Below are 72,089 nucleotides of genomic sequence, written 5' to 3'. Positions count from 1 at the left end.
TATAATTTAAATTTTCTTCACTAGAGGAAATGTAGGCATTTCTTACTGATTTTGTACAATAAAATAAGCACAAAATGCTGTTATTAAAAAAGAGAGAATAATCTTACATATTTAACCAGAAATGTCAATTCATACAGACAACTCAGATGCTTTATGAAGTTAGAACTGTATACGCTATCTAAATAAAATTATTTTTCATTTGAATTGAAAGATAAATTCAATAATTCACTTCGATACAATACTTTTATTCAATTATTTTAAAGTTAAAATATTTATGATTTTTTAAAGAAATGTAAGTGTTAAAAAACTTTTAAATAAAAATTTAAGTAACTCTTTTCATCGTTTAAATTTCTACAGTTCGTCTCCAAAACAATGAAATCAATTCACGAAGACTTGGTTTGGTCGGAAGTTTAACATGAAGTTAAGGAAAGACGTAAAATCTAATTTTTGAAATGCATTTTGAGAATCTTTTGGATATTGATTTCATAAAATTTGAACAATACATTTAAACTGAAAAATAAAATACCTTAAATACACTAAAACTAAAGGCTTAAAAAATTTGTTATGATAAAATAAGGTTTTGGTTTAGTTAAACCTTCAGAAGAGAAGCAATTTTTGCTCAAGATTGTCTTCGAACAGGCATACAAGGAAAAAGCGTTAATCACATTTTCGGATCTCTTTTAGCTATATTAATCATTTTACTTTTATGTTTTTACTTTTGATTGTTTGCACCCAACCACTTCTTGGTGCAATTTTAACATTGCATTTATTGTTTAAATTTATCTCTCCAATATATTCATAGCTTCTCTTCTTCGAAGGTAAAGTAAGAAAAAAAGTATTTTATTTATAGTTTTTTTTTTTCATGGTAGACTGATTAACGATTCAGAAAATATTATTAGCATCCCGGTTTTGTGTTTAACTTATAGCATAGTTGAGTCTCGCATCATAAAACTACCGACTCAATAAATGTGTCCTTCACTGAATTTCTCAGTGCCATCTATTGAGGAATAATGAAGTTAAATTGATTATTTTAACAAATATGATGAAGTATTTTTCGAAAACAGTAATATTTTATATGAATCTACTATATTATTTATTTATTTAGCCAAGCTGAATATTGTAATGGATGATAAATCTAAAATAAATTGTTATTGTACGATAAAAATGTCTTATGTTATATTTTTCAAAACATTTTGTTGATACGAAGCACCTCTGTAGGTTTGCTACATTTGCTTTCAAATTATTGTACGTTGTTAAAAAATTCCATTTCACTTGGCACAAATTGTTGAACAAGATCTGTACGATGTTTCTCGATATTCTGAACGCCTTCAATGTCACGAAGAAATTTCAAATATATTTTAGATCATTTTGAATTGATAGGAATGCGTAAGCATATAAGTTATCAACATTTCTTATGTCTTGACGGTTGATATTTTGATACTATACCAATGAAATAAAACATTAATTGCCAACCGTTCAGAGCAAGGGAAGCTGATAAATAACAAGGCAAACAATTTGAAAAGCACTTGCAGCCATAATAAGCGAAGTAACAAAAATAAAATGTGTAAATAAAATTATTTCTGAATAATAAAAAGTAATTTTTGTGTGTGTGTGTGTGTGTGTGTGTGTGTGTGTGTGTGTGTGTGTGTGTGTGTGTGTGTGTGTGTGTGTGTGTGTGTGTGTGTGTGTGTGTGTGTGTGTGTGTGTGTGTGTGATCAGTTATTTCTTATCGAATTGCAGTTTATCTAGTTGTGTTGTAAAACATTTCTTTTCAAAGATCGATTCGTCATTGTTCAGTTTTTCCAGTCAATCGCCTCTATTAGTATGAATTAAGCCACAATAATGTTATGACACTTTCACGATATTATACAGCATTCCGAATATCGAACAACATCATGGAGATTTCACACAATATCTTGTGAAATTGTAATAAATAAAATATGGTGATAAATAGTAATATTTTGGTAATAAATAATAAATTGGCATAATTTTAAAGCAACTATTGTATTAATTTTAATTCAAATAACAAATCGCCTTTTACTCGAACAAAATTTAACCTCAGCATCATACCTTCAACTTTAATGCATCATATTGAAAGAAAATTTTACCAAGTCAACTTAACTATTTTAATGAAACCAAAATTAAACTGTGTTAACCATTGTTCCATCAAGAATATTTTTTTTGTTTTTATAACATGACATTAATAGAACATTGCATATGAGCAGTGTAAAATATATTATCTTTCTGAGTTCTGTGAGATCTACAGTGTTTAGTTTTATTTTATCAACTTCTAGCGAAAAACTGTATTTTTCCTTAAAAATAGCTCCTGAAACAGGACCAAACAGGTTTTTTTTCTTTATTTTTACTATGAATTAATTCCGACAATATATTTATTCTATGCTGTGGATAATGAATTTAATGTGAACATGTTTCCATAAACTCCATTAAATAAAATCTGCATTCCTGGAAAATTAAGCGTGCTGATAAAATGCGAAAATATTTATCGATAAATGCAGCATTCTTATGGAACACTGCGTTTTCGATATGTAAATGTTTCGACGTTGGCTTCGGAGGATCCCAAGTTCATAACCCACCAAGGGTCTGTCATTTATATGGACGTAATGTAATCTAAATCTAGTATCATGGGTCAACCCCCAACCTCTTGATGCATTGAGACAAGGGCATTCCCACCATGTGCAGACCTCGTCATCCGACAATAGCTCAAAACTACAAGATTCGTCCCAAAAGATCCCTATTGTTACTTCTATGCGGGATGCTAATGTAATTAAACTAAGCAACATATCTATGATATTATAGTACAGACATATATTATTACTCCTTTTATTATTGCTTCTGATATCTGTAAAGAAGAAACGTTGTAAATCAATTTTTCACACATTTACTGGTGAAATAAGAGTTTTGAATTTAAGTACATGTTTGAATATTTCGATCGATAAAGTAATATTTTATTTTTTTAAGAATTTAAATGTAAGTTATTAAATTCTTATGACACATATTTGGTGCTACATGGTAATGAGAATTTAAGAAATAAATTCAAAACTGCATAATAATTTTAATGGAAATAAATCAAAGACTGAAAAGAAGAAAATGAAAGTAAAAGATTTTTTTTAAAAAAATTATCGCTTTATCAGAAAGCGGAAATATTTTTATCAAAGATATGGATGTCAAAACAATATTCTTAAAGAATGAAGCACTAAAAATAAACCTAACAAAAAAATTAAATAACATTAAATATTATAAGAAGAAAATTTCTAAATATTGATTAAGAACTAAAATATTTAATAAATGCGATTAAAATTCTATTCCTTAATCAGCACCTCCAACGTCTACATTCACATAAACGCTTTAATGATCGTTATAAGAATGGAATATCAGACTCGATTTTTCACTCGCTTCCTGCATATACTATAAATCGAATTTTTTTATAGTTTTTACTTATCAATAAGTGCATCATTTCAATAAAATATGATTTCATGGACCTGGCTCTCTCTAAAAATATTGAGAGACATTAATTCTTGATGCTATAATATTTATAACCATAAATATATTAAAGACCAAAATTTTTTTAATCGAATCTGACTAGCTGAAAGAGTAGATGAAATACATTAAAAAAAAAGGTAGAAAATAATAAAAGTTTTTTAATAAACTTTTATTAACATTAAGAAATATTTTTTTATCAATAATCAAGAAATATTATAAAGAAATTAAGACACAATGAATATCATTAAAAAGAAATTTTTGAACTATCATTACAAAATAAAATATATTGTTAAAAAAAATGTTACGAAAAACCTTCCAGCGGTTGAAAAGTGTAACAGGCTTAATAACGGATAATAATGACGTTTTTTTCTACTCAAAAGCGCGAAACACATGTAGCAAAACATAGACGAAGCATGTATAAAATAACAGAGAAATCAATAACATACAAACAGCAAATTATTACTAAATAACCAGAACAGCTTAAAGCTCTCAGAGGGATCACTCACTGGAGATCATCACTTCAAAGAGGGACTTCGTTCTGCTACTCGCTTCATCTCTATCTATCGGATTTTTATAATCTCCATAACAAGGCAAATGAACTTCGAGGAAAATATCTTATCTTAGCTTGTAATCTAGATATCTCCAAAAATTTCAACCTTATTAAATTTCTGGAGAATTCTACAATCTTCATTTTTTTTTTCACCAGATGATCTTCAAATATATCGCTAATGCTAGAAGGAAACGCACTGTTTCTAGATTACAAGAGAAGGTAATCGAGATTTTGGAAGATGCAAAAAATATGGGTCTGTATGCATCAAGAAGCGAGATCTTAATCATCTAAAAAAATTTCATGTGACATCACAACTGTCGGTGACTGTATAAGGCGAGATGCTCGCACAAGAGATCAATCTCTCTCTCTCTGGAATTGTATTTGCTGGATGAGCTCTTTAGCTGTACACCCTAGGAGCAATTACAGTTTTCTAATTAACGATTTGATGTCTAATTATTTTTTTTTTTTAGTTTCTGCAAATATTGTTCTTTTGTATCTTGGCTGTGTCTTTTTTACTTGTGTAATATCCCACTATCCATTTTGTTGTACTTCATTAACCATAACTTATTGAACTATTTCAATAACAATATTGATTCGCGCGATATTTTTGTTTGAAAAAGTTGAAATTTTAAATCAACAAAAGTGCATTAACTTATTTTTCTCTTTCTTTTAACTTTGTCACTTTTAATTGTATACCGACGAATGGATGATCGAAGACTACGAAGGCAAAGTTGTAACGAATGAATAATTGTTCAGGAAACCGTACTAGCAAAAATTGCATATATAGTCTTTTTAATTTAAATTTCGGAAGTATTGTACAAACGTAAGATTTGATTTTATTATTCATAGCATAATTCAAGAAAAAAAAATAGTTAACATTTTTTTAGCGAAAACATTTCAAGGTAAAAATAAAATATCTTATTTCGAAATAATATATTTTCAATTCCCTCCTAAGTTTTCCATGGCAGCTGAAGCTTTTGCTTAGAATGTGTACTGTGCTGCCATCTGTAAAACTAAAACAATTTCAAAAGGAACTGTGTTTATATTCTACAACTCAATAAAAAAAATAATTTTATCATTTTTTTACAAAAATGCTGACTCTTACATGTTTCGCTTATCATCAAGCTATCAAATACTTATTTAAAAATTTGTTTATGTAAAAATAGAGTGAGATTTTAAAAATATGTTCACTCATCTTAATCATCATTACTTTTATTAAATGAAAAATATCTAACTTTTCACACATTTTTTTAAAACTGGAACGATACGTACGGAATAGATAAAATAGAATAATATATATAAAATAATAACTCATTAAAAACAATAACTCATTGACCAACAAAAACCAATAAATTATTCACTATTTAATACATAGTTTTTATTAAACCTGACTAAAAAATGAATTTCGTCATTGAATTAAAGTATATTACTACGTGAATAATATTACTGGAAATTACAATCATATTTAAACAAACAAAAATGATGATTCAAGATAGATAACTCAAGTCATGGATGAATATTTAATTTTTTGTTTACATAAAATAGTTTTTAGCACTTCAATATTTGACTAGATTTTAAAGACATTTTTTTTTCCATAGAACACGTACTATCGGATTTTTTAAAAACAAAAATGTTGGCAAATGACTAGAAAAATTGTGTAGTTACACACAGCTCCGACGTTAAAAAGTCTCTTTGAAATCTTATTCCCCAAATCCATTCTAATGCGTTAAAAGTAGTCTTAAATAAATGAATGTACGGCGAAGGTAGCTCACCACTGGATAATGAAAAATGTTTCTTTAATCCATTAAAACTATAGAAACATGAAACAAAGGTAACAATAAAGCAACCAAGATATTTGTAGAAACTAACAACGTTAGTAAGCAAAAACTTGCTAATTATAAAAGTTACAGCTCGCTGCGTAGCTAACTTGCAATGCCATAAATGTCTCCAAAGAGAGAATTGGTTCCTCTTGTGACTACCTAGCTTTATAAAGTTCCTTGACATTATGCACCTCCATATAGAATTCTCCAGAAGAATGTATACAGCGGTTTCTAGAAATAGGACCATAATTCTTGCGTTTTCCAAAACTTTTATTTTTTAAGCCAAAATTGCTAAATTGCCAGCCACGAAATTGTTTCAAAGCTTGTCTTCAATGTCGAGAATTATTAAATCATCTTTTTAGCATCCATAAAGAATATTTGTAAATTTCTCTTTCCAACAATAGGACAGGAATATAGGAAGCAATATCAGATTCGTAACAGCTGCCGCACAATCAAATAGATTTTTCCTTTCTAGTAACACAAGAATATTATGTAATAATTGCATGATGTAACAAAATATTATATCTATCAATGAATATTCAGTTTTGTATTAAAATATTCTATAGTATATAATAACACTTCTATTCAATTTCATATAGTATATAATAATATATTAATTTTTTAAAAATTTGATAAAAAAAATTTTTGTGAAAATATTAATTTCAAATCAACATATCTCTTGACTTGAATTATTATTTAAAAAAAATTATTGGGCAAATACTTTTTAAAAGATGAATATTATAACGAACTAAGAAACACAATAAAAACAATGTTATAAATTCTATCAACATTCCACAGTACGACGCAGTGCTTTGGAATAAAATCGAATTCTTGGACTTGATTTACAATGATGCAAAAACATATAAATGTCAAAACATTAAATTAAGCATTATTGAATTTTTTTTAAAAAAATAAATTTTGAAGTCAAAGCGAAAAACATTTTTTACTTATCTACCACCACCGGATGCTAGATGTTATACATAACGCAATAAAAATAACATTTATCGATCCGTCAGTATGAAAATCATAATACCGTGAAATCGATATGTGATAATATTATTTAACTGGATTTGATTTCCAATACTGCAAAATTGAAATGCGTTCATGAACGATTATCCCTATATTGCAGGGTTAGGAAAAGAAAACAAAAGAAATCATAACTTTACTGTTCCTCCGAAGTCAAGAATAGCAGTGGAAAGAGAACTTATAAGAGTTTATTGCGAGTCCCTATAGAAAAACACGAAAGATATCGAGACTACACAATCCAACATCCTACACTTTTTTTTCTTTTTTGCATTTCTGATAGAAAGTATTGAAAGGCAGCAGATATGCGTTTATGACCATAGCTGATATTTTTTTTTTCTCTAGCAAGCAAGGAAAAAAAAAACTACTACCAAATAGCCTGATTCCTCGTCACCAAATGACATTGTCGAACTTAAGACACATGTATTTGCAGGTTGTCAAAACTTCACACCAAATATGAGAAAAGAGTCAGAATAAATTATCGTACTGTATCTATACTGTTTTAATGTGTAAATTGTAATTGTTTAATTACAACGGTTGAATTTAAGGCTTACAACTGTTATTTTTTTAAATTTTTGATGGGCAAAAAGGTTGTGTATTGTTTTTTATTCTTTTAATAGCCCTGCAAAGTTAGGATATTCATTTATGAACGTCATATATATTTTAAATGTTGAAGGCCCATTACAATACATTGAAAGTAGAAAAATGAATAAATCCTTATCCCAAAGACATTTTATTTATTCTGTTAATTCAAATATTAATACTTTTCAAAATTATTTGATTTAAGGGGACAGTGGACTTTGAAATAAGCAAAAATGAACAGAAATATGAAATTTTATTTTTATTGTTTCATTACTAAAATATATTAAAATATTTTTATAAAATGGATTGTTGAATAAAATGCAGACTTAAAGAGCCTAGAGCAAAACAGTGCATTTTAATGGATTTTCGCAAAATGACATTGTAATTAGATTTAAATAACTTTGAAATGTTCCAGACGTCTTAAATTTTGAAGAAATTAAACAAAATTAGTGAAAAAAGATTTTGGTTAAACACATTAAAAGAAAACAGGGTATGCATTTTATGTTTCGAGATTTTTCGATATTTAAAAGCCAATTCTAGTTCAGAAAAATCATAAAATTCTTCTAAGTGAATAATATGCAAAATTGCCTAATAGAGTTCGCCTTTACCTTAAGAAAACTATCGGAAGCTACGATAAGTATATCGCTTTTTACGTTGTTAACCACTTCATGGCTACAATATTTAACCTCTTAACTAAAACGGAATTTTTTTATTAATAAATGCAATTAAATTCAAAAAACAAAGTTGCTTTTGAAACATAAAACTCGTACTTTTAAAAGCATGTTTAGAATATTCCTTTCTTTAAACATTCCAATAGTAATTCTTAGAAGAAAAATCCTTTGTCTCTTTTACCTTCAGTTACATTCTCTATTAGTACAAACAAACCCAGAAACAATGTTGAGATATTTTCGTGATATTGTCCAGCATTCAGAATGTTGAACAACATTGTGGAGATATAATATATTGAGTTAATTGGGCTATTAACTTAAAATTGTTAGAAGATATTAAAAGCGTTTCAAAATTTGATGTCATAATAAAATGGAAATTCCACATTAATAGAAAACATTGCACGATGTATCCACAATGTTGTTCGATATTCTGAAAACTAAAAAATATCGTGAAGATATCATAAGGGTGTTAAACGTTTTGGACTAATAGTGCTTATTTTCAAGCATACTCCTTAAAATTACACTGTGCAACTATATTTTATAGCAGTTGTTCCAAATCTTGCTAATTCGATGGATTCGATTCCGGTTCGCAGAGTTTTCTTCCTTTACCTTAGTATACAATTCTAAGCTTTTAGTATTGTATCAATACCATTTGATGCTATAAAATATTGCATATTATCATACAATATTCAATATGTTTATAAAGTATTTTTGAATATAATTCAATATTGAATGCATTGCACAACATTATGAACAAACTACTGTATGATGTTATAAAATTTTTACGCTTTATGTTGTATCAAGATTGGGGAAAATATGATAAATCTTTTGTGCTATTATACTTGAATGCTACTGCATGCTAATTGAGATCAATACCAGAAAAAATGAAATGGTTTGAGGTTTAACAGTGGTCAAGAATTATTTACTCCTTATTCACTTTATTTATTAATTCTGGAGTAATAAAAAAGCCTTAAGTTATGAAAATATTATCAGTGAATTTGGAGTACAAATGTAAAATGAGAGGGAATGACCTCTCTAAGCCTTTTCTTGTACTCTATAATAAGAGTATTACCCACTTCCTTCCACAAAGAATTGTAGAACTTACTCAAGACCATGAATATCAAGATAGTTCCAATTTTTATTTTGAAATATAAGCGTTTGTGTGCTTCGTAGGTTTATAAGGAAAGTCTGTTTTTGTTCATTATCTATATACTTTTGGCGAACAATAGTTCGAAAATAGTAAAAGAAAATTCGATTCTTCGTTTCAATTTGGATTTATTTTTATAGAAATCTAAAGTGAAAACTTTGGCTGATTTTTTACAGTTCACAAATATAAAAAATCTAATATCCATATATTTGATTAATATTTTGGATTTTATTGCCTGAATGATTGAAATCAAAATGTCACATAAAACTACAACTGCAGTTATAAGATCACATACCATATTTCATCTATTGAAGTCATTGCGTTTTTCAATTATCGCTTTTAGACTCATACAAAAGTGCATATTAACATATGGTCAAGCATTACAGAAAATTGTGTCACAATTTAACATGAATCTATACTTTAGATGCCAAAACTGTAAACCAAATTTCATCTGTGTTAAGTTTTATAATTACTGAGTTTATATGCATGAAAAAGTACATACCTGTGGTCCAAAATTTATCTATCTGCCCTCTTTATGTTTTCTAGTTATTATATTCACTGAGGTAGGTAGGTAGATAGATAGACTTTCAATGAATAGATTTCATTCAAAATTTATAAATTTAGTGTAAAGGTGATTTATTAAATTTAATCGTTTTAGTTTAAAGCGTTTTGAGTTATCATTTTTTCAAACATATACCATAAATGCATCCAATTCCATAAATGTACTATCATATTCGGTGATATTTGAAGCATGGAGATTTGTCAAAGCTCAAGTTCAAGTTTTTTGATGATTGCAATATTTTCTCTCTGTATTCTACCCCTAGTTTCCAGTTGCAGCATAATATTGTATAATATTTGGAAAATATTTAACAGTATTATGAATATCGAGGGTTATGACATATATAATATTGTTCAATACGTAACAATATTCAAAATACACTGAAATTTAAAAATAAATTCGAAGCTGTAAAATTATGGCAAAAATGAACTTACTTTGACCTATTAAATCTTTTTGTTTGAGTTTTTATTCCAAGAAATTAACTGAACATTATTCTTTAAAAGTCGGATGTTATAAAGTTTTTTTTAAAAAAAATCTATTTCGAAGGAGAATTGTGAAACTATACTGTAAATTGTACTTTTATCATCTTTCATCAATGTTGCGATGAAAATACTGTTATTTATAAAAAATAAGACATGCCTGCTTATTACATATTTCTAGATGTTTGACCGGAAGTAATCAGACAACCCAGAGTAATTTTTTGATATCTCGATTTTGATTCTTTGTACAGATTTATAAAATATTATATGTAACAATAGCTTTTTGAATAAATTGTCCCAAATTTTACTATAAATAGAATATGCCAAAATTATTCTTTTTATGTAAAGTATCAAGGACTTTAAAATCCGACCTTGCTTTACAGAGAACATTACATACTGGTTTTTAACAATGAAAATCTAAATTTCATAAACTATTTAGTCCCTTTAAAGAAGAAAAATAGTTTCAGAAGCATTATAATTTTCTGCTGCCCTATATATTTGAAAGTTATTATTTTTTAGCCTCATTTCTATTATTTATTCTAATAACAAAAATGAGCGAAAACTTCCAGTTACATTCTTAACTCTATATTTTAAAAAGTTATAAAATTAAAAAACAAGCAATCAATCCAAATTTAAATGCAGATGTGTGCGATTTTCCTATCGGACCAAACATGTTATCCATATCGAATGACGCCGTTCAATGTCTTATTGCCCCATTGGATAAAATGCCGTTTGCAATTTAAATGTACTGTGTTCGATTCCCAAAATCCGTGAAAAAGGAAAGGGGTTTACTTTAAGTGAAAAAATATCAAAAGATGCTTTTCGACGATCTCAATAATTTTCTTCTTACTCTAATGGATATTTAAATTAGGGAATATTCATAATATTGAAAATTAATTTGTTGAATAAAGGGAAACTTTGTTGTATAATAACAAAACTCAAAATTGCTCAATGGAATAACATTGTTTATCTAGATGGTTTAATACTATACAACATAGTGTGGTACTTTGGTCGTATACAAGAAAGTAAAAATGAAACAAAAAAAAAATCACATATTGTAAAGTTATTTTAAAAATTCATCTTGCAAGTTATATTCAGTATGTTTATGAAGAAATTATTTAATTCATTAGAAACTAATATATATATATATATTAAGTATTTATCATTATCTTGCTTTTTTTTTTCTTATTAAACCAGTCTGTGCTATGTAATCAATAGAGATGCATAATCCACGATTTTTTGAATAACAAATAATTTTGCTATTGTTATTTTTAAATATTTGTTCCAAATATCTGTTCTTTTAATCACATTATTAATTAAAAATTATAACTTAATATTAAATATAAAATTTATTAATTGTAATTAATACTTAATTTAGCAATTTAAGTAACGTGTGACTGAATTAATTTATCTATTTCAGCTTACTTCTTAAATTTGATTTTTTTTCAAAACTATTCATTTAATTTCTTTATTGGAGTAAACCATTTTCTGAAAAATTTGAATTAAATGTATATGTCATTTCTTTAAACTATTTACTTTAGTTCAATATTCTACAAATAGATGGCGCCAGCAGTAAACGGAATATATGCAAAGTCAAGTCACAAGCAATTAAAAAGGATTTGTATGGAATAATGCATCATCAAATGCGAATATCGGAAAGTCAAGGTTATTCTCATGAAGAGTAGTGGCGACTTCACACTTTCCAGTGAAGTCACCGCTCCGATAAATTTCAGTGATATGCAATTCAATGGTCCGTTCACTTTTCAATCCATTCACAGATTTCTCCTTTTCTGTTCTGTTCGAGAGCTTCTATTGCACAGATCGTATCTATTGTTACTTTCCAGTGAAGTCACCGCTCCGATAAATTTCAGTGATATCGTATCGGTTGTTACTTTCTATCGTGATCCAAAACCTGTAATCGAAATATCACTAGTAAGATCGTATGAAAGATTTGAATGACACCCCTCTTTCAAAAGTAGGGATGACGAATATTTTCAGAGCTGTTATTACGTAACCAATATCAGAAAGTCACAAATACAAGTGATCAATACTTTTCAAAGAGGGGTGTGATTCAAATCCTTGATACGATCTTACTGATGATATTTCGATTACAGGTTTTCGATCACGATAGAAAGTAATAATCGATACGATATCACTGAAATTTGCCGGAGCGGTGACATTACTGTAAAGTAACAATTGATACGATCTGTCCAATGGAAGCTCTCGAAAGAAATTTGTGATTGAATTGAAAAGTGAACGGACCGGTTAATGGAATTATCGTATCGTATCATTGAATTGCATATCACTAAAATTTATCGGAGCGGTGATTTCACCGGAAAGTGCGAGGCTTCACTGGAAAGTGCGAAGTCACCGCTCCACTTTACGGGAGTGGCCGATATTCGTATTTGATGATGCGCTATTCCATACAGATCATTTTTAATTGCTCGTGACATGATTGACTTTGATTACATGTACTCTGTTTACTGCTGGCGCCATCTATTGGTAGAATATAGGACTAAAGTAAACATTTTAAAGAAATGACATATATTTTTAACTCATCTTTTCCAGAAAATGCTTCACTCTAATAAATAAATTGTTTTGAGAAAAAAAAAATTTAAGAAGTAAGCAGAAACATATTAATTAATTAAATCACACGTTAATTAGTAAATTAAGTATTAATTACAATTAATAAATTTTATATTTAATATTAAGTAATAACTTTTAATTAATAATATGATTGAAATAACAGATATTTGGAACGCATATTTAAAAATAACAATAGCAATATTATTTGTTAAAAAAAATCGTGGATTATGCATCTCTATTCAAAAGTATTGATCACTGGTATTTGTGAGTTTTTGATATTGGTTACGTAATAACCACTCGTAAAATAATCGTCATCCCTAGTAATCAATATCAAAATATAATAAATAATTAAAACCCACGATTCTAATTTGACAAGAAACGATGATGTGACAAAGAAGCTCGTGGTCCTGCTTATTGTTTCTTGTTAATACCTGATACAAAAATTTAATTTAAAATTTGAAGGTATATATAGGGTTTATGTATAAAGGTAATTTATCTACTATACTTTTGCTCAAGTTTTAGGCAGGCGTAGTTTATAATTATTGGATGTGAACATCGCATAATATTATAAAATCTTCTCAACTGCACGTTGAAGTAAAGTGAAATAATCACGTATTTTCATGGTCTGTTATGAATAAAAAACTTTAAATTGAAAATCATATATTGTATAAAAAATAAACACGTTAAATTAAGATATAGTTAATTTTTAAATAGTTGTCAGCAAATGTAAGTTACTATTTATGAAATTATTGTCGTGTGATAGTGTTTTGATTGATTACTCTTATGTGTAGAAATAATTTATAAAAGATATTCAGTTTACATTTAGTACTTAATCGAGAAAAATAATAGCTCACAATGTTTACTCTGATCATTTTGAAAATTGAAAACTGATGCAATAAACGATTGTATTAAAATAAATTTGCAGATGTGATATTTAATTTCATTTATATACATTTTATTTTTACCAAGAGAAAATTAAATATGGTTTCAAAAATGTGCAAATCAATTCTATTTCCTTTTTTGAAGGATTCTTGAAGTTAGAAAATGAAACGGAGTTATGACATAGTGCGAAACAATTAGACATTTTAGATTTTAACTATTTGCATAGGTTTCCATCAGTTACAAGATAAGTTAGCCTTTACTGTATTACTTTTATTTTTTGGAATGATTGTCTATTTTTTGCACAAATTTATGCTAAACTGTTGTGTTATAGTTAATATTTTTGCAGAATTGTTGAAATTACTATATCATCTTATATTGAATAAATATCAAAATGTTAATGAACAGATTTGTTTGTTCTTGTTTAAAAGTATCCATTAGTTAATGTCTTGTTATTAATAAAATGCGGTATGAATTTCCTGTCCAGAATATTGTGGGTTCATATAGATGGTAAATTATCATGTTTGTGCTGTTGGTGTATGCAAAATTGGGTAGAAGTTGAAACTCGTAAGACTTGAAGAATGGACATTTTAGTTTAGATGCTGCCCTTGATATTTGACTTGAACACAGAAATAAAAAATATATTATTAGAATCTTTGTATGTTCTCGTAACAGAATATTAATATGATATGTCAAATAAATAGAAATAATATAAACATTTTTGACATTTGTTATACAATTCATGGATGACTTCAGTTTTAATCTTTTATTTTAGTTTTTTTTTTTTTTTTTGTGAAATATTATTTATCACAGTAATTATATTTTAACTAATTCTTGTTTTTAATATGTCAATCGTTTTTCAAAATTTTATTTTGATTAGTGTCCAGTCATTATTTTTAAATACCAGTTTGATTCTCTTTACTTCCAGTTTGATTCTCTTAGAATTTATATACCTTCAACACATGACAAATTATCCTAATACAGACTTAGGCTAAGTACAACAAAAAATTACCAAAGTTATATCTTTCCGGTGAATGATTATAACCATTAAATCTAAAAAATTTATATTAAATTTGATCTAAAATGATTTATTTTATTTTTGGTAATGGAACAATTTACTAAATAGATGTAGTGCTTATCGTTTATCAAGAAGTTATATTTGAAAGAAAAAAAAAATGTTCTATGTTCATTATATATTTTTCACAGTTTACAGGCCCCATTCCACAACCCCCCCCCCCTTTTTTTTTTATATAAATATAAAGCCTTTCTTTGTTCGAAATCAATTGGTATTGGATTTTCAGCCCTGGTTTTTCCTAAATAAGTAATTAATAAATCCCTTAAAAGGGAAATGTTTAAAAATAATCTTTACAGGATTCTGGATTAAAAAATATTACATTTAATAACATTTTAGGCATGCATTTGATATATGTTAATATTAACTTGGATCTCCCTTTTTCTATAGATTGTCATCATGTCAGGTGCATCAAATCTTGCCCTTCTTCAGACACAGATCCAGTCAACAGCTGGAGCTATTCCAGTGTTGAATGAAAAAGGTAAAAAACATTGTAAAAGCACACTGTTTATATAATTCATGAAAATAAGTGATCTTTTTTGTCATTAAGTAGTATAATTTATTATTTATCATTATAAGAGAATAATTTAAAAATTATCTAACTTTTTCCAATAATATTTTTTGAATATCATATTAATAGGATAAAAATTAAATTGTGCTATGAACAATAGTTAAATACGATATACTTTGTTATACATTTCTCATAATATGATTTATTTATTATTCTTATAAATGTGATAAAATTAAGTTTTTCATGTAAAAATACAAAGAATTCTTATGTAGCTGCAAGTTATTGTTTTTAAATGATCTAATAGTATCACCATGCATTATATGAAAGACTATTTAACAGAGAATTACAAATTATTATTATTATACTGTTATTTAAACTTGAATAATTTTTTTTATTAATTCCATGTATCATATATGCTCATTGTAAATTTTAGTAAAAATCTTGAAATTTGTATGCATTTTTAAATTAACTACATCAGCCCTGCAACATTCTTGCATAAGTTTCACATTTTTTCTTTTCTTCTACATTCAAATTCCTAATGTTATTCCTGAAAAACATTTCAATATATTTTATTTTTAGATTTTTTTTTTAATGTTGACAACTAAATTATTTAAATTTTAACTTAATGTATCTGCTGTAAAAGTAATTTTCCAAAAAATATAATTAAATATTGGTTGTAATAATTTTAGGATAAAGAGTACTCCTTCATTAGTTTACTATTCAAATTTTACCCACTTTTGAAAATCTCATTTTATTTAATCATGCAATCTTACTATAAATTGTGAATTTTTTCCTTTGTAACTTAGTAGATGAAAAAAGTGTTTTCATTCAATAATCATAATTGAAATAAGCTTGTATATTTATTTCTTCAGATATAGTCTTAATTTTCTGTATTCATTATAGTTTTATATTTATTTAAATTTTTTTGTATGTCATAAACAGTATCGGATTAAGCACTGGAAATCTTTTGTAAATCCTAAGAAATGTTTCAATAAGAAGCTTTATTTGAATTTTTGTATTTGATATTCTTTTGTTTCTAATAATTTCATATGCTTTCTGAGATTAATAGTTGTTTCAATATTTTAGGTGAAGTGTCTATGCAAAAAGTGAAAGTCTTTCGATATGTTTCTGGTAGAAGGTAATTATTATTATTATTATTTTTTTCCTGTGGATGTTTGTGAAATGTCATGTATGCCAGCTTTTTTTTCCTGGCATAATTTAAGAAACATTCTCTTGTACATAATATTATTTTTTTATTATATTACAATTTTGATTAATAATAGTTAAGTTTAATAAATTATATATATATATATATATATATATATATATATATATATATATATATATATATATATATATATATATAAACTCAATCACTTATCTGTACTTAATTATGAGAAAAGTAGTAAAATTTGTTAACAAAATTTTAAATTGAAGTGTATGAAATAAAATTGTCTTTTAAGCAAAAAAAAAAAAAAAAAAAAAAAAAAAATAGTTTAAATTTGATAGCACATCTGTTAAAAATTATTCTTGATATTCTTCTTTCAAGAGGATTAATGTTTAAAAACTGAAGGGAGAGCCATTTTCAATTGATGAAATTCAGCTCCATAACTTTTTCTAGCTGGGAAAAGCAAACAAGCTGCTGTAATATGTGAAATATCAGTCATCTGTCTATCTTAGTTATGAGATCTCCTCCCATATTTTAAAGCAAACGAATTTAAGAATTTTTCTGCTTTAAGAATAGTTTTGAGTTGATATTCTTAATTTTAGCAATTCTTGTTAAATAATCTTATATATGTTTTCATTAATCTTTTACTGCATTAAAATTTATGATTTAAAAAATGTTGTATTCAAAATAAGAAGGGGGGGGGATGTTGTGTAGTTGAAATTAAGATTATAATTTAAAATCATTTCCCCCCCTCCTTGTCTAAGATTTTGGAACTTTCTTATTTATTGGAACATGGAAAATACAAATGTTTTTGTACTGAGATAATTCTTGACTTTTTATTAAAAGCATATTGTTGGTGATCTTAATCATTTAATTATGTAAAATATTCCTTTTCTACCTTTATTTAAATTAGTTTTGAAATGACATATTTTATATAATTTTTAATAAATAATGCAGTACTAGTACTGGTTTACATCAGTTGCAATGTTTCCCAAAAGTCTACATCACACTACTGTTTATGCAACTTTGGGCATTAGTTATTCTGTGCTGATATAAGTAGGAGATAATCTTATTAATGTGATTTGATTGTGCTGCATTCAGTACCTCATAACAAGTTTATATGTCAAATTGGTACTTAACAATGATATGAAATTCCATTGATATGAGACAAATCCTCTGAAATACCATTTTTCTAGTTACGAAATTAACCTAGCATATGGTTATCTTAATCCAATTTATTGCTATGTTTTATTTTAAAGAAAATGATTTTTACTAAATTGTATTTATAACAAATTTTAGGCCTAAATATGCTCCTGAAGAAAGTAGTGAAGGCGAAAGCGATGATGAATTCCCTTTTGAAAAAAAACCAATAACTGCTGCTCCTGAACCTCAGCCAATTGATGATGAAGAAGCTGCTAAGCAAGATCCTAGATTGAGACGTTTGTTAAAGCGAGAAGATGTGGAAGATGATGATGCTGAAGATAGGTAATATTTTACTATTTTCAAAATTAATATAGAATATTTTCTTTTTTAATGTAATTTAGGAAATTTATATTTATATGTCAATTATCTTCCTAAAGTATTCTTCTAATTAATATATTTTTGTACGCAATTAGTATTAGAGGCTATAGAATACATTATGAATTATTTGATAATTCTGTCATGCATTCTTGTGCCAATTTTGCTTGCTTTTTATTTAATTTTCTTTATTATAACAAGAAAGTTATGGTCTCTTTATTATTATAGAAAGTTATTATTATAGTTTGAATTATGACCACATGATTGGAATTCCATCTGAATTAATCTCATCAAAGGTTTATTTTTGAACCTTCCAAGTGGTCAGTACTTTTGGGTATAATGAGAAATGAACTTTTCACTTGGACAAATGCTGTATATAATATTAATTTTTTTATGGCCTTTTACCAATCACTTGAATTTCTGTGTCTCTAATTTCTGAACTGTGAGAGCTTTTATTTTTCCACAATAACTCATTAACATGTGTCAGAACAAGATATTGTGTTAGCAGATGCCTTTCTGTAATTATGTCAGTTTAAAATGCTTTTTCACACTTCCTGCATATTGCCTTCCTAGTCAGTATGTTGTATTGTGCTTGTCATAGCTTTGACTCGGAAGTTTTGATAAATGATAAAATTTGGTCTATTTCCTTTAATCCTGCAAAATGAAAATTGTTAAAGAATTTCACTTCTGTTTCTTCAAAGGATGTTTTACTTCTATATGTACATGATGCATTGTTAAATATAAGGAATGAAGTAACTTAAGGTGTTAAATATAAGTAATGAATTACTTTTATTTTCTGCTTGGCACTTTGGTTCAGTTTCTCATTTTTGGTGGTGATTATAACATTATTTTATTAAACAATGAGCAAGAACTGACCATTGGCAGGAATTTTCATTCATTCAAAAACTGAAACTTTAGAAAATTGACGAATTTTCAGTTCTATGGGCCTTGTTATGTTGCTAGATTGATGTTTCACAGTTAAAATTATTGCAATTGGATTAAAATGAAAAGCACATGCATTGCAGAAATTGAAGTTTTTTTCTTCTTCTTTTTTTAATTTAAATGTTTAAAATTATTTCAAAAACATGGAGAAAATCTAATGATCATGTGCATTCATGTGTATAATTAAATCATTGTTATCTGAAAATTATTTTATCTGAAGATTTTTAAAGAACATAAAATAAATATTAGTTATTTCCATTGGTAAAAAAAGGTGAGGGGGGGGGGCTAGTTTGTGTTAACATGAAAAATGCTTCGTTTATTATTCCAGAGTTTGTTAGATACTATTTAAAGTTTTTATTTACAACACATTTATTGTATATGAAAAGAAGAAGCTCAGTGAAGATCACTCATGTATATAAATTTTAGATAAGATTAAAAAGCAGCAAATTGGAAATCATAATGATCAATCAATAGAAAATGTTATTTGAACCAATTAACTATTTTAATATAAAATTAAACTATATGACAATTTGTGCAATTATATTACTCTCATATCTGCTCTTATTGACACTTTATGAAGAAAGTTCTGAAATTTAAAATTTTAGTTTGCATAGATATAAAAGTTAACAATGCTTTGCTTCAGGCAGTGCTTTTGTTAACATTTCAGCAATTTGATCTGTAATAGAAATGTATTCTATTTTAGTTTTATTTCTGTTGACATTATCACAGATAATGTCAACAGAATCTGTGACTTTCAACTTTATTTATTTCATTCCACCAAAACAATATTCATATATAAAGTATTTAATATGTTAATATTAAGATTTGCATTAACAATATCTTTAATCCATAGAATATCTTGAATTCTTTTACTACCTCTGTAGTAATACAACACCCTTTTGTTTATTAATGCACCATGCTATAGGATTATTACAGAACATGAATGATTACATTAGCAGAAATTTTCCATCATTAATACAGAAAATAACATTCATATACATAAACAAATTTCCATAATACAAATTACACTTTTATTATTAATTTTCATTATAGCAAGAATATTTTATTATCTTAAGATTTTTTTTAAACATAGGATTGATCTTATGAAATATAGTAGTAATTGCTCTAAGTTCAGCAGATGTAGAAGTGGGATTACAATTAAACTAATTATATTTTTATAATAACCTTAAAATTTAAGATTCTTGATCTCAAAACAATCTGTTCAGGATAAACACCATTTGGATAATTCAGATACATTTTCGGATTTTTGACATCTGAAATTCTTTAGATAATATATCAACAGTAATATTAATTTCTTGAACATCTGAAATTCCTACTGATGGATCATCAACAGAAAGAACCATAAAACTTCTCTTTAAATGTATATAGTTTCTTAAATATGCATAATTCAGAATTAAATTTTTGAAACCAAACCTATTTACAAAATTAAGAAATTTTTGATATCACTGATGGGGCATTTGCTTTAAAAAATACAAACTCTTTTTAATTTTATATTTCCCACCAATATTATTACCATACTCCTTTGGTTGATTCATGTTAATATTTCATTTAGCTTCCCAATAAGAAACATCCCAACAAATATTTTGAAATTTTGATGTGGTATAATAAAGCAAGCATACTAATAATGGATGAAATATATCCATACCTTCTTTTTATGTGAATCCACTAACTGCACTTAGTACTTAACATCTCTTTTTCCTCAGCACCCATTTATAAAATATAGCTATTTTATCAAATGGTAGCTGTCCTAAATCTCACACATCATTCTGTTTCATGGATTTCATTTCTTTATTCCATGTGCCTTTCTATTATTGCTGTTCATTTTGAAGTATAGTTGAAAAGTCAATAAAATATAAAATTTCTTCTTGAGTAGATGTTGCTTCATAAGTCTGAGATTCTGAATTTCTGTTTCATTTCTCTAAAAGATATCTGTGGAATCACCAGCTCATTCACATTGTTGCACAAAATTGTCTATTACACTTTCCTTATTTTGATTTTCATCATCAAGCTGATTTTCATTGATATTCTATGAAACATTTTTAAAAACATTTGATTTTCTTTTCTTGGGTGAATTTACCATTTTTTTTTAATATAAAAATGCACTTGTTAATAAGATCTAATAAGCAATATCCCATTGATGAATGTCACTTTCTTGTATTTTTTATCCAATATTTTTCTTTGGACATTATAAAAGAAAGTATGGGCTTCACAGTCCAAGACCCAAATATTTTTCAAATCAGGGCAATCTTTATACTTAAAGTGAAAAAAGTTGCCTCGTTTGAAATGTTGATATTCTATTGTTTAATTAAATGAGAATTGCAAATCCCTAAAAATTTTATAGTAAATTAGCCTCAGATGGATTGTCCACCATTTTTCTAAGAGCCTTTGTTTGCTTGTTAGGTAAAGTATTTAGATATTGAATATATTTTTATGATAAATTAATTTTTATAGTAACTTCATTTGTAAATTTTAGAAATTCACTATCAACATATTCTTTTCCATTGTCATATCTAATTTCCTAAGCAAAGTATTTAATTTGTAAAAAAAAAAAAAAAAAAGATCATAGTGTATTGTTTTTTTTATTTCAGTAATCAAGACTTTAGTAAAAAAGGAATAATCCACTATTAGTGACATAAAATATTGTTCACCTTCAAAAGTCTTAGGTGACTGTGGTTTACAAATACCTGTGCAACATGATCATTATTTCAGTTTCTCTTTTCCTGGCCTTTTGCCTTCAGGAGTTGTGCTTAATTTTGAAGATATGCAAATTTACAAAGTAATAAGACAGTTGGTATACCTAACTATGCTCAAACTTGGCTTCTTTAGTGTTCATACCTTCTGTACCACAGATAATCAGTATTTGTATTGAAACCACTTTCACACTTCAGAAAATTGCTCAAATATTATTCATAATTTTTTCAGAGGTCAAATAATAACTATTTACTTTGTTTTTCATGAAATATTCATTTTTGAAGATAAGATAAATTCCAGTAGCTTTTATTGCACTGATATCACTTTTTCATTGACATTTGGCATGTAAAATGCATCTTTGAAATTTATATGAATCTTATTTGATATTTCAACTTGAATATTTGCCTGTTTGAAAACAATCAGTCAGGAAAAAGGATATTCTTGAAGGAATGCAATTGTAATTAACTTTTTTGAATCTGATTTTTTAAACAAATATTGATATTATCAAATTGATTAAGTATTCTGTGAAATCAAAATAGCCCCCCCCCAAAGAAAAAATATTACTACAAATTAGGGAGGGGGGGGAAATCTTAGAGATTTGAAACAAGGAGAATATTTAAACATATCAGTTGTGCTGTGACAAGATGAGAGCTGTTCTTTTTATTTTTGTGAATTAAAAAGAAGTGCAAGAAAAAAGAATATGATTTTATTTTAATACTTTGTAAGCACAAGGCTGTGATTTGAATTTTTTCAAAAGATGGTTAATTTCTTCATTCAACCTTCCATTTGTTAAATAATGAATTTTTCTAACCTACAAATTACCACTTGTTATTTCTGTCTGCAGTTCTTATGTTTAGAATATATAATAATTTTCTAATATTTTTTTTAGTATAATTTAGATTTAATTTTTTTTTAAATGTAAACATTTTTCTATTCTACCAATTAAAAATTATACTCTAAAACTTTAATACAAATCTAAATAACCTGATATGTATTATTTTTCTTGTTAGAAAAATTGAAAGAAAAAAATTAAGTAGCAAATAATTTTGTTTGTTCAAATGAAAGCTCTATTATGTATTTACATTAAGAATACATTACTATGTATTTATATTTCAAGAAATTTCTAAAAACTTGTTTTTTTAAAAAATTTGAAAGAATCCAAACTATTTTATGTATCTGTTTGTAACTTTGTGTCCTTAAAGATTTTATAGGAAATGAACTCCTTACCATGATTTTCTTTGTATAAAGTTCTACATTCTGTATATAATTATAATGCATTTACTGTTATTTTAACTTTTCAGGATTGAGCGACATCGTCATATTCACGAGCCAGCTCCTGCTGGAGATGTTAGTGAAGATGAGCAAATAGAAGGAAAACCTGTAAGATGGCGAGATGAAGAAGAAAGCAGTGATGAAGAGGAGTTGGATGATGAGGTACATATTTTAAATTAAAAATATGATAAAAATTCTGCAATTTATTATGCAGAAAAGCAACATATTTCCCTGCTAATCTTTGAAACACAGAATAAATTATTCTTAGATATATTTTTTGCAGCACATTTTTTAATTATGATTTTTATTATCTAAAATCAATGCCAAATAAGTTTTTATTGTATGGAAACAACATGTTTTGTATGGGTTACATTATCTTGTTTTTTTAGATCCATGGCAGATTGTCAATTTGTACTTTAACTATGCACTCTATTATATTTCCTGTCTTCTTTTTTAAAAAAAAGTTATTTTGATTTATCATTTTGTTCAGAAGCTCATGCTTTTATGCTACCTATTTTTTCTCCCAAATGCTCTGAAATCCATTGTTACTGTAGATTATTTGAATTTTTCTGGACATAACAATGGAAATCAATTTTAAAAATTTGAAAATCTATGTCACATGAATCAAATTATTTTCATATTTTAAGATCAGAAGTAATTCCAGAGAGAAAAAGAGTTTTTGGATAATGCATAGTTATTTTTAGTACCTATGTATCATATAATATTTTTTTGTTTGTATAAACTGTTACAAATTTCAATTTTATAATTGCAAGAGAATTAATGTATTCCTCTTTATATTACCACCATGCTTAACAGTTGCATAAGTTTTTCAATTTCATAAATCAGTGGAGTTATTTTTACGCAATAGCTTTTTCCATTTAATAACTAATGGTGTTTTTTTATATATATATAAACATGGGAGACGAACCCCCCCCCCCTAAAAAGTGAGGCGGCAGTGGTTTGTTTACTCTTTATATATACAGTGGTGGCCAAAAGTGTGGACATTTTTTGAAAGTTTCATGTTTTTCACCTTTGCGTGCTTGTAGAATATATTAATTTTCACTTAAATACAAATGTTTATATATCAAATTGAAGGTAATTTAATGTAGAATTTAATAACAAAAACAGTATTACAATATCTGTATTACAAAAAAAAGTTACGCTAATTTTAGTAAGATCTATCTTAGATTTGCATTTTTTTAAAGTGATACTTGCACAATCAATACTTAGTAGGATAACCCTTATTTTTTAAGACAGCTTCACAGCATCTTTTCAAGGAGTGAACAAGTGTTTGGAGTTCATCTTTCGTAATTACATGGTGTCAAGAATCAATTATAGATTCAATAAGTTGTCTTTTATTGGATAGACGTTTTTTTTGTACAAAAATTTTCAAAAGTCGTCACAAATTTTCAATTGGATTGAGATCAGGACTGTTTCCTGGCCATGGTAATACATCTATGCCTTTATTTTGAAATCATGCTTTGCATACTTTTGCTGTGTGGCATGGAACTTAATCCTGCTGAAAAATAAATGGTGCTTTGTTGGGGAAGAAATCCCTGATGGAAGGTATCAATTTTGGTTCCAGGACAGTTTCGATGTATTTTTTGGCATTCAGGATGCCATCAATCACTTGAATTCGGCCCACACTATCTGCAGAAATACATGCCCAAATCATGGCATTTGTTGTAGTTTTTATAGTTGCTTCAATGCAATCAGGATGAAGTCCTTCACCTACTCTACGTCTCACATATTTTCTACCATCACTACCTAAGAGCGATATTTTAGTCTCATCGCTCCAGATTACTTGCTTTCATTGATTTTCTGACCATTTAATGTGTTCTTTTCACTTAACTCATTTTTCGCATTGCTTTTGATTTAAATGTGGTTTTTTCCCTGGAATTCTAGCTTGTAGTCTAAATCCTGATAACCTTCTTATTGTTCTTGAACTTACTGCAATACCCACTGCATTGATTTCACATCTAATGAAATTTTTCTATCTTGAAGGCATAGCTGTTTAATTTTTCTATCGGCAGTAGCACTTGTGCATTTTTTTCGACCAGATTTGGCCTTATTTTCCACTGATTTCGTTTTTTCGTAACGTAAACAGAACTTTCGTACACCAGAACAAGTCACTGAACCACCAACTTGTCTTGCAATTTCAGCATAAGAGAGGACAATTTCTCTCAATATGACAATTCGGCTTCTTTTTGTAGATGTCCAATCAGTTCTTCTTGTTGGTGACATTGTTGAAAATTAGTTTAATTAGAAAAAAGGACTTAAAATATTCAAAAACAGCAATACTCTATTTAATTGTACTTGTATGCATCATTCCATAAAATATTTCCACAACAATAACTATTTTACATACCAAATAACCTAAACTATAGTTACAGACATTTGATGGGGTTCTCAGAACAGTGTTTGTGATTGGCTAGTACGCTTTTATTGCAAAACACGTCATTATTCAAAACGATTTGTGTTTGTTTGTTCTACTAAAATGAGCGTAACTTTTTTTGTAATACTGTTTTTGTTATTAAATTCTACAATAAATTACCTTCAATTTGATATACAAACATTTGTATTTAAGTGAAAATTAATATATTCTACAAGCACGCAAAGTTGAAAAACATGAAACTTTCAAAAAATGTCCACACTTTTGGCCACCACTGTATATATAATACATATTCTGATATCTATCATTTTTTCTGATACTGTCTTTATATCTAGCTCACTTAGCTATATCTTAGCATAAGTTTAATAATAATTGTACTCAAAAATGGTTCTATAAATCTGTTTAGAAATTCCATTTTTTAATTTTTTTTCTATATTTCTCATATTTTGTTTATGATTGTGCTAAAAACTCTTGATTTTTGATAATATCTTTTGTCAGTATTTTTTTTTAATTGTAATAGTAATTCATGATATATTTAACTGTATACTTTGTATTTGACAGTATCAATGATTTTTTTTTTTTTTTTACATTGGAAAAATATGTTATCATGCACTGGTTATTAACTATTGCATTTTTTACATTTTTTTATATTTATCTTCAACTACTGGATGAATATAAATACTGTAACTCTCCAAAAAAAGGAGATTAAAAAAAAAAACTTTTATTGAAGAACTAATTTTCCTCTATATTTCTGCAGCTGTGGTAATGTGTGATTTTTGTACAAAGGAAAGATTTTAAATTTTTGTAAAGGAACCCAAAAGAATAGTATTCAGGATTTTTTTTTTTTTATCACAGATTTCTTGCAGGAAAAAAATCTTGAAGCAATTTAAAGACCTTTGTTTTAATAGAAAAATATTTTTAGAACAATAAAAGAAATGCTGGATACTAGTAGTTGTAAACATTGATTTAGGCATGGTGGTTTGATTTAAATTTTTCAAAAGAATTTATGGAAAAAAAAAAAAAAGATGAAAACCATGATGTTCTATAAATAAAATAGCTGCAGAGGACAGCAAATCATAGAATTTGCGAACTATCGTAAATGTGAACTTGGGTTTTTGACCTTATTACAAAATACAAATTCAAGATTTGATTGTCAAACAAATATTTAAAAGATACCAATAGTTGCTAGACAAGCTTAATTGTAAAAGTGTTAACAGAATAGTACTTTTTAATGAGAAAGTATTGTACACTGAACTATGTTATAATGCCAAAAATGATGCATCATATTCAAGTTTCAAGGATATGTATATGTGTGTGTAAATGATTAGCTTTTTACATATTAATTATAAATTAAATAATTGTAATTTTTCTGATGGTGTTGCCTTTTTTCTGGTGTTTTTTAAGCATTTTTCTAAACATGCCCTTTCTTTTTTTTCTTCATCTTTCTTTTCAAAATAGTCTTTAGATCAGTGGCATAACTAGAATAAGGGTTCCCTTGAAATTATTTAGAGTAGATCCCATTTTTCATTAGTACTGATTATATCTCTTTTAGTCGGGAAACATTCAGCCAGACTGCCCAACCAGCATTTTGTCAGTCTGTCACTTTTTCACTGTGATACTACTGTAGATTTTATTAATTTTAAAACATTTATTTAAAGAAATATATTAATTTAAAAATTGAAGAGTAAATAGGTATTTCTGTATCTGTTTCTTCAAGCCTTTCTGCCCAATTTCTTCAAATAATAACTTATACTTACAAAAATAACTTATGTTAAAAAATATATTAATTTAAAAATTGAAGAGTAAATAGATATTTCTGTATCTGTTTCTTCAAGCCTTTCTGCCCAATTTCTTCAAATAATAACTTATACTTACAAAAATAACTTATGTTAAAAAATAGTAATCAAATGCAAATTATAGCTGATTAATGTAATCTGAAAAATTATTTAATTATTTTTGTTACAATTATAAAATTTTTCTCACCAGACTTTCTTGAATGAAATATTATCTGAAGTTGTAAGCAGCAAAATTTCTTTCTTTCGTGAATAACCTCTTGTCTGAAATGCTCTAGTGCTAGTAATGATTTGACCATTATTTTTTTAGAGAATTCACAGTGAGTTTGTAAATAATTATTGCACATTTTTTTAATTCCATGTTTTAGAAAATGCAAAACTAATGTCCAAATGACCCTTGTATCCAATATTTTTATCCACCTCACTATTATAATAATTTTTTTAAAAATGCAATGATTTCACGTTTTTTTAACTGTTAATAAATAAATAAATTAATTTTTATTTCGTCTATTTCTAAATAGTTTTTTTTTCCCTTTTGATTATTTAATTTTATTTTTAAAATTATTAAATATTTTACTCCATGATAATTTAAGTTTTTTTAATGTATAAATCAGTTAAAGTTAAATGTTTATATATGGTTATATTTTATTTTTTAAAAAAATGCATGTGCTTCTATTTTAGCAAATAAAGTATTAATTTAAAAAGACTTCTGTATATTAAATTTTGCATTTGCTCTTAAAATAAAATTGAATGATTATTCAGTATATTTGACTTTATTTAAATTGTGTCAGCATTATATTATTATTGAATTGAAATTTGAATTTGAATTGAATACAAATTTGAATTTTTATGTTATAAAGTCCTTTGATGTAGTTGCAGAATAAATAAATAATAAATAAAATAAAATCCGAATGTCGTTTTTAAGATTTAATTTGTCTAGAATGTGTTTTCTGCAATAAAGTAATTAATTGAATAATATATTTAGGGGTATTTAGAAATTGAAAAATTAGTTTGCTTTTAAAGTTGTTTTTTGAAAGATTAATTCCATTTATCTCTTCTGATTCAAAAAGTTCATGTTTCTATGGATTTCAGAAATATTAGTTATACCTATATTTTGAATTAATTCTGAATATTTTCAGTGGTCTTTTGGAGATTCTAGGTGGTTAAACATACAAAGGTTGAATTTACATCAAAGATTTCTTTGAATAGTGAAGACAGGATATAAACTTCTTTTTTTTTTTTTCCATCTATATTTTTTAAATGTTTATTCTGCATATTTACACAAAGCATTGCTTCCTGTTTCTATAGGACTGTTCATTTTAACCATCATCTATATGTTCATATTCAGCGTTCCAGGAATATTTCAAAACCAACCCGTGATTACTAGTTATTGTAATTACTCATTTTCATGTAATTGTTGGATGTGTCAGTAGTTCTTTAATAAAATTTCTAGCCTATTTAGTATTATATATTATAAATATATTGAATTTTAGATTATTATTTTGAAACTTTAAAATAAATATGTTTGATTCTGTGTGATTTAATGAGGATTTTGGATTTAATTATTACACGACTTTAATCCATGCTGATAATAAACCTTTTAAATTGAGTAACTCTTTGCATTTGTTGCATTTTATAAAATTTACAGGATTTCTTTTCTCTTTCCATCTTCTGTTTTGAGAGAATGTGAATTTTTAAATGGCATATAATTTAAATACAAATTTTTATTTTCTGATTAAAGGAAATTGAGAGAAGAAGATTGCTATTGAAATTGAAAGCACAAGAAAAAGCTCAACAAGAGGAGGTAAATTTCATTCTTTGTTTTGTTATTATAATAAATTAATAAATACTAGTAATTTTAACATTTGAAAGAAAGAAAAAGCTTTATGGTGAGTAATTAATTTTATGGAACTCTTGAATATTTTGAAAGAAAATATTTCGTATGAAAATCATTACTTAATCTAAATTAATGGAATGTTGAAATGCATTCCAAAGCCATTTTGAAAATATTAATAATATGTTTTTCTGTTCTTATTACTTCCAAATTTTTGATTTCATTATTAATAAAAATTCATAATTCTTTTGAATTTTATATTGTATGATATTGCTTTGCAGACTACTTTTACCTTTATTTATTTATTATTTATTTTAGTATTATATTGCCTAGTGTATATTGTCTGCTTCATTATTATATTAGATCAAAGGTTAGAAACTTTCAATCCACAATGAATATATTTGCAGTTCCACAAACATAACTAAATATAACAAAAGTCTTTATAGTATTTTCTTTAAGTTTTAAAATTTATAATTAATAAAAATGAACCACAGTATTGGTAAAAGGGTATTACTAGTCATGTTACATAGATGTACCATTTCAGCTATCAGTAGTATCAAATTTATAAAAAGCAGTGAGAAATCCATCGATAATGTTGTATATATATGTATGTAATGATATTTTAATTCTAATTTCAATTTAATTAATTTCCAATATTTTATCATAATTTAGTCCATAGTAACTTCATTCTAAAATATTCTCTTATTCCGTCATCCAATTCCACTTTCGATTTAATTAATTCCTTTGTAAAAATAATATGCCATCAGTACTAAGTATCAAATGAAAGTGATATTTCTGTTAACCTTATTAGAGGTCAAAACATGTATTCCATTGGCACATGGCCAGAAATCCTATGTTGTATACATAGAGCTGATATATAAATGGAGGAAGCTAGTCGCTTGTTTCTAGTCTAAAGAAGTGTTTGTAACATGAGCCGTGTGACTTGTGAGAAATCTCACCTTTTTTGGCATCATATCGCAAATCTTGGCATACTCAAAAACTGCCGCACAACATTTTGCTTCCCGGCGTTGGGTCCGGTTGGTTTTCATTTCCAGTTAACATTTCCTAAATAATTTATATATATATATATTCATTCTTTGGAAACTAAGCAAACTGGTTTCGAAAATAATGTTTTCTTTTTTACATCAGTAGCCGAGTTCATTGATTTAAATTATGTTTACTTTTTTACTTCATTTTTGTGCATTTATTAAAAGTGAGTATTTTTCTTCTCTGAGTAAACATTTTATTTCTTTTCTTTACCGAAAAACATCTTTTAATTTTATATTGCATGTTCAAATACTTATATCATTGTCTCATACAGATAAAAAAATCTTTTTATAATAAAAGTAGATTATAAAAGTGTTCCAGGTCTTTTTTTTTTCTTGAATATTCTGAATAATATTTATTTTTGCATAAAAAAATGAAAATTATATTAATTAAAGCTGTTAAATAATTTAGAAAAAAAAACACTAGCTCAGAAACGAACCCAGGTATCCTGAATGCTACGCCAGTGCCCTAACCACTACACTACTCGAGCGCTCGTTCGGGTAACACATTATTAGTATATAAACTAATTTGAAAGTTTTAATGTTGACTATTGAGTCTTAATATTTTTATTAATAAACATTCAAAATGTATACTATCATTATACAAGATCTCATTCCGAACTCAGTTTTAAACCTCGTGCCTTCTCCTTGTTAATATCAGTTTTAAATATTTTGCTTCTGGTTTATAGTGTTGGTGGTAACTTTCCTTCTAACTACCGCAGAAATGAAATTTAATCATTTTTGGAATCTTAAATATGTTGATTTAATACAAAATAATAAGGCAATTCGAAATTTTTACGAAAACGGTGATTTTAGGGTATGTGCATATTGCAAGTTATTAATAAATGTTAACATTCAGCCAAAATGTTTATCTGTAAAGATAGCATTTCTTTCTTTAATAGTTTATTTTTATATTATCCACTAGTTTCTTTTTAGATCTTAATTAAAATTTATAAAAACAGGCAATTATTGCTAGCACATTTATGAAATTTTACTATATAACATTTTCAATAAAACATACATTTTAGTTTCACTATTTCATTCACAATGATAATTTAATATCTTTTACGGTATAATACGATTCAAATATTTATGATAAAAAAGATACAACATATTGGAAATCATAAGGAACTTTATTTGCACTAAAATAAATATGCAATTATTAATCGGTCAATAATATTTTTGTAAACACTTGTATTGGCGAGAAAAAATCAAGCCAAGCACTTGCAACACATTCAAGATTAAAATAAAGCAAGTAACAAAATATAATGCAGTTACATCAACTTAAATGAAGCTTAATAACAAATTAAATTAATACAATAACTAAACAAACTATGAAATATTATTCAGTTTTAACACCAAAATCACTGAGTGATTGAGGTTACGAAATTTTAAATTGACTTAAAATGGATATAAACAGAATAGGTTTATTGTACATACCTGTGAAATGATACAGGACTATCCTTAGAAGCTTTTTCTTTGCATCCAATTGCACAGCAATAGTTAACCATGGCTTAAATAACTTTTAAAATCCAACAGTTAAAGGCAAGAAAAAATCTGCCATTGAAATATAATGGGGAACAGAGAATGCGGTTACGTTGAACACAAATTCTGTCCACAGGTCATGTGATTTTATCTTGTCCTACACCAAAGTAGGGTTGCACTCCCTCTATCAGTATCTCAGCTGTATGGTTATATAAGACTAGTGATCTTTTGTTTCGTCCCTTCTTCCTTCCTTCTGCTTTTGTGCCAAATTGCATCTTGTAAATAATTATGCTTTCCTGGATGGTGGTAGAGAGAGAATAAAACGAAATTAAAACTACAGTCTCTTCACTGCTTGTTCAACCTGCCTTCTGCTGGAACCAAAATAATGTTACACACACACACATATACAGTGGTGGCCAAAAGAGTTCTACATTTTTTTGAAAGTTTCATGTATTTCAACTTTGCGTGCTTCTAGAATATATTAATTTTCTTTTAAATACAAATGTTTATATATCAAATTGAAGGTAATTTAATGTAGAATTTAATAATAAAAACAGTATTACAATATCTGTATTACAAAAAAAGTTACGCTCATTTTAGTAGAACAAATAAACATAAATCGTTTTGAATAATGACGTGTTTTGTAATAAAAGCGTACTAGCCAATCACAAACATTGTTCTGAGGACCAATCAAATGTCTGTAACTATAGTTTAGGTTATTTGGATGGTAAAAGAGTTATTGTTGTGGAAATATTTTGTGGAATAGTACAATTAAATAAGAGTATTGCTGTTTTTGAATATTATCCTTTTCCTTTTTTTTCCTTTTTTTTTTAATTAAACTAATTTTAAACAATATCACCAACAAGAAGAACTGATTAGACATCTGCAAAAAGAAGCCGAATTGTCATATTGAGAGAAAATGGCGTCTCTTATGCTGAAATTGCAAGACAAGTTGGTGGTTCAGTGACTTGTTCTGGTGTACGAAAGTTCTGTTTACGTTACGAAAAAACGAAATCAGTGGAAAATAAGGCCAAATCTGGCCGAAAAAAATGCACAAGTGCTACTGCCGATAGAAAAATTAAACAGCTATGCCTTCAAGATAGAAAAATTTCATTAGATGTGAAATCAATGCAGTGGGTATTGCAGTAAGTTCAAGAACAATAAGAAGGTTATCAGGATTTGGACTACAAGCTAGAATTCCAAGGAAAACATATTTAAATCAAAAGCAACACGAAAAACGAGTTAAGTGGGCAAAAGAACACATTAAATGGTCAGATAATCAATTGAAGCAAGTAATCTGGAGGGATGAGACTAAAATATCGCTCTTTGATAGTGATGGTAGAAAATACGTGAGACGTAGAGTAGGTGAAGCGCTTCATCCTGATTGCATTGAAGCAACTATAAAAACAACAACAAATGCCATGATTTGTGCATGTATGTCTGCAGATGTTGTGGGCCGAATTCAAGTGATTGATGGCATCCTGAATGCCAAAAAATACATCGAAACTATCCTGGAACCAAAATTGATACCTTCCATCAGGGATTTCTTCCCCAACAAAGCACCATTTATTTTTCAGCAGGATTAAGTTCCATGCCACACAGCAAAAGTATGCAAAGCATGATTTCAAAATAAAGGCATAGATGTATTACCATGGCCAGGAAACAGTCCTGATCTCAATCCAATTGAAAATTTGTGACGACTTTTGAAAATTTTTGTACAAAAAAAACGTCTATCCAATAAAAGACAACTTATTGAATCTATAATTGATTCTTGGCACCATGTAATTACGAAAGATGAACTCCAAACACTTGTTCACTCCTTGAAAAGATGCTGTGAAGCTGTCTTAAAAAATAAGGGTTATCCTACTAAGTATTGATTGTGTAAATATCACTTTAAAAAAATACAAATCTAAGATAGATCTTACTGAAATGAGCGAAACTTTTTTTGTAATACAGATATTGTAATACTGTTTCTGTTATTAAATTCTACATTAAATTACCTTCAATTTGATATATAAACATTTGTATTTAAGTGAAAATTAATATATTCTACAAGCACGCAAAGTTGAAAAACATGAAACTTTCAAAAAATGTCCACACTTTTGGCCACCACTGTATATATTAATTGAAAGATAAAGCTGCATTTTCTTACAATTTAAATAAATTAAATTTAGGATAAACTGCTATTTATCAAATATATGCGTAAAAATTTTAAACCTTAGCATTGAGTTGTAAAGTTTTAAATTCTTGTAAGAAAAGTTGTGTTTTTATTTCTTTTGATTTTCTTCTTAAATATAGAAGTAACTAACAATATACAAATTGTGAGAATTAAGATCCACCACTGTTTAGATTTAAAGACAAAATTTAGTAGGGTTGATATAAATTTTACAAATATTTGCAAACCTGCCTAGGAACACTTGAAAACTGGATTCTGAAATTGCTTCCATGGCTGGAAAGATTTATTGCTGCAAACAATTATTTTCTTATTATTATTAAAAGAAAATAAATCTCTGTTACATCTTGAATAACTCAATATTGACTTTGGCAATTAATTATTGCAAACAAAAAAAACCTATATTATTGGGAAAACTGTTTTTTTTTTTTTTTTTTTTGCTGTTGTTGCTGTCTACATAACCTTATATCATGTTTATGTGGTCTATACTACCGTTTGAGTTTGAAACCCCTACATTAGTATTTTTAATTTTTTTTTAAAGAGAAACAAAAATGTGAAATGTCATGAAATCGTGCGTATTAACAGTACTACTTACATAATTTGCTTGCAGTTGGATTTTTTTTAAGTCTCTTTCTGTAAGTGAAAAAAAAAAAAAAAAAAAAAAAAAAAAGAGTATTTAGTTTAGCAATTTAATTAAAATTTATTATGTTCTTATAAATTTCAGAAAAAAGGTAGAAATTATTTAAAAATAATTATTACTTTATTATATAATCTGAAATCAGTTTTAATTTATATTTTTTCCTTGAGAAATTATAATAATATAAGTTTTCCCTTGAGAAATTATTCAATATTTCCAAAAACATGAAAATTTATATTCTGTTCTCATATATGTATGATATGTATTAATAATTTTTAATGCTACTATATACTATGTGTGAGAAAAATGGAGTTGCCTATTATTAATTATGAATTATTTTGCATTTCATGACTTTTAGTGTAATGATATACTTTATTAGAAGTCTTTATTACTGCCTTAAATCACTGTGAATGATAACTGTTTTGCACAACATTTAGGAACTACTTGATTTAGATGATGATGTAGATAAATCAGAGCCTGATCAATCTGAAGAATCTGAATATGAAGAATATTCGGATTCAGAAGAAGAAGTTGAACAAAGATTAAAACCTGTTTTTGTTCGAAAGTAAGTCTATAGTTTTTACAGAGCATGTTAAAATTTTAGAAATATTCTTCACTTCTTTTTATCAAATTTGCAGTTTTGGGGCAATCTTATTTATTCATGTAATGCATATTGTTTCCTTTCTATTTTATTAATTGGCAATTATTTTTATTTCAAATAATTGCAATCATGTTTGTTGCAAATTTTAAATTATTAAATGGTATTAAAAATAAAGCAATACTTATATGTCAGATTATTTAAATTGTAATTATTTAATTTCTTAAGAGCTTTTTGTTGCTGTTAAAGGTTTGCTCTTTAAACGGTAAAAGAAGTGGTTACAAAAATAATAGAATATTTATAATAAGTACATGCACTGTCTATTGTTAATTTGCTTATGGTTTTAATGGAAATTACAGTTTATTGAAATCTTAAAATAAATATTTTTTTGTTCCGCCTTAAACTAAAAATTTATTTGTTTCTTTATTTTTCAGGAAGGATCGTATCACTGTTCAAGATAAGGAGCAACAAGCACAAAAAGAAAAAGAATTAGAAATTCTTGCTAAAAAGCAAGCTGATGAACGGAGACGTCAAACTTTGAAGGTTTGTTTCATAGTTTTCTCATTAATGACTTGTTCTTTGATACAAATATACAACTTTTTTAAAATGAAATATTTTTTTGTATCAAAGTCTGAAATATTTATTCTACTAAACAGTTAATTGTAATGATATTTAGACCTGATTTTCATTGAGTATGTTTGAAATGCTTTAGGAAGACATTTTACTATTTTGATTCTTTCTCCTCAGATTCTTACTTTGCTTAATATATATTTGAAAAACAATGGATCTTTCATCTTATTGGCCTCATTCATTATATAATAATGGTTTCACATGTATTTTTGTTCAAATTTATTTTATCCTCACCAAAGATTCTTTCCTTATTGCAAACTTATGCATTTACGCCAGTTTCACACTTTAAATTACACAATGATTGTTTGTTACGTTCATTGTAATGTATTTTGTGCTACGGTGGAGTGTTGGTTAAAGTTCCTGAATTTTAAGCCCCAAAATTTTTTGCCATGATCCTTGTTGAATAGAAAGCATGATCTCTATTTATGTGCACTAACATGAAAGTTACAAGAAAAAAATCTTTGTTTACCATATAGTACCAAATTGGGATAAATAATAAAATCTTGTTTTTATAAATATCCTTACAGTTCTATTTTTCTTGTGTGTGTGTACATAAGGTTTTCCAATGGAGTCCAGTCCTATTTCATCATAGAGCATTGTAACACATAACTGTCCTTATAATCTATCCTCTAATAACTTCAGATTGTTTTTAGTAGTGCTGAAGTTTCTTTTCCTGGTATTCCTTGTGAACTATGCAGATAATAAAGAAAATCTTTCTTCCTTGGCTTTCAACAATGTGAGAAAATTATGCAATTAATATTTGCTGAAACCATCAAAATGGATGAGCAATATAATGTGGTTTTCAACATTAACATTGTCATAATTCAGAAAACATTGTACAATGAAACTGATATTGTTATAAAGATAATTTTGTAAATTTTAAATTGCTGTGAATTTTTTTAGCAACAATATTTTTGGGATATATGGAAAGATGCAAAGATCTCAGTTAATTTATGATTAAATAAAATTTTAATTAAAAGTTTTCAAAACTCCTTGTGAAGTGCACTTTCCCACTCTCCAAAGTATATTTGTGTCATATTTGATAGATCTAGGGCAGACATTGTAAACTGTTTATTATTACAGGCACACACTCAAACTCCATTATTAACTGTGGAAATGCTGGTGGACACTTATTGCATATTGTAAGCTAAAGGGGAGGATGACATTATTTATGTCAACGTGGAATTTGATAATATATTGTGTGTCCCAGAAGAAACAAAACTTTAAAAATAAATCTGTAATTCCTTAAAGTACTTTTAATACAATTAATTTCATTAGAAATATCTTTTTCTTCTATTTCTATGCCTCTTTCATTGCTGTAATGTCTCCTTGGAATACTCTGAAATTTTTTTTGTGTGCATGATGCCAGTTCTTCAATAATTTTAGAGATACTTAAATGATAATTTACTTGAATTATAGAATGTATGAAATGTTAATATCATTCCTAACATTAAAATTGGCTGAAACAGTTTTTTTTTCTATATGGTTATTTTTTTAAAATTATATTTTACTATATCTGCTTGTCAGTTTATTCTAAATTTATCACAAACTCGTAACTTTTTCATTTTTAAAATGTAAAAGAAAAGAAAAAGCAAATGCTCAATATATTTGTTTATTCCATTACTCATGAAATCATGACAACATTAATAGGATTAGTAGATCGATATATCAAAGTTTAAGAGAATGTCTACTTAAAAAGAATGTTTTTATATTTCTGTATTTAGCTAAAAAAAATTCAATTTGAAATTCTGAATGACAAAATAATAATAACATTCATTGTTGCAAAGTGAGTTATTAATTCAATAATATTTTGAATTCAAGACTGCATGATTATTAATTCTCTATTCATCAAAGTATTTTGATTGTTCCAAATGCTCTAAAAGTATGTTATACATGTTTCCTTTATGCTTCTGTATATACAATCAAATATGTGAGCTCTGTTTTTTTTCTCCCTTTAGTAGATTTATAAAAAATATAAACATTTATATGAACTTATGCGAGTTTTAAAGCTAAATTTGAGGAACAGAATTTTTTCTTGTTGTTGTAGTGTTAGGTACTTGAAAAGTAGATTATGAGACCAGGAAATGATTGGTAGTGATTATGAAATAAAGTGCTGCAAAGAAGTATTCTGTTTTTCATTTATATCGTTAAATATTTTTTTATTAAGGAAATTGCAAATTTTCAATTTTAAAATAAAATGTTGGCTAACAAAATTTTATCAATTTTCATTAATGTAAGTATATTTTGCGAAACTCATCTGTAGAAGTCTTTTCTTTATTTGCTGCTAATCAAGTAACCTTGAAAAGAGTTATGCTAATTTAAGTTTTACTCAAATGGTTATAGTTCTTTTAAAGACTAGCTGGAAAACCTTGTATTTCTGTACAAAAATAATTGATTCTATATCCAAGAATAATAGTTTTAAAAAATATCACCTCTCACAAAGCTAATGTTTATAAAAAGAGCATTGCAAGTTTTTTCTCCTACTGTTATTAATTTTGAATTCGAAAAAATTCTGTTAGAAAGAAATATATTCAATATTAAAAGTAACTGCTATTAATGATGCTATACATATCAAATAATGCTTAACATATGATGAATTTCAGTTTTTAAATTTGAAACTATCATTTTAAATTCTGTTTTAGAATCTGAGTTGGAATAAATGCATAACAATCAAAAATATAAGAAATAGATTTTATTACTAGTTACATAATATTTGTTATATGTTATTGAAGAATTATCTTTTTCAACATCATTTGCTTTGATTCCATCTAAAAGTATGTACCTATCTTATGTAGTATCTCATTAGTCCATTCTAATTTCATTATATCAATAATTTTCATTCAATTTTAATGTTTTTTCTTTAATGAAAAGTTACAGCATTTTGTTAGTGATATTTATTTTTAAAATTTAGTTTTGCAAACTTCAGAGGATGCCAAGAAGCATTGTATGAAAATATTGCTTAATAAATGAAAACAGTTGCTACTCATTTGTGAAAATTGTTTTAATTTGCATTCAAAATTGCTTTATTTATACCACAAAGTAGCTGTAATTGATAAAATAATCAATTTTATTCCATTGAAATAATTTTAATAAAGTAATTTTAGTTATTTTGGTGAAAGATAAATATTCAGGGCCAATATCAAATGTCACAAAAATTTATTGTTATTCATTTTTATGGAAGTGAAAAGTAGTATGAGTTTGGGTAAAAACATGCTGTAGAATGTTTTAAAAAATTATTTTTTAATCATACCTATCCTGTTTCATATTGTTTATGGTAAATACTCTTTTGTAAGAACAATGACTGTGGTTTGAGTATTGATCAGCACTGATTACATTAAATTTCCTTTCTTATTATGTTTCTTGTTATGTTTCTTATTATGTTCCTTTCTTATGCAAAAAGAAATTTGGAAAAACAAAGCAATTTAGAAATGATATTTTTAATTTTTTATCAAAACAGTTAGTTGAAGAAGAAACAAAGAAGGAGCTAATGGAGCAGCAAGAAGTGCAGAAGGCTTCAGATTTGGTTATTACAGATGATGAAAATGATGAAGCTGCATATGAAGCATGGAAACTTCGAGAATTGAAGCGTATTAAACGTGAAAAGGATGTAAGAGAAGGGTAAGTATACTATTTCTTTTGAATTTTATTTTATGTTGATTTTGTAATTAGATTAAGTAAATATATGTGGGTGTGATGGGTTTTAATGCATCAGTCCACTTGAATTAGCTTAATCTTTTATTTCTTGATTAACAAATGATGATTCGGATGGTTTTTACAAATGGTATTCAATGATGAAGAAGGAATTTATATTACATGAAGATGGACAGTTGATGTCGTTCAAAGGATCTTTCCCACCTACGCGTGGTGCACTGGCATTTTCAGAGGGATTCTTCAACGCAAGAATTCCAGTTTCAGCCCTTTTTCAGAGTATCACGGCTTCTCGGTTTCCGGTCGCACCCTTCTCGGCGGACGTCCGTTCTCTCCCCTCGTCTAGTGAACTCTGAACTCTGCCCTCCGACTGCTGGCTATCACCGGAAGAACGCAGAGCGCCCTCTCGTGAAGTTAATTTACCACATCGCTCGGCCATCGACATGTGAGGTCCTCCGAACTCTGAAACACACAAATGAAGGAAAAAAAAAACAGAGAGGACATTGAAGACAAAGGATAGAAATAAAAACAAAAACAAAAAAGGGTGATGATGAAAAAAGAAATGTATTGATCTCAAGTTGCAACTGCATCAGTCCAGAGCTTCATGTGATCAGCTGAAGTGGAAGTTGCCTCAGGCCCTTCATGAGATCCTACTTTTGCTACGTCGTAACGATCATGTGGCTTTATCTTGACTACTTTGTAAGGTCCAAGAAACTTAGGTCTTAGCTTCAGACCTTCTCCGAACTGGGTTCTTTTAATTGCTACCAAGTCGTTTATTTTATAGAGTGGAGCAATTCTACGATGCTTGTTATATTGTCATCGGTTCTCTTCTTGAATTTTGAAGATATTTGCTTTGGCCTCTTCACGAATTGTTTCTTTATCTTGAATCATGGAGTGCAAGAATTCTTGATCTAGGATTTCTTTGATCCTTAGGTCCGTTTTGTTTCGCATTTTCACACCTGTCCCGCGAATGACCTCTAGTTCCATCGTTTCCGGTACAACGATGAGTTCACGTCCATCCACCTGTTTATTTTCGGTGCTTACCAATTCATTATTCTGCATAAGACTCAGACATTTTGGCGGGAAAATTCCCTCCATTACTAATTGATCACTTATAACTGCCTCAATCTCAACGGGTTTACATTCTTCATTAAAAGCAAATGAAAAGGTTGCCGTTTGAGCAGAAATTTCATTTCCAAAACAAGTTTCAACTTGTATATTTCCCGTTGTTTTTTTGATAGGAAAAAATGATTTGTTCACAATTATAAGTTCACTTCCAGAATCTTTTAGAAATTTTACTTTTTTTCCATCCACAAAAATATCAATATATTCTAGCATATTTTTTGGCTTTTTTCCAATTCCTGATATAACAAATTTGTTTTCTGTCTCACTTTCATTTGTAGATTTTTCAAATCGTTTTGGACAGTTACGAGCGAAATGAAAGCTTTCCCCCTTTTCCCCGCATACATAACAAATCCTTTCCGGTTTAAAATTTTGATATTTGTTTCGACGAAACGATTCACTTTCCATTGCCTGTTTTTGAAACCTTGATGCTTTCGTTTCACTACTATGTACATTAGAATTACTGACTTCTGATAACGATTTACCCCGAGATGAAAAAAATAAATCACATTCGCGACCTAACTGAGTTGGCGGAAACCATGTTTTTCCTTCGCGAATACCTACGTATTCTTTAGTTTGGAAATCCAAAGTTTCGTACAACTGATCTGCAACAATTAAATCACATAATTTTTTAAAATCTCCTTTTACTTCTCTTACCTGACAATAGTAATCAAATGTTGCAGTTAATCGCGATGCGAATTGTACGTGCGATTCGCTTGGTAAACGTTGAGCATTTTTAAAATTACTAAGACATTCTCGAGGTGTCGGCTGAAATTCAGCTAAAAAGAACTCTTTTAATTTTTCATAATCCGACAAATCCTGCTCAGTTGCATACGTTAAAACATTATTAGCTTTAACCCCTAGCAAATTAATTAATATCTCAGCTTGGAAGTCTTTAGGAACTTCTTTAGTAATAAATGCCTTTTCTAAGGAAGTAAAAAACAAATGAAATGCCTCGGGTTTCTCAGGAACAGAAATTGTTAGTGTTTTAACACTTTTTATTAAACTTTCAAAACTAAAGGACACGTTTGTTTGCTCACCAGGCAATGTTTGTTTTTTCAGTTTTTCTAGCTCAATCTCCTTCTCGAGTCGGGCCAATTTTATTCTTTCAATCTCTAACTTGGATTGTTCAGTAACTGCCTTAGCCGTACGATCCTCAACGATCGATTTGATGACGCCACGGACAAATTCTTGATCCGTTTTAAAAACATCAGAATTCTCAATTAATTTCTTAAGTTCCAAAATTTTAGCATTTTCTGACACAGTTTCACCGAGTTCTTCGGCAAGTATTTTTAAATCACACTTCTTTAAATTATTTAAGATACTCATTTTCAGAAATATGGCAGAATAAATATAAAACAGGAGTAGCACAGTACCTTTTAAAATTTGTTGTTCACCGGCTCCGAGCCCCCATGGTTGTGGGTGTGATGGGTTTTAATGCATCAGTCCACTTGAATTAGCTTAATCTTTTATTTCTTGATTAACAAATGATGATTCGGATGGTTTTTACAAATGGTATTCAATGATGAAGAAGGAATTTATATTACATGAAGATGGACAGTTGATGTCGTTCAAAGGATCTTTCCCACCTACGCGTGGTGCACTGGCATTTTCAGAGGGATTCTTCAACGCAAGAATTCCAGTTTCAGCCCTTTTTCAGAGTATCACGGCTTCTCGGTTTCCGGTCGCACCCTTCTCGGCGGACGTCCGTTCTCTCCCCTCGTCTAGTGAACTCTGAACTCTGCCCTCCGACTGCTGGCTATCACCGGAAGAACGCAGAGCGCCCTCTCGTGAAGTTAATTTACCACATATATTACTTCTGCATATGGAATTAAATTTTTATTCAATTTTTATTAACTTAAAAATTATATTTGTGTTAGTAAAATATTACCATTTTTATATATGTGAGAGGTAAACTGTAAGCAAGATGTCCTCAGTATTTTTATCAACTTTTTAAAAATTATTTTCTCAAATTATTGATAGTTTAATGCAAATTTGAAGCAAAGGTTTTATTTTTTCAACAATTGACCCTATCTGTCAGTAATAAATCAGAAATGAGAAAAAAGAAGAATAAAATTTACCATAGTGTTTATTTGATAGTAGATTTATGAGCTTTAGGGGCAGTCCATTGAATTTTTTGAAAATGAAACTGTTAACATTCCCGGAAGGATTCTTTTTTTGTTGTATTTTTTTTTTCAGCATACATGATTAACCTATCTCTTGATAGAGAGAATTAAATATATCAACTAATTTTAAATTATTAGAACTCAGAGAAGCTATGACAAATCTTTAAATATAGTTTCTTTAAATATTTTCATTTATATATATATAATTTTGCAAATGTATATCTGAAAAGAAGAAACTTTTGAAATTTCAACTTTGATTTATTTCATGCCAAGTGGCATAATTTGTACAAGGAAGAAGCTATGATAAAAAGATATATGTTCACATTGTGATTCATGAACAAAGTTATAGAATTTTTGTCTTTAGTGGTTTTATTATGAGATTCAAGATTTTGATAGGGATCTTGTTGAACTGAACTAGGAACTTGTTGAACTCTTGTAGCAGAATGTCATAATAAATAGATAACAAAAACTATTAGTAATTAAATTGCTATAGATAATAAAAATTAAATATATCTATCACTACAAATTATCAATTAAAAATTTCTATGCATTTTAAGTTTAGGTGTATGAAAATGTTTTTCCAACTTTTTATTTTTAGAAAGTTAAATATTATTTGAAGTTGAGATTTTCTATGTAAGCACAGAAAAAGTTGCTATCACTAGAATTATATTTAATTCATAATTTTGCAAAATCTAATATTTTATAGTGCAGGTTCATTAGATATTGTTTAAAGATAATTTTTGGTGTTTAATTTTTAAATGTTATTTTAATATTTAACATTTTGTTTCAAGAATGAATTTATAATGAGTTTTCTTCTCAAACCAGATATGAGAAAGAAAAAATGGAGATTGAAAGAATCCATAGCATGACTGAAGAAGAGAGACGCGCTGAGCAACGAACTAATCCCCGTCTTGTCACTAATAAAGCTGCCAAAGGAAAATATAAATTCCTCCAGAAATATTACCACAGAGGAGCATTTTTCTTGGTAAAATTTTATTTTAAATATCTTATTTATGTGAACAAAAAATATAATATGTTTCAAAATTTATAAGAGTAATATTTAAGATTAAAAAGTAGAGAGTGTTTTGAATTGGAATAAAATGAAGAAGTTTTAAATATTTTCTGTAGGTAATGTTAGCAAACACCAAAAAAAAAAAGCATTGCTTTTATCCTCCTAAAGCCTAAAACATTCTTAAATTCAAATGTCAATAAAAATACAATAACTAAAAAATTTTTAAAAAAATATCTCCATTACCAGGCATTTTTTTTTTTTTTACTTGCTAATGTGTTTTTTTGCCAATACTTGTTTTTTTTTCCCCTTTTTTCTCTATTCCCCCCTCCCCCATTTTTTTTCTTTAATTTGTTTTATTGTTCTTTTGATATATATGGATTATTTTTCTGTCCATATGCTTAAAATATTTAACATGAAGTGCTTCTCTCTCTTTCCTTTCTAACAGTATGTGTTACTTATGAATATTAAAAAAAAAAAAAAAAAAATGATTGTATTTTATTGTTACTTTGCAACTGTCAACATTGTTCCATTTTGAAATGCTATGCTCAGTTGTATGTGTATATATATACATTATAAAATGCATGTGTAGTACATTAAATTTAATTCAAATTCTTAAAATTAATTATTTTTTATCCTTTTAAATTCGCATTGCATGGACATTCTACCTTTTATCTTTGTTTTTATTGTATTTTTTGTTAATTACAATTACAATACAGGTGAATTTAGAATTGAACCTCAAAGAATAATATTCAACTCTGATTTCCAGTTAAACTGAGATGTTATCATACTATTGCTGAAGAGCAAGAAATTAAGAGACAGATTGAAAAATTAATGCTAACTAGTTTAACAAAAGAAAGCATTAGTTCCTATTTATCTGATATAGTAACCTTTAGCTTTTAAATATGATGAGGGTAAAAAAAGATTTGATTATGCATAGATTTCAGGAAATTCAGTGTTCAGTGCCAGTCAGATTTGAAATAATTACCTCTAGTATAAATCTGATAAATTAATTATTAAAGGAAAAAAATGTCACTTTAGATTTGTCTTCTAAGTATTGGAATGTGCCTATTCACCTCAAAGAAACTAAAAAACTTGCTTTTTGCACAAATTTTTCTTATATGAGTGGTATAGATTCCTGTGTGATATCAAAATAGCTATTGCAATTTTAAATTCATGAATTTGAAAACATCAACTAAATTCAAAATTAATTTTGCTTGCAATCATTTTAATTATATTATTGTAAACTTGTCCTCAGAATCAAATCACTAAAAACAATTTAAAATTAATATTATTGAAAAAGAAAATATTGAAGCAAGTTAAAATGATCTAAATGTGTTTTTGCTTAAGCTAAAAATTGACTTCTTAAACTGTAAACTGTGTAAAAGTAGCTAAATATCAACTTTTAAAAATGTTAATACTGAAACTATAAATAAATTGGAACCACCATTTAATGTTCTAGAGTTGAGTAAATGTATACAATAAGTTTATTCCTGAATGTTCCTTTATATATCCTTTAATTAAGATAGATGTTTGAAAAACAAATATGATTTAATCGTTTGGAGAAGTGTTTTAAGAGTATTTGAAAAATAAATATTAATAACTAGTTTATGGATTATTTAACCTTTATATACGGTTCCATGCTTTTGTTCATGCATTACAAAAGAGCATTATTGCTGTATTGAACAATCTGAGGCCTCTTATTTTTTAAACTCAATAACTTATTATACTAAAATTTTAAGAAATCATAAAAATTTTAAATGCAATAACAGAATTAGAATATCTTGTCATAGATGATGCATTGAATTCTGTTATTACCTTCAGGACCAAGTATTTATTTTTCAAATTGCTCATGTGGCTCTAGTTTGTCTCAAGAATGTTTATGAAATCATATACCAAAAATGTTTTGTTAATTTTTCTATATTGGATTGAAAGATTTTAAATTTTTTTCTTTGCACAACTTTGTAAGCTGAATGACCTTATGTCAATTATATGGATGTGGGAAATGACACTGACGTCCTTGCAATTGATGTAAAAAGGGTTGCCAGAAAGATTGAATTTGTGCTAAAGGCCTGGTGTAATGACCATTTTGCATATTTTAAATGCAATAAATTTATCTTTTACTGTTCTTCAAATTTATTTAGGGATAATAAAAATGTCTGTTAAGTCTCCAAATGAATTTGATCCTATGATAATTCCTGAGATGATTTGCATTATATTATCACTCAGATTCGGAATCATATTCACATGAAAAAGAATTCCAAAACTGTCTTTGCAAAAACATCTATTTCTTTTTTCCTTTATATTCCTGAATGATCAGAAGCCTTTAAATGAAAAAAAAAAAAAAAAATGGATTCTAATTTTTTTATTGCATATATTTTTGAGGCTAGACACTTAATAAATAAAGGCAAATGGAAGTGATATTTTTAAGTAAGATGAAGGCTGAATAATTGTGTGTAAGTATTAAAATATCATTTTCTAGAATTGTTAATTTGTTCATGACTTGATAGATTGCTATAGTAAAAAGCAGAATTTAATGGATAGATATTATATATAAATTTTTGGATAATGGGGAGACCAGCAATTGAAATGAAACAATGTAATTTTCAATAACTATAATGGATAGATTCGAAAGTGCATTCATTGGAACTTAGCATTCAGCAGTAATGGAGGAGGGGTATCCTTCTTTTGGAAACTGAAATTTTCAGAAAGACATCTCAAATATTAGGATTGGAGTTAGAAAATGCTGCTAGTTTTATTAGATGGTCTGAGATGTTATCATACTATTGCTGAAGAGCAAGAAATTAAGAGACAGATTGAAAAATTAATGCTAACTAGTTTAACAAAAGAAAGCATTAGTTCCTATTTATCTGATATAGTAACCTTTAGCTTTTAAATATGATGAGGGTAAAAAAAGATTTGATTATGCATAGATTTCAGGAAATTCAGTGTTCAGTGCCAGTCAGATTTGAAATAATTACCTCTAGTATAAATCTGATAAATTAATTATTAAAGGAAAAAAATGTCACTTTAGATTTGTCTTCTAAGTATTGGAATGTGCCTATTCACCTCAAAGAAACTAAAAAACTTGCTTTTTGCACAAATTTTTCTTATATGAGTGGTATAGATTCCTGTGTGATATCAAAATAGCTATTGCAATTTTAAATTCATGAATTTGAAAACATCAACTAAATTCAAAATTAATTTTGCTTGCAATCATTTTAATTATATTATTGTAAACTTGTCCTCAGAATCAAATCACTAAAAACAATTTAAAATTAATATTATTGAAAAAGAAAATATTGAAGCAAGTTAAAATGATCTAAATGTGTTTTTGCTTAAGCTAAAAATTGACTTCTTAAACTGTAAACTGTGTAAAAGTAGCTAAATATCAACTTTTAAAAATGTTAATACTGAAACTATAAATAAATTGGAACCACCATTTAATGTTCTAGAGTTGAGTAAATGTATACAATAAGTTTATTCCTGAATGTTCCTTTATATATCCTTTAATTAAGATAGATGTTTGAAAAACAAATATGATTTAATCGTTTGGAGAAGTGTTTTAAGAGTATTTGAAAAATAAATATTAATAACTAGTTTATGGATTATTTAACCTTTATATACGGTTCCATGCTTTTGTTCATGCATTACAAAAGAGCATTATTGCTGTATTGAACAATCTGAGGCCTCTTATTTTTTAAACTCAATAACTTATTATACTAAAATTTTAAGAAATCATAAAAATTTTAAATGCAATAACAGAATTAGAATATCTTGTCATAGATGATGCATTGAATTCTGTTATTACCTTCAGGACCAAGTATTTATTTTTCAAATTGCTCATGTGGCTCTAGTTTGTCTCAAGAATGTTTATGAAATCATATACCAAAAATGTTTTGTTAATTTTTCTATATTGGATTGAAAGATTTTAAATTTTTTTCTTTGCACAACTTTGTAAGCTGAATGACCTTATGTCAATTATATGGATGTGGGAAATGACACTGACGTCCTTGCAATTGATGTAAAAAGGGTTGCCAGAAAGATTGAATTTGTGCTAAAGGCCTGGTGTAATGACCATTTTGCATATTTTAAATGCAATAAATTTATCTTTTACTGTTCTTCAAATTTATTTAGGGATAATAAAAATGTCTGTTAAGTCTCCAAATGAATTTGATCCTATGATAATTCCTGAGATGATTTGCATTATATTATCACTCAGATTCGGAATCATATTCACATGAAAAAGAATTCCAAAACTGTCTTTGCAAAAACATCTATTTCTTTTTTCCTTTATATTCCTGAATGATCAGAAGCCTTTAAATGAAAAAAAAAAAAAAATGGATTCTAATTTTTTTATTGCATATATTTTTGAGGCTAGACACTTAATAAATAAAGGCAAATGGAAGTGATATTTTTAAGTAAGATGAAGGCTGAATAATTGTGTGTAAGTATTAAAATATCATTTTCTAGAATTGTTAATTTGTTCATGACTTGATAGATTGCTATAGTAAAAAGCAGAATTTAATGGATAGATATTATATATAAATTTTTGGATAATGGGGAGACCAGCAATTGAAATGAAACAATGTAATTTTCAATAACTATAATGGATAGATTCGAAAGTGCATTCATTGGAACTTAGCATTCAGCAGTAATGGAGGAGGGGTATCCTTCTTTTGGAAACTGAAATTTTCAGAAAGACATCTCAAATATTAGGATTGGAGTTAGAAAATGCTGCTAGTTTTATTAGATGGTCTGAGATGTTATCATACTATTGCTGAAGAGCAAGAAATTAAGAGACAGATTGAAAAATTAATGCTAACTAGTTTAACAAAAGAAAGCATTAGTTCCTATTTATCTGATATAGTAACCTTTAGCTTTTAAATATGATGAGGGTAAAAAAAGATTTGATTATGCATAGATTTCAGGAAATTCAGTGTTCAGTGCCAGTCAGATTTGAAATAATTACCTCTAGTATAAATCTGATAAATTAATTATTAAAGGAAAAAAATGTCACTTTAGATTTGTCTTCTAAGTATTGGAATGTGCCTATTCACCTCAAAGAAACTAAAAAACTTGCTTTTTGCACAAATTTTTCTTATATGAGTGGTATAGATTCCTGTGTGATATCAAAATAGCTATTGCAATTTTAAATTCATGAATTTGAAAACATCAACTAAATTCAAAATTAATTTTGCTTGCAATCATTTTAATTATATTATTGTAAACTTGTCCTCAGAATCAAATCACTAAAAACAATTTAAAATTAATATTATTGAAAAAGAAAATATTGAAGCAAGTTAAAATGATCTAAATGTGTTTTTGCTTAAGCTAAAAATTGACTTCTTAAACTGTAAACTGTGTAAAAGTAGCTAAATATCAACTTTTAAAAATGTTAATACTGAAACTATAAATAAATTGGAACCACCATTTAATGTTCTAGAGTTGAGTAAATGTATACAATAAGTTTATTCCTGAATGTTCCTTTATATATCCTTTAATTAAGATAGATGTTTGAAAAACAAATATGATTTAATCGTTTGGAGAAGTGTTTTAAGAGTATTTGAAAAATAAATATTAATAACTAGTTTATGGATTATTTAACCTTTATATACGGTTCCATGCTTTTGTTCATGCATTACAAAAGAGCATTATTGCTGTATTGAACAATCTGAGGCCTCTTATTTTTTAAACTCAATAACTTATTATACTAAAATTTTAAGAAATCATAAAAATTTTAAATGCAATAACAGAATTAGAATATCTTGTCATAGATGATGCATTGAATTCTGTTATTACCTTCAGGACCAAGTATTTATTTTTCAAATTGCTCATGTGGCTCTAGTTTGTCTCAAGAATGTTTATGAAATCATATACCAAAAATGTTTTGTTAATTTTTCTATATTGGATTGAAAGATTTTAAATTTTTTTCTTTGCACAACTTTGTAAGCTGAATGACCTTATGTCAATTATATGGATGTGGGAAATGACACTGACGTCCTTGCAATTGATGTAAAAAGGGTTGCCAGAAAGATTGAATTTGTGCTAAAGGCCTGGTGTAATGACCATTTTGCATATTTTAAATGCAATAAATTTATCTTTTACTGTTCTTCAAATTTATTTAGGGATAATAAAAATGTCTGTTAAGTCTCCAAATGAATTTGATCCTATGATAATTCCTGAGATGATTTGCATTATATTATCACTCAGATTCGGAATCATATTCACATGAAAAAGAATTCCAAAACTGTCTTTGCAAAAACATCTATTTCTTTTTTCCTTTATATTCCTGAATGATCAGAAGCCTTTAAATGAAAAAAAAAAAAAAAATGGATTCTAATTTTTTTATTGCATATATTTTTGAGGCTAGACACTTAATAAATAAAGGCAAATGGAAGTGATATTTTTAAGTAAGATGAAGGCTGAATAATTGTGTGTAAGTATTAAAATATCATTTTCTAGAATTGTTAATTTGTTCATGACTTGATAGATTGCTATAGTAAAAAGCAGAATTTAATGGATAGATATTATATATAAATTTTTGGATAATGGGGAGACCAGCAATTGAAATGAAACAATGTAATTTTCAATAACTATAATGGATAGATTCGAAAGTGCATTCATTGGAACTTAGCATTCAGCAGTAATGGAGGAGGGGTATCCTTCTTTTGGAAACTGAAATTTTCAGAAAGACATCTCAAATATTAGGATTGGAGTTAGAAAATGCTGCTAGTTTTATTAGATGGTCTGAGATGTTATCATACTATTGCTGAAGAGCAAGAAATTAAGAGACAGATTGAAAAATTAATGCTAACTAGTTTAACAAAAGAAAGCATTAGTTCCTATTTATCTGATATAGTAACCTTTAGCTTTTAAATATGATGAGGGTAAAAAAAGATTTGATTATGCATAGATTTCAGGAAATTCAGTGTTCAGTGCCAGTCAGATTTGAAATAATTACCTCTAGTATAAATCTGATAAATTAATTATTAAAGGAAAAAAATGTCACTTTAGATTTGTCTTCTAAGTATTGGAATGTGCCTATTCACCTCAAAGAAACTAAAAAACTTGCTTTTTGCACAAATTTTTCTTATATGAGTGGTATAGATTCCTGTGTGATATCAAAATAGCTATTGCAATTTTAAATTCATGAATTTGAAAACATCAACTAAATTCAAAATTAATTTTGCTTGCAATCATTTTAATTATATTATTGTAAACTTGTCCTCAGAATCAAATCACTAAAAACAATTTAAAATTAATATTATTGAAAAAGAAAATATTGAAGCAAGTTAAAATGATCTAAATGTGTTTTTGCTTAAGCTAAAAATTGACTTCTTAAACTGTAAACTGTGTAAAAGTAGCTAAATATCAACTTTTAAAAATGTTAATACTGAAACTATAAATAAATTGGAACCACCATTTAATGTTCTAGAGTTGAGTAAATGTATACAATAAGTTTATTCCTGAATGTTCCTTTATATATCCTTTAATTAAGATAGATGTTTGAAAAACAAATATGATTTAATCGTTTGGAGAAGTGTTTTAAGAGTATTTGAAAAATAAATATTAATAACTAGTTTATGGATTATTTAACCTTTATATACGGTTCCATGCTTTTGTTCATGCATTACAAAAGAGCATTATTGCTGTATTGAACAATCTGAGGCCTCTTATTTTTTAAACTCAATAACTTATTATACTAAAATTTTAAGAAATCATAAAAATTTTAAATGCAATAACAGAATTAGAATATCTTGTCATAGATGATGCATTGAATTCTGTTATTACCTTCAGGACCAAGTATTTATTTTTCAAATTGCTCATGTGGCTCTAGTTTGTCTCAAGAATGTTTATGAAATCATATACCAAAAATGTTTTGTTAATTTTTCTATATTGGATTGAAAGATTTTAAATTTTTTTCTTTGCACAACTTTGTAAGCTGAATGACCTTATGTCAATTATATGGATGTGGGAAATGACACTGACGTCCTTGCAATTGATGTAAAAAGGGTTGCCAGAAAGATTGAATTTGTGCTAAAGGCCTGGTGTAATGACCATTTTGCATATTTTAAATGCAATAAATTTATCTTTTACTGTTCTTCAAATTTATTTAGGGATAATAAAAATGTCTGTTAAGTCTCCAAATGAATTTGATCCTATGATAATTCCTGAGATGATTTGCATTATATTATCACTCAGATTCGGAATCATATTCACATGAAAAAGAATTCCAAAACTGTCTTTGCAAAAACATCTATTTCTTTTTTCCTTTATATTCCTGAATGATCAGAAGCCTTTAAATGAAAAAAAAAAAAAATGGCTTCTAATTTTTTTATTGCATATATTTTTGAGGCTAGACACTTAATAAATAAAGGCAAATGGAAGTGATATTTTTAAGTAAGATGAAGGCTGAATAATTGTGTGTAAGTATTAAAATATCATTTTCTAGAATTGTTAATTTGTTCATGACTTGATAGATTGCTATAGTAAAAAGCAGAATTTAATGGATAGATATTATATATAAATTTTTGGATAATGGGGAGACCAGCAATTGAAATGAAACAATGTAATTTTCAATAACTATAATGGATAGATTCGAAAGTGCATTCATTGGAACTTAGCATTCAGCAGTAATGGAGGAGGGGTATCCTTCTTTTGGAAACTGAAATTTTCAGAAAGACATCTCAAATATTAGGATTGGAGTTAGAAAATGCTGCTAGTTTTATTAGATGGTCTGAGATGTTATCATACTATTGCTGAAGAGCAAGAAATTAAGAGACAGATTGAAAAATTAATGCTAACTAGTTTAACAAAAGAAAGCATTAGTTCCTATTTATCTGATATAGTAACCTTTAGCTTTTAAATATGATGAGGGTAAAAAAAGATTTGATTATGCATAGATTTCAGGAAATTCAGTGTTCAGTGCCAGTCAGATTTGAAATAATTACCTCTAGTATAAATCTGATAAATTAATTATTAAAGGAAAAAAATGTCACTTTAGATTTGTCTTCTAAGTATTGGAATGTGCCTATTCACCTCAAAGAAACTAAAAAACTTGCTTTTTGCACAAATTTTTCTTATATGAGTGGTATAGATTCCTGTGTGATATCAAAATAGCTATTGCAATTTTAAATTCATGAATTTGAAAACATCAACTAAATTCAAAATTAATTTTGCTTGCAATCATTTTAATTATATTATTGTAAACTTGTTCTCAGAATCAAATCACTAAAAACAATTTAAAATTAATATTATTGAAAAAGAAAATATTGAAGCAAGTTAAAATGATCTAAATGTGTTTTTGCTTAAGCTAAAAATTGACTTCTTAAACTGTAAACTGTGTAAAAGTAGCTAAATATCAACTTTTAAAAATGTTAATACTGAAACTATAAATAAATTGGAACCACCATTTAATGTTCTAGAGTTGAGTAAATGTATACAATAAGTTTATTCCTGAATGTTCCTTTATATATCCTTTAATTAAGATAGATGTTTGAAAAACAAATATGATTTAATCGTTTGGAGAAGTGTTTTAAGAGTATTTGAAAAATAAATATTAATAACTAGTTTATGGATTATTTAACCTTTATATACGGTTCCATGCTTTTGTTCATGCATTACAAAAGAGCATTATTGCTGTATTGAACAATCTGAGGCCTCTTATTTTTTAAACTCAATAACTTATTATACTAAAATTTTAAGAAATCATAAAAATTTTAAATGCAATAACAGAATTAGAATATCTTGTCATAGATGATGCATTGAATTCTGTTATTACCTTCAGGACCAAGTATTTATTTTTCAAATTGCTCATGTGGCTCTAGTTTGTCTCAAGAATGTTTATGAAATCATATACCAAAAATGTTTTGTTAATTTTTCTATATTGGATTGAAAGATTTTAAATTTTTTTCTTTGCACAACTTTGTAAGCTGAATGACCTTATGTCAATTATATGGATGTGGGAAATGACACTGACGTCCTTGCAATTGATGTAAAAAGGGTTGCCAGAAAGATTGAATTTGTGCTAAAGGCCTGGTGTAATGACCATTTTGCATATTTTAAATGCAATAAATTTATCTTTTACTGTTCTTCAAATTTATTTAGGGATAATAAAAATGTCTGTTAAGTCTCCAAATGAATTTGATCCTATGATAATTCCTGAGATGATTTGCATTATATTATCACTCAGATTCGGAATCATATTCACATGAAAAAGAATTCCAAAACTGTCTTTGCAAAAACATCTATTTCTTTTTTCCTTTATATTCCTGAATGATCAGAAGCCTTTAAATGAAAAAAAAAAAAAAAATGGCTTCTAATTTTTTTATTGCATATATTTTTGAGGCTAGACACTTAATAAATAAAGGCAAATGGAAGTGATATTTTTAAGTAAGATGAAGGCTGAATAATTGTGTGTAAGTATTAAAATATCATTTTCTAGAATTGTTAATTTGTTCATGACTTGATAGATTGCTATAGTAAAAAGCAGAATTTAATGGATAGATATTATATATAAATTTTTGGATAATGGGGAGACCAGCAATTGAAATGAAACAATGTAATTTTCAATAACTATAATGGATAGATTCGAAAGTGCATTCATTGGAACTTAGCATTCAGCAGTAATGGAGGAGGGGTATCCTTCTTTTGGAAACTGAAATTTTCAGAAAGACATCTCAAATATTAGGATTGGAGTTAGAAAATGCTGCTAGTTTTATTAGATGGTCTGAGATGTTATCATACTATTGCTGAAGAGCAAGAAATTAAGAGACAGATTGAAAAATTAATGCTAACTAGTTTAACAAAAGAAAGCATTAGTTCCTATTTATCTGATATAGTAACCTTTAGCTTTTAAATATGATGAGGGTAAAAAAAGATTTGATTATGCATAGATTTCAGGAAATTCAGTGTTCAGTGCCAGTCAGATTTGAAATAATTACCTCTAGTATAAATCTGATAAATTAATTATTAAAGGAAAAAAATGTCACTTTAGATTTGTCTTCTAAGTATTGGAATGTGCCTATTCACCTCAAAGAAACTAAAAAACTTGCTTTTTGCACAAATTTTTCTTATATGAGTGGTATAGATTCCTGTGTGATATCAAAATAGCTATTGCAATTTTAAATTCATGAATTTGAAAACATCAACTAAATTCAAAATTAATTTTGCTTGCAATCATTTTAATTATATTATTGTAAACTTGTTCTCAGAATCAAATCACTAAAAACAATTTAAAATTAATATTATTGAAAAAGAAAATATTGAAGCAAGTTAAAATGATCTAAATGTGTTTTTGCTTAAGCTAAAAATTGACTTCTTAAACTGTAAACTGTGTAAAAGTAGCTAAATATCAACTTTTAAAAATGTTAATACTGAAACTATAAATAAATTGGAACCACCATTTAATGTTCTAGAGTTGAGTAAATGTATACAATAAGTTTATTCCTGAATGTTCCTTTATATATCCTTTAATTAAGATAGATGTTTGAAAAACAAATATGATTTAATCGTTTGGAGAAGTGTTTTAAGAGTATTTGAAAAATAAATATTAATAACTAGTTTATGGATTATTTAACCTTTATATACGGTTCCATGCTTTTGTTCATGCATTACAAAAGAGCATTATTGCTGTATTGAACAATCTGAGGCCTCTTATTTTTTAAACTCAATAACTTATTATACTAAAATTTTAAGAAATCATAAAAATTTTAAATGCAATAACAGAATTAGAATATCTTGTCATAGATGATGCATTGAATTCTGTTATTACCTTCAGGACCAAGTATTTATTTTTCAAATTGCTCATGTGGCTCTAGTTTGTCTCAAGAATGTTTATGAAATCATATACCAAAAATGTTTTGTTAATTTTTCTATATTGGATTGAAAGATTTTAAATTTTTTTCTTTGCACAACTTTGTAAGCTGAATGACCTTATGTCAATTATATGGATGTGGGAAATGACACTGACGTCCTTGCAATTGATGTAAAAAGGGTTGCCAGAAAGATTGAATTTGTGCTAAAGGCCTGGTGTAATGACCATTTTGCATATTTTAAATGCAATAAATTTATCTTTTACTGTTCTTCAAATTTATTTAGGGATAATAAAAATGTCTGTTAAGTCTCCAAATGAATTTGATCCTATGATAATTCCTGAGATGATTTGCATTATATTATCACTCAGATTCGGAATCATATTCACATGAAAAAGAATTCCAAAACTGTCTTTGCAAAAACATCTATTTCTTTTTTCCTTTATATTCCTGAATGATCAGAAGCCTTTAAATGAAAAAAAAAAAAAATGGATTCTAATTTTTTTATTGCATATATTTTTGAGGCTAGACACTTAATAAATAAAGGCAAATGGAAGTGATATTTTTAAGTAAGATGAAGGCTGAATAATTGTGTGTAAGTATTAAAATATCATTTTCTAGAATTGTTAATTTGTTCATGACTTGATAGATTGCTATAGTAAAAAGCAGAATTTAATGGATAGATATTATATATAAATTTTTGGATAATGGGGAGACCAGCAATTGAAATGAAACAATGTAATTTTCAATAACTATAATGGATAGATTCGAAAGTGCATTCATTGGAACTTAGCATTCAGCAGTAATGGAGGAGGGGTATCCTTCTTTTGGAAACTGAAATTTTCAGAAAGACATCTCAAATATTAGGATTGGAGTTAGAAAATGCTGCTAGTTTTATTAGATGGTCTGAGATGTTATCATACTATTGCTGAAGAGCAAGAAATTAAGAGACAGATTGAAAAATTAATGCTAACTAGTTTAACAAAAGAAAGCATTAGTTCCTATTTATCTGATATAGTAACCTTTAGCTTTTAAATATGATGAGGGTAAAAAAAGATTTGATTATGCATAGATTTCAGGAAATTCAGTGTTCAGTGCCAGTCAGATTTGAAATAATTACCTCTAGTATAAATCTGATAAATTAATTATTAAAGGAAAAAAATGTCACTTTAGATTTGTCTTCTAAGTATTGGAATGTGCCTATTCACCTCAAAGAAACTAAAAAACTTGCTTTTTGCACAAATTTTTCTTATATGAGTGGTATAGATTCCTGTGTGATATCAAAATAGCTATTGCAATTTTAAATTCATGAATTTGAAAACATCAACTAAATTCAAAATTAATTTTGCTTGCAATCATTTTAATTATATTATTGTAAACTTGTCCTCAGAATCAAATCACTAAAAACAATTTAAAATTAATATTATTGAAAAAGAAAATATTGAAGCAAGTTAAAATGATCTAAATGTGTTTTTGCTTAAGCTAAAAATTGACTTCTTAAACTGTAAACTGTGTAAAAGTAGCTAAATATCAACTTTTAAAAATGTTAATACTGAAACTATAAATAAATTGGAACCACCATTTAATGTTCTAGAGTTGAGTAAATGTATACAATAAGTTTATTCCTGAATGTTCCTTTATATATCCTTTAATTAAGATAGATGTTTGAAAAACAAATATGATTTAATCGTTTGGAGAAGTGTTTTAAGAGTATTTGAAAAATAAATATTAATAACTAGTTTATGGATTATTTAACCTTTATATACGGTTCCATGCTTTTGTTCATGCATTACAAAAGAGCATTATTGCTGTATTGAACAATCTGAGGCCTCTTATTTTTTAAACTCAATAACTTATTATACTAAAATTTTAAGAAATCATAAAAATTTTAAATGCAATAACAGAATTAGAATATCTTGTCATAGATGATGCATTGAATTCTGTTATTACCTTCAGGACCAAGTATTTATTTTTCAAATTGCTCATGTGGCTCTAGTTTGTCTCAAGAATGTTTATGAAATCATATACCAAAAATGTTTTGTTAATTTTTCTATATTGGATTGAAAGATTTTAAATTTTTTTCTTTGCACAACTTTGTAAGCTGAATGACCTTATGTCAATTATATGGATGTGGGAAATGACACTGACGTCCTTGCAATTGATGTAAAAAGGGTTGCCAGAAAGATTGAATTTGTGCTAAAGGCCTGGTGTAATGACCATTTTGCATATTTTAAATGCAATAAATTTATCTTTTACTGTTCTTCAAATTTATTTAGGGATAATAAAAATGTCTGTTAAGTCTCCAAATGAATTTGATCCTATGATAATTCCTGAGATGATTTGCATTATATTATCACTCAGATTCGGAATCATATTCACATGAAAAAGAATTCCAAAACTGTCTTTGCAAAAACATCTATTTCTTTTTTCCTTTATATTCCTGAATGATCAGAAGCCTTTAAATGAAAAAAAAAAAATGGATTCTAATTTTTTTATTGCATATATTTTTGAGGCTAGACACTTAATAAATAAAGGCAAATGGAAGTGATATTTTTAAGTAAGATGAAGGCTGAATAATTGTGTGTAAGTATTAAAATATCATTTTCTAGAATTGTTAATTTGTTCATGACTTGATAGATTGCTATAGTAAAAAGCAGAATTTAATGGATAGATATTATATATAAATTTTTGGATAATGGGGAGACCAGCAATTGAAATGAAACAATGTAATTTTCAATAACTATAATGGATAGATTCGAAAGTGCATTCATTGGAACTTAGCATTCAGCAGTAATGGAGGAGGGGTATCCTTCTTTTGGAAACTGAAATTTTCAGAAAGACATCTCAAATATTAGGATTGGAGTTAGAAAATGCTGCTAGTTTTATTAGATGGTCTGAGATGTTATCATACTATTGCTGAAGAGCAAGAAATTAAGAGACAGGTTGAAAAATTAATGCTAACTAGTTTAACAAAAGAAAGCATTAGTTCCTATTTATCTGATATAGTAACCTTTAGCTTTTAAATATGATGAGGGTAAAAAAAGATTTGATTATGCATAGATTTCAGGAAATTCAGTGTTCAGTGCCAGTCAGATTTGAAATAATTACCTCTAGTATAAATCTGATAAATTAATTATTAAAGGAAAAAAATGTCACTTTAGATTTGTCTTCTAAGTATTGGAATGTGCCTATTCACCTCAAAGAAACTAAAAAACTTGCTTTTTGCACAAATTTTTCTTATATGAGTGGTATAGATTCCTGTGTGATATCAAAATAGCTATTGCAATTTTAAATTCATGAATTTGAAAACATCAACTAAATTCAAAATTAATTTTGCTTGCAATCATTTTAATTATATTATTGTAAACTTGTCCTCAGAATCAAATCACTAAAAACAATTTAAAATTAATATTATTGAAAAAGAAAATATTGAAGCAAGTTAAAATGATCTAAATGTGTTTTTGCTTAAGCTAAAAATTGACTTCTTAAACTGTAAACTGTGTAAAAGTAGCTAAATATCAACTTTTAAAAATGTTAATACTGAAACTATAAATAAATTGGAACCACCATTTAATGTTCTAGAGTTGAGTAAATGTATACAATAAGTTTATTCCTGAATGTTCCTTTATATATCCTTTAATTAAGATAGATGTTTGAAAAACAAATATGATTTAATCGTTTGGAGAAGTGTTTTAAGAGTATTTGAAAAATAAATATTAATAACTAGTTTATGGATTATTTAACCTTTATATACGGTTCCATGCTTTTGTTCATGCATTACAAAAGAGCATTATTGCTGTATTGAACAATCTGAGGCCTCTTATTTTTTAAACTCAATAACTTATTATACTAAAATTTTAAGAAATCATAAAAATTTTAAATGCAATAACAGAATTAGAATATCTTGTCATAGATGATGCATTGAATTCTGTTATTACCTTCAGGACCAAGTATTTATTTTTCAAATTGCTCATGTGGCTCTAGTTTGTCTCAAGAATGTTTATGAAATCATATACCAAAAATGTTTTGTTAATTTTTCTATATTGGATTGAAAGATTTTAAATTTTTTTCTTTGCACAACTTTGTAAGCTGAATGACCTTATGTCAATTATATGGATGTGGGAAATGACACTGACGTCCTTGCAATTGATGTAAAAAGGGTTGCCAGAAAGATTGAATTTGTGCTAAAGGCCTGGTGTAATGACCATTTTGCATATTTTAAATGCAATAAATTTATCTTTTACTGTTCTTCAAATTTATTTAGGGATAATAAAAATGTCTGTTAAGTCTCCAAATGAATTTGATCCTATGATAATTCCTGAGATGATTTGCATTATATTATCACTCAGATTCGGAATCATATTCACATGAAAAAGAATTCCAAAACTGTCTTTGCAAAAACATCTATTTCTTTTTTCCTTTATATTCCTGAATGATCAGAAGCCTTTAAATGAAAAAAAAAAAATGGATTCTAATTTTTTTATTGCATATATTTTTGAGGCTAGACACTTAATAAATAAAGGCAAATGGAAGTGATATTTTTAAGTAAGATGAAGGCTGAATAATTGTGTGTAAGTATTAAAATATCATTTTCTAGAATTGTTAATTTGTTCATGACTTGATAGATTGCTATAGTAAAAAGCAGAATTTAATGGATAGATATTATATATAAATTTTTGGATAATGGGGAGACCAGCAATTGAAATGAAACAATGTAATTTTCAATAACTATAATGGATAGATTCGAAAGTGCATTCATTGGAACTTAGCATTCAGCAGTAATGGAGGAGGGGTATCCTTCTTTTGGAAACTGAAATTTTCAGAAAGACATCTCAAATATTAGGATTGGAGTTAGAAAATGCTGCTAGTTTTATTAGATGGTCTGAGATGTTATCATACTATTGCTGAAGAGCAAGAAATTAAGAGACAGATTGAAAAATTAATGCTAACTAGTTTAACAAAAGAAAGCATTAGTTCCTATTTATCTGATATAGTAACCTTTAGCTTTTAAATATGATGAGGGTAAAAAAAGATTTGATTATGCATAGATTTCAGGAAATTCAGTGTTCAGTGCCAGTCAGATTTGAAATAATTACCTCTAGTATAAATCTGATAAATTAATTATTAAAGGAAAAAAATGTCACTTTAGATTTGTCTTCTAAGTATTGGAATGTGCCTATTCACCTCAAAGAAACTAAAAAACTTGCTTTTTGCACAAATTTTTCTTATATGAGTGGTATAGATTCCTGTGTGATATCAAAATAGCTATTGCAATTTTAAATTCATGAATTTGAAAACATCAACTAAATTCAAAATTAATTTTGCTTGCAATCATTTTAATTATATTATTGTAAACTTGTCCTCAGAATCAAATCACTAAAAACAATTTAAAATTAATATTATTGAAAAAGAAAATATTGAAGCAAGTTAAAATGATCTAAATGTGTTTTTGCTTAAGCTAAAAATTGACTTCTTAAACTGTAAACTGTGTAAAAGTAGCTAAATATCAACTTTTAAAAATGTTAATACTGAAACTATAAATAAATTGGAACCACCATTTAATGTTCTAGAGTTGAGTAAATGTATACAATAAGTTTATTCCTGAATGTTCCTTTATATATCCTTTAATTAAGATAGATGTTTGAAAAACAAATATGATTTAATCGTTTGGAGAAGTGTTTTAAGAGTATTTGAAAAATAAATATTAATAACTAGTTTATGGATTATTTAACCTTTATATACGGTTCCATGCTTTTGTTCATGCATTACAAAAGAGCATTATTGCTGTATTGAACAATCTGAGGCCTCTTATTTTTTAAACTCAATAACTTATTATACTAAAATTTTAAGAAATCATAAAAATTTTAAATGCAATAACAGAATTAGAATATCTTGTCATAGATGATGCATTGAATTCTGTTATTACCTTCAGGACCAAGTATTTATTTTTCAAATTGCTCATGTGGCTCTAGTTTGTCTCAAGAATGTTTATGAAATCATATACCAAAAATGTTTTGTTAATTTTTCTATATTGGATTGAAAGATTTTAAATTTTTTTCTTTGCACAACTTTGTAAGCTGAATGACCTTATGTCAATTATATGGATGTGGGAAATGACACTGACGTCCTTGCAATTGATGTAAAAAGGGTTGCCAGAAAGATTGAATTTGTGCTAAAGGCCTGGTGTAATGACCATTTTGCATATTTTAAATGCAATAAATTTATCTTTTACTGTTCTTCAAATTTATTTAGGGATAATAAAAATGTCTGTTAAGTCTCCAAATGAATTTGATCCTATGATAATTCCTGAGATGATTTGCATTATATTATCACTCAGATTCGGAATCATATTCACATGAAAAAGAATTCCAAAACTGTCTTTGCAAAAACATCTATTTCTTTTTTCCTTTATATTCCTGAATGATCAGAAGCCTTTAAATGAAAAAAAAAAAAAAATGGCTTCTAATTTTTTTATTGCATATATTTTTGAGGCTAGACACTTAATAAATAAAGGCAAATGGAAGTGATATTTTTAAGTAAGATGAAGGCTGAATAATTGTGTGTAAGTATTAAAATATCATTTTCTAGAATTGTTAATTTGTTCATGACTTGATAGATTGCTATAGTAAAAAGCAGAATTTAATGGATAGATATTATATATAAATTTTTGGATAATGGGGAGACCAGCAATTGAAATGAAACAATGTAATTTTCAATAACTATAATGGATAGATTCGAAAGTGCATTCATTGGAACTTAGCATTCAGCAGTAATGGAGGAGGGGTATCCTTCTTTTGGAAACTGAAATTTTCAGAAAGACATCTCAAATATTAGGATTGGAGTTAGAAAATGCTGCTAGTTTTATTAGATGGTCTGAGATGTTATCATACTATTGCTGAAGAGCAAGAAATTAAGAGACAGATTGAAAAATTAATGCTAACTAGTTTAACAAAAGAAAGCATTAGTTCCTATTTATCTGATATAGTAACCTTTAGCTTTTAAATATGATGAGGGTAAAAAAAGATTTGATTATGCATAGATTTCAGGAAATTCAGTGTTCAGTGCCAGTCAGATTTGAAATAATTACCTCTAGTATAAATCTGATAAATTAATTATTAAAGGAAAAAAATGTCACTTTAGATTTGTCTTCTAAGTATTGGAATGTGCCTATTCACCTCAAAGAAACTAAAAAACTTGCTTTTTGAACAAATTTTTCTTATATGAGTGGTATAGATTCCTGTGTGATATCAAAATAGCTATTGCAATTTTAAATTCATGAATTTGAAAACATCAACTAAATTCAAAATTAATTTTGCTTGCAATCATTTTAATTATATTATTGTAAACTTGTCCTCAGAATCAAATCACTAAAAACAATTTAAAATTAATATTATTGAAAAAGAAAATATTGAAGCAAGTTAAAATGATCTAAATGTGTTTTTGCTTAAGCTAAAAATTGACTTCTTAAACTGTAAACTGTGTAAAAGTAGCTAAATATCAACTTTTAAAAATGTTAATACTGAAACTATAAATAAATTGGAACCACCATTTAATGTTCTAGAGTTGAGTAAATGTATACAATAAGTTTATTCCTGAATGTTCCTTTATATATCCTTTAATTAAGATAGATGTTTGAAAAACAAATATGATTTAATCGTTTGGAGAAGTGTTTTAAGAGTATTTGAAAAATAAATATTAATAACTAGTTTATGGATTATTTAACCTTTATATACGGTTCCATGCTTTTGTTCATGCATTACAAAAGAGCATTATTGCTGTATTGAACAATCTGAGGCCTCTTATTTTTTAAACTCAATAACTTATTATACTAAAATTTTAAGAAATCATAAAAATTTTAAATGCAATAACAGAATTAGAATATCTTGTCATAGATGATGCATTGAATTCTGTTATTACCTTCAGGACCAAGTATTTATTTTTCAAATTGCTCATGTGGCTCTAGTTTGTCTCAAGAATGTTTATGAAATCATATACCAAAAATGTTTTGTTAATTTTTCTATATTGGATTGAAAGATTTTAAATTTTTTTCTTTGCACAACTTTGTAAGCTGAATGACCTTATGTCAATTATATGGATGTGGGAAATGACACTGACGTCCTTGCAATTGATGTAAAAAGGGTTGCCAGAAAGATTGAATTTGTGCTAAAGGCCTGGTGTAATGACCATTTTGCATATTTTAAATGCAATAAATTTATCTTTTACTGTTCTTCAAATTTATTTAGGGATAATAAAAATGTCTGTTAAGTCTCCAAATGAATTTGATCCTATGATAATTCCTGAGATGATTTGCATTATATTATCACTCAGATTCGGAATCATATTCACATGAAAAAGAATTCCAAAACTGTCTTTGCAAAAACATCTATTTCTTTTTTCCTTTATATTCCTGAATGATCAGAAGCCTTTAAATGAAAAAAAAAAATGGATTCTAATTTTTTTATTGCATATATTTTTGAGGCTAGACACTTAATAAATAAAGGCAAATGGAAGTGATATTTTTAAGTAAGATGAAGGCTGAATAATTGTGTGTAAGTATTAAAATATCATTTTCTAGAATTGTTAATTTGTTCATGACTTGATAGATTGCTATAGTAAAAAGCAGAATTTAATGGATAGATATTATATATAAATTTTTGGATAATGGGGAGACCAGCAATTGAAATGAAACAATGTAATTTTCAATAACTATAATGGATAGATTCGAAAGTGCATTCATTGGAACTTAGCATTCAGCAGTAATGGAGGAGGGGTATCCTTCTTTTGGAAACTGAAATTTTCAGAAAGACATCTCAAATATTAGGATTGGAGTTAGAAAATGCTGCTAGTTTTATTAGATGGTCTGGAGAGTAATTAAGATTAGAAAATATGATTCTGAAAGTCTTTTTTTTTTTTTTTTTTTTTGTCATTTATCATCAACTAAATATCTATCTATTTGTATTATTGCAATGGAGAAAAAGATTGATAGCAGTTGTTATATTATGATGCTTTACTTAACCTATTTTATAAACATCCCCCCCCCATATAACATTTATGTTTTATATTTAGTGAAGTTAACTATTACTGTTCATACATATTTAAACATCAACCCCAGTATTACATTAAACTTCGACTTTTAAGAATTGGTGATAAAAGTATTGTTTCTTGGGTATATGTAGAATTTAGGTTTATTTTTTAATATCAAATTTCTGCAATGAGTCGGTATGTAAAATAATTTCCATTGACATTATTAGCTTTATTTAATTTTATTTTTACAAAATATATTTCAGGAATAAATCAACGAGCAATGATTTTGTAATGAAGTTATATTTTAGAAGTTTTCATTAAATGGCCTTTTTTATGCAAGTCTAATTTTTTCTTGAGTGAATATTTTTTTAAGTAATTTTAATTGCTTATATGAAGAAATGTATGAAAGAATATTGATCCATTATTTTGAAATCATTTATTTTCATGCCTTCTCTTTTAAAATATCTCTTTCATTTTTAATAGGACAATGAAGATGATGTTTATCGAAGAGATTTCTCTGCACCTACTCTTGAAGATCACTTTGACAAAACTATCTTACCAAAAGTTATGCAGGTAAGTTGAGAAAAAAGGAATTGCTTCAGTTGTACTGATTATTACATAATTTATCTTTGCATCTTTATAAGTACAGGAATTTATTTTAAAATTAATTCTGTGGTTAATTTTATTCCTGTCACATTTATCATTTTATCTTTCCACTTTCATTAGAAATTTTTTTAGAAAATTAACAATAGGATTTGGGAACTGTGTTTGAAATATTTAAAATTCTGTATTTTTACAGTTTCTCTAAATTGATCTTAATTTTATAAATTTGGCATTTTTGAATAAATTTTTTTTATCAATTTTATTATAAAGTAAAAAGTAAAACTTTTTATGCTTTTAAAATAGGAAATTTGACAGCTAAAATTTTAATTATTATTCAAAAAATTCTCAGTTATGTTTCTAAATAGAGTAGTATTGAAGTTGAAAGGTTAAAAAGATATATTATTATTTTTTTATGTAATGCGCCATGGAATTAGTAATTTTATCTGTTTAGCTTTAAGAATTTTTTTTTTGTATAATCAAAGTTGTTATGCAAATAAAATTGACCTCACAACAAATCACTGATACTTTCTCTGAGTAATATGATTCTATCTTTCTTATTTCTTTCTTTTAGCATTTATTCCTATCTATATTAAGTAGAATCTATAGAAATAGCAAATATATAGAATTTTCTTATTTATTAAAAGAAAAATAATCCTTTCTCTCTCTCTCTCTTTTTTTTTGATTTATTTCATTTTAATATTATCATTTGATTATTATTGTCATTTGCTTCATATATAATTTTCCTTTTTTAAATTTTAGGTTAAAAACTTTGGGAGATCTGGGAGAACTAAATATACTCATTTGGTTGATCAAGATACGACTATTTTTGATTCACCATGGATGGCTGAAACTGCTCAGAATATTAAATTCCACCATAATCAGGCAGGAGGTATGAAGCAAGTGTTTGATCGTCCTTCTGCCAAGAAGAAGAGGAAGTTGTTATAATGTATTGAGTATCTTTTAACAATGTGTAGATATCAACTGATTTTCATTTTGTAAATAGGACTATGCTAATAGGAAAATAAATGTATTTTATTTTTGTTTTATGCATATTTAATGTTTTGAAACAATCTGTAGCGGATCTCCATTTATATGTGTCTGTAAATATCAATTCATATTCTTTTGTAAAAAGAATTACATTAAAAAAATTGTTGACCCCATAATTTTGTTTCATTGAAAATAAAGACATTTAATTGTTTTTTTTTTTTTTCTTCTTCTTCTTTTTTACTAATAATGCTATTTAGAAAATAAGTTGTATTCATGAGTTACTGAATATTTTACTTACATGCATAAATTTAAGGAAATATTTAAACTGTAATTATACATATAAGATGGCTACAAGTATAAGACGTCTTTTTTGAATAATTTTTTAACTAAAATGTAAACAATGTATAACAATTTGTATAACTTTCTTATCTTAGCAGAAAAAAAAAATTGGTTACTGTATATAAAACTTAATAGACACAAGTCAATTAAGAAGTCATGATTTTCTAAAATTATTTAACTGTACAGTCTACCTTTTTTCCCACAGAAATTTATTTATAATTTGTGACTGGTTTTGTATTTTTGAAGATATTTAGATTGGATATGAATTCTATTTCTTCCTATCATTTCAAATATTGTGAAAAATGACACATTTGCTTTGCAAATAATTTAACATGTCCTAATTTAAACTCTACTGTACACATCACAAATGTGAATTTTTATTTGAAAAGTCATGTTTTTTTAATTTATCCCTATAGAAGATTTTTAAGAAGTGATGTGTGTATGGCCAATGTTTTGATGTGAATTCATTTTGCAAACTAAAGGAAAGCATTTATAAAGTATTTAAAAAATGTAGTTTGCTTGATATGTTTTATAACTATCAAATAAATTTTATGCATTCAGTAGTTTAAATTTATATCACTAATATAATTAAACTGTGAAAACTATTAAAGAAACATAAAAAAAAATGAAATAAATATTGTTTTGTCTTATTTAATGAGAAAATCTTAAATTTTTGTGAAATTTTGAAGAAAGTACTAAGATATTGCCTTTGTCATCTGATAATTATTTAAAATGTACAAGTTTCATTAAAAAATAATTAATTTACAAGTTGATAATCGTACAAAGTTATACATCACTATGTTTCATTTCTGGCGTATGTTTATTTTTATGTGTGCCTGTCTGAAGGTTCTTTGATATTTAAGCCTGAAAATTTATGATCAAATGATTTTTTTTTTCATACAAAAATACCAAGCAGTAAAAAAAAGGAGGAATGTTAATTCTTTTGAGCATAAAAATTTTTTTGGTGTATTTTCTGTTTAGTATGCTATATCTGATTTTGAGATATTTTGGCATCCATAGATCTGTTTGAAGTTGTGATAGGACCATTTAATATTTTTTGAATAATATATACATCTGTTACAATCTGTACTCTATATTTTTTTAGAAATGGTTATGTTTTCTATCAGTTGTTTGTGTTCTATTCTACTTTAATAATATTTATATGCCCACTTTTTTTTTTAATCTCCAAATAATTTAAAATTTATTAATAGAAGAGTGCAAATTTTTTAAGTATAGTACCAACCAATGTTAATTTATGCTCTCTAATATAGCCTTGTATTGATGACTACCAATGACTGATATAGGATTTAACTTGTTAAATGGACAATATTTCTGTTCTCAAAGTGCTATAACATCAATTATAAATGTAATACAATGTTAGGGAAAATAATAATTAAATAATTTTGTGAAAATAAACCAGGAAACAATATTAAAAAAGAGTGTATATATATATAAAGAGAGAGAGAGAGAGTTTTTTCTATTTGTTTGAATCTGTAGCAAAAGGATATCAATAACATGTGTCTTACATCTCCTATTACATGAAAATTTTTATGTATAACAATAAAATTAAATAATTTTTAGACATATCCTTGGAATCAAATAGAGTTAAACAACAAAATTAGCTACTGAAAATTTTGACAGACATTTTTCTTTAATGTATTACATTCCTTCTATTTTTTTATCCCCCACCTTAATATGGACATCTTTATATAAAGTTTATATCTTAATATAATACTTTTGTTTTGACTTATCTGAAAGCATTTTTTTTTACAAATATTTCCCATTGATTGAAACCAAATTAAAAGATTATTCATATTAATTCATTAATTAGAATTAGCAATTGGGGAAAGTATTCTTGATACATTTTTATAACCATATATCATTATTAATAAATAAATTTAATGAAAGTATATATTAAATTTGTCATATTTAATAAAATGATTGATTTTAATATATTTAATCTTATATTAAAAAACCTTATGTTCTTGTTTAAGAAGTGATATTAGCATATCATCAAGCTGTGTTCTATTTATTAAAAAATTATCTTAATGTTTTCCTTTTAACTTATTATTTCCTTCCTATGATTATCACTTTACACCCACTCAATAAGTGTTTCCAAATTTATCCATCTATGTATGCTTAAGATTTTATTTTCTCTCTCCATACTGAGTACTGTGTCTCCTAACTTAAAAATATTGCAAATGTAAATATTCAAAACAAAATTTTTAAATAGTGTCAATATTGGATGATGTGATACATTAATATAAGCACAAAATTGTATTGTAAATATATTTTTACTAAAATATTTAAATGGAAAAAATAATGTACTAAATGTATAATAATTTTCTATACTTGTATGTCTACATATAACCAAATTTATTTTTTTTAAACCCTGATTATTATTGATTATGTGCTGTGTTTCATTGGTAAAGTTATCCATTTGATAAATCAAGACAAATAAGGGCTGTAGGGGTTGAGGAGTTATTTATTTACATGGAATTAATGGTACATTTGTGAGATCAATTTTCATCCCATGAAAATGAAAAATGCATCTGAACTTTGTACATTCTGATGAAAATGATATGTACTGTGTTTCAAAACGTCAAAAAGAAGCTAATGCATAATTTGCCTTTGTTGATGACTTTTTTTTCCTATTTTTGAAATGGTTAGTTCATAGGAAAATGCAACAAAAAGATGCCCTATTTCCCATGTCAGCCACAGGACACACTGAAAAATGTGGGAGTTTGCAAAGAAATACTAAGGATCTGTCATCTTGATCAACAGTACTTAAAATGGGATTTTATTCTGTATGTTAAAACGTTTTGGCCAGAGAGTTTCTATAGTTAAAATACTTTCTGCAGAACAATAAGATATGATGAATATCATTGATGCTGTTGCATTCATTACAAAGGGGGTCATTATATATGTTGCAGTATTGTTATCATTTTAGATATGTTTAGTGGCAAAAACATCTTCTGCACTGTTCCAGAAAGTAATAATATTAATCCCTGGGATGACTCTTAAGGAGTCGAAGTAATTTGAAGTTTTCCACTGTTCTATAGTTATAAGATTCTAAATAATATATTCAGGAAAAATGCATTCAATATTAATTTTAAGTAATTTCCTTTGGCAGTGAATCTGCTAGTTCATTCCTGGTGATGTTGTAAATGATCCAAAACACATAAAATTCTTTGGCTTAATCTTGACTAAGTATTTTCTTTTATTCTGTTGTAATTTTATGTATATATTTTAATAATGTTAATGCAAAAGAATAAGCTAAGTTATAATGCAAAAGAATAAGCTAAAAATTAAGTATGTGCTTTGTTAATAAATATAATAGTATATTGAATATATATTGGAGCATTTAAATTGACAATTAAAGATTCCTATTTCACCCTGACTCCCTAGTTTTTATCAAAATATGCTAAATATGATTTAAGATAATAAAATCTTGTAATATCTCACTCCTTCTTATTTCAAATTTGATTCAAATATTATAGATTGATATAAAAGAGTGCATCAAATAATCTTGATGTAGCACATTGCTTTTATAACTTTCTGCATCATGAGGAACCTTCTGAGATTTTTTTTATTCCTGTAATATCCCTTCGATGTATTTTGAGTCTTGAACTTCATAAATGTGAAAATACAAATAACCAACTTACAAACGATGTGATGTTATCAAATTTTTCATAGCTAATTTTATTATAACAAAAGGAATGTTTGCAGAGTAAATGCTTAATGAGTACTTAATGCAAAATAATACTTTTGCAGAGTAGATGCTTGCTAATGAGTCAGAGACCAACCCTCCAAATGTATTATTTATATAGGTGGACATTTTTCTATTTCCTGTGCATCCAATGATTTTCAGAGGGATAGTATATAAAATGTATGCATTTTTAGCATTAAATTATTTTGTTCTGTTAGGACGGCATTATAAAAATCCAACTAATATATAGTGGATATAGTGTTTCACAACTTGTCCTCTGAAGCAATAGAAGCATTGTTACAATGGGTAGCAGTTATGTAGGAATCAAATCATTGCATAAAGTAGTGATTCGCAGAGCCAGAAGTATTGTATGAATTTCATTAGCATCATCTGATTGGGAACTGCTATAAAAATGATCGATGGCATAATGAATAAACCAGTTTACAAGTATATATATCTGTTACAGATGATGTAATGAATACTTTGTCCAGATATAGCGGAGCAATCATCAACAGAACTCAGTGAACAAGCAGATCAGGCAAGACCTATGAGCATATAAATATAAATAATTTTTTCAATGAAATTTAATATTCTCACTGCTTTGCAATCTTGTAAAGGTATCTAAACAATATTTTAGATTGTTTCATACTATTAGAGAAAGTCAATTTTTATGTTGAAATTGGATTTAATACCCCCTTCTATAATGCATTAATTATTGGAGTCAGTAGATTAACCGCTTTGCTGATTTTAATATACTTCTTGCTGTGGATTAATACTTTACACATAAGAGCTATAGCCAGGACTTTATTTGAAACAATGATTCAATTATTTCATTATTACTTTGAATTTAAATATTATATTAATTATAATGAATATTTATGAGTTCTTCTTTGAACTTCATTTTCAAAAATGTCCATCAATATTATGCTACCTTATGCAAGGGAAAGTAATTCAATGATAGAATTGAAAGGAGGGATTATCAAAATTTTATAGAAGGTTTATAATACAACCTGTTTTCTGAAACAATATAGAGGCTGTTTACATTATTTATCAAGGATTTTCATTGAAATGTATTAACAATTTGGTGTGAAATGGATTTATTTTAATAGTAATTATTTCTTCGGATTTCATGTTATTTTCTGATACAAAGTTTTTCTTAATTACAAAATGGTATTTGGGAATAAACAAAGGGTAGAAGGCTATGTGTGCAATTATACCAGAGAGAAAATTTCTTATTCTGCTTTTAAGAAATGCTGTGAAATATGTATATCTAAAGGCAGAATAAATAAGGTTATTAATAATAAATGGAAAACAAGTGCAAATGCAATTAATTTTTCTTAAAATAAGTAATTATTTTGTGAAAAATAGGACCAAATATTTATATAAAAAAATCGATTTGCTGTGAATATTTCTAAGGTACGTTTTTTTAAAAAGAAAATAGCATAAAGAGCCCATAGGTCGCTGAATTTCCAAAATAAATAAAATAATAAATAGTGATCTAAATCTGAAGTAATAGATGAATAATAATTTGTGCAATTAAACAGAATATATAAAATATAAAAATTTCATGTGAAGGATGATTTTTCTTTTGTCAGAATCGTCAAAAAAGAAAAAAAGCCTTACAGCCTAGATAAAGATCATAAAGTTATAACTATTCCCGAAGAAAAATAACCCAGAGGATAAATTCTTCAGTAAAAGTGGATTTTTAAAGGATTTTATGCCCAGAACTGCCAACTGTTTCAGATTACTTACACAACGCCCTATTTACATTAGTTTAAGAATACATACTTACTTAATAACAAACTTATTTGCTTTTCTAATAACAAATATCTTTTTATCTTTCAAAACGTACAATAAAAACGCATTGGCAGCAAATAGTTCTGTTTACCAAGATTTAGAAAACAAAATCTTTTGCTCTTTGCATCGAATCTAATCGAACTAAATATTTTCTTTTATTTATAGTACGTTTTAAAGCGATTTAGCTCCGGAGATAAAATTCCATTTTTATTTCTCTCAAAACCTTATTTCTCTTCTAAACTGGAATGCAACCGTAAGGTATTTTTTGTATGGATTTGAGATTTTTCTATTGGATTATAAGAAGAAGAAGAAAAAATGATCTTCTCAAATGA

General features: G+C 27.0%; 1 protein-coding gene across 2 annotated transcripts; it reads left to right on the top strand.

Moving 5' to 3' along the window:
• The first annotated feature begins 13,312 nt into the window (after positions 1-13,312).
• Positions 13,313-65,969, top strand: LOC129957570 (microfibrillar-associated protein 1A-like). Of its 2 annotated transcripts, none has more exons than XM_056069945.1 (12): positions 13,313-13,402; positions 15,257-15,347; positions 16,464-16,515; positions 17,845-18,030; positions 23,019-23,151; positions 28,916-28,978; positions 34,787-34,914; positions 35,382-35,490; positions 39,035-39,195; positions 43,299-43,458; positions 64,806-64,895; positions 65,685-65,969. In XM_056069945.1, exons 2-12 carry the CDS (start codon positions 15,266-15,268, stop codon positions 65,868-65,870), a joined length of 1,350 nt encoding a protein of 449 aa, XP_055925920.1. In that variant the 5' UTR covers positions 13,313-13,402; positions 15,257-15,265; the 3' UTR covers positions 65,871-65,969. The 2 variants fall into 2 exon arrangements, with proteins under 2 accessions (XP_055925920.1, XP_055925912.1); XM_056069937.1 differs by lacking the exon at positions 13,313-13,402 and adding an exon at positions 13,504-13,641.
• Positions 65,970-72,089: the final 6,120 nt, after the last annotated feature.

The sequence above is a fragment of the Argiope bruennichi genome, chromosome 2, assembly GCF_947563725.1.
Source record: "Argiope bruennichi chromosome 2, qqArgBrue1.1, whole genome shotgun sequence".
NCBI lineage: Eukaryota > Metazoa > Arthropoda > Arachnida > Araneae > Araneidae > Argiope > Argiope bruennichi.
This window is presented reverse-complemented; position numbering and strand designations above follow the sequence as displayed.

Coding starts and splice junctions, on each gene's coding strand:
- LOC129957570 (XM_056069945.1), top strand. CDS start 15,266: ATGTCAGGTGCATCAAATCTTGCCCTTCTTCAGACACAGATCCAGTCA. Junction 35,491..39,034: donor GGAGACGTCAAACTTTGAAG/GTTTGTTTCATA, acceptor TTATCAAAACAG/TTAGTTGAAGAAGAAACAAA. Junction 39,196..43,298: donor GAAAAGGATGTAAGAGAAGG/GTAAGTATACTA, acceptor TTCTCAAACCAG/ATATGAGAAAGAAAAAATGG.